General features: G+C 48.8%; 4 protein-coding genes across 8 annotated transcripts in view; 2 read left to right on the top strand and 2 right to left on the bottom strand.

Annotated features, from left to right (window-relative positions):
• itpripl2 (ITPRIP like 2) overlaps positions 1-1,468 on the bottom strand; it is a 4,079-nt gene extending 2,611 nt beyond the window's left edge. Inside the window, exon 1 of the mRNA XM_023821716.2 lies at positions 1-1,468. This exon is cut by the window's left edge and continues 423 nt beyond it. Within this exon, the coding sequence (XP_023677484.1) occupies positions 1-1,167 (1,167 nt within the window). The 5' untranslated portion in view covers positions 1,168-1,468.
• A 9,845-nt stretch (positions 1,469-11,313) lies between these two features.
• On the top strand, positions 11,314-30,677 carry LOC111849148 (multidrug resistance-associated protein 1-like). Its single transcript, XM_023821791.2, has 31 exons — positions 11,314-11,628; positions 14,757-14,933; positions 15,159-15,284; positions 16,165-16,302; positions 18,831-18,956; positions 19,055-19,116; positions 19,296-19,427; positions 19,701-19,907; positions 20,428-20,605; positions 20,691-20,852; positions 21,035-21,127; positions 21,660-21,863; positions 22,098-22,244; positions 22,648-22,735; positions 23,237-23,315; positions 23,636-23,762; positions 24,422-24,598; positions 24,700-24,867; positions 24,983-25,172; positions 25,270-25,351; positions 25,446-25,563; positions 25,721-25,928; positions 26,027-26,337; positions 26,717-26,916; positions 27,053-27,179; positions 27,274-27,375; positions 27,483-27,629; positions 27,720-27,878; positions 29,057-29,223; positions 29,327-29,521; positions 29,698-30,677. The coding sequence occupies exons 1-31, from the start codon at positions 11,581-11,583 to the stop codon at positions 29,804-29,806; spliced, it is 4,554 nt and encodes a 1,517-aa protein (XP_023677559.2). The 5' UTR covers positions 11,314-11,580; the 3' UTR covers positions 29,807-30,677.
• A 617-nt stretch (positions 30,678-31,294) lies between these two features.
• On the bottom strand, positions 31,295-49,452 carry abcc1 (ATP binding cassette subfamily C member 1 (ABCC1 blood group)). 4 transcript variants are annotated; one of them, XM_023821789.2, is made up of 32 exons: positions 49,423-49,452; positions 46,834-47,010; positions 46,443-46,568; positions 46,037-46,174; positions 45,750-45,875; positions 44,248-44,309; positions 43,963-44,094; positions 43,659-43,883; positions 43,297-43,474; positions 42,892-43,053; positions 42,693-42,785; positions 42,376-42,579; positions 41,965-42,111; positions 41,609-41,696; positions 41,069-41,138; positions 40,735-40,861; positions 40,395-40,571; positions 40,078-40,245; positions 39,440-39,617; positions 39,265-39,306; positions 38,554-38,608; positions 38,269-38,374; positions 37,967-38,174; positions 36,909-37,219; positions 36,153-36,352; positions 35,940-36,066; positions 35,757-35,858; positions 35,415-35,561; positions 35,088-35,246; positions 34,589-34,755; positions 34,294-34,488; positions 31,295-33,561 (listed from the first exon to the last, which is right to left on the bottom strand). In XM_023821789.2, exons 2-32 carry the CDS (start codon positions 46,897-46,899, stop codon positions 33,453-33,455), a joined length of 4,395 nt encoding a protein of 1,464 aa, XP_023677557.2. In that variant the 5' UTR covers positions 46,900-47,010; positions 49,423-49,452; the 3' UTR covers positions 31,295-33,452. The 4 variants fall into 4 exon arrangements, with proteins under 4 accessions (XP_023677557.2, XP_023677556.2, XP_023677554.2 ...); XM_023821788.2 differs by having other exon boundaries at positions 49,334-49,424; XM_023821786.2 differs by lacking the exon at positions 49,423-49,452 and adding an exon at positions 48,868-49,050.
• Positions 49,453-51,191: 1,739 nt separating this feature from the next.
• LOC111849325 (myosin-11-like) lies at positions 51,192-67,944 on the top strand. 2 transcript variants are annotated; one of them, XM_072704895.1, is made up of 41 exons: positions 51,192-51,245; positions 53,238-53,599; positions 54,015-54,171; positions 55,474-55,501; positions 56,191-56,290; positions 57,050-57,142; positions 57,310-57,373; positions 57,623-57,721; positions 57,866-58,009; positions 58,170-58,265; positions 58,372-58,490; positions 58,633-58,785; positions 58,911-59,084; positions 59,162-59,335; positions 59,469-59,583; positions 59,810-59,982; positions 60,084-60,205; positions 60,319-60,388; positions 60,488-60,648; positions 60,794-60,902; positions 60,983-61,114; positions 61,210-61,416; positions 61,696-61,833; positions 61,924-62,047; positions 62,167-62,338; positions 62,712-62,924; positions 63,033-63,177; positions 63,378-63,584; positions 63,752-63,856; positions 63,989-64,141; positions 64,487-64,735; positions 64,822-65,034; positions 65,162-65,374; positions 65,578-65,739; positions 65,847-65,975; positions 66,071-66,159; positions 66,235-66,358; positions 66,442-66,650; positions 66,948-67,056; positions 67,143-67,315; positions 67,584-67,944. In XM_072704895.1, exons 2-41 carry the CDS (start codon positions 53,249-53,251, stop codon positions 67,696-67,698), a joined length of 5,883 nt encoding a protein of 1,960 aa, XP_072560996.1. In that variant the 5' UTR covers positions 51,192-51,245; positions 53,238-53,248; the 3' UTR covers positions 67,699-67,944. The 2 variants fall into 2 exon arrangements, with proteins under 2 accessions (XP_072560996.1, XP_023677874.2); XM_023822106.2 differs by lacking the exon at positions 51,192-51,245 and having other exon boundaries at positions 52,851-53,599.
• The last annotated feature ends 1,360 nt before the right edge of the window (positions 67,945-69,304 follow it).

Below are 69,304 nucleotides of genomic sequence, written 5' to 3'. Positions count from 1 at the left end.
ACCCTCCTCCCAGGCCTCAGGGGGCGTGGTTAGGAGCAGGCGGAGCCACGCCATCTTCAGCGAATAGGAGGAGAGGATGAGCCGCCAGTCATCGCCATCACGGCTGCCCAGCACCTGGCCGCCCAGGTCCCTCACGGCCTTCGCCATCTGCAGGCACTTCAGGTGGCAGGATGCGGGGGGCAGCCGGCCTTTTAGCCACCCAAGCAGCCGCTGCTCCTGCCGCGGCAGGTAGGCTGTCCATAGGGGGGTGCCGGCACACATGGAGGCCGCCACCCAGTGGGCACCGTCTCCGGCCGGCAGGGCGGGGATTAGCCGCACGGACATGGAGATGTGGCAGCAGACGTAGTCGGAGCGCGGCGTGAGGCGCAGGATCACGCGGTCGTCCTGCAGCGCCAAGCCCAGCACGCAGCGCTGCTCAAAGCGGAAGCGCACAGCGGACATGCAGCGCTGCACCGCACTGTAGAACCAGCGCAGCACTGCGCCCGTCGCCAGTCGGTATGCCTGGTTCTCCACCCGCTCCACCACCAGGAAGGTGTCGGTGAAGGCCCGGTGCCGCCTGGCCCACTCAGACCGGCGGGGCGTCTCCAGGCTGCAGAGCGCCGGATCGGACACCGGCGGCTCGCCGAAGTGTGGCTCCAGCTTCAGGCCCCGTGGGAGTCGCAGCGGCACCAGGATGTCGAAGCAGTCGGGCCGGGCCACCTTGTGCTCCTCGTAGGAGCTGCCAATCTGGACAAAGTCGCCACGTAGCGCCAGCGAGGCCTCCGGGGGGGCGTGAGCACGGCCAGCGCGCAGCAGCTCGCCCACCAGCTCTGCCACATGTGCCTTGCTGTGGCCCAGGACGTGGGGAGACAGGCGCACATGCCTCTCGTAGAAGTCCTCCAGCAGCTCCTTCCTGCCGGGGCCCGCCCTGGATGGGGCCCCGGGACCAGGTGGGGGGCCTGGACGGGCCGGCCAGGGGCGCGAGGAACGGCAGCCGGCGAGGAGGAGGAGGATGGCGAGACCGAGAGCAAGGCCCAGCGGGGTGACGCCCGGGGCCCAGCCGGGGCAGCCGCCTGGTACAGAGGGGGAGTCACCAAGCGAGGAGGCGTAGAGGAGCAGCAGCGTGGCGAGTGCGGCGGCGGCGGCCAGGGGCCAGAAGACGCGCAGGTTCAGGGTGTAGGCGACCATGCTCCCCACCCGCGCCTCCTACCTCTGGTGCTACCCCATGGCTGATCCTCCTCCGCGCCTCTGAGACAGCAGGCTCCTCCTCTCTCCCACAGCTGGAAATGCTTTCCTGCTCCCCGTAGGGGCAAAGAGGAGTGCAAAGAAGAGTGCAAAGGAGCTCCTCCGGTCGCGGGGGGCAGGCGGGGTGGGGGGGGGGGGATTGTTCCGAGCGGCGTCCAGCTCTGCGTGGGGCTCGTTAGACTTGCCGGGAGGACCTGCGATCTGAGAGGAAATACCAAACTCTCAACACGAACAAGAAACTTCATCTGAAACTGAGAGAGAGCGAGAGGGAGGGGTGAGTCGAGAGCCCAAACACACTCCTCCCCTGCCCCCTCCCTGTATTCTTAAAGAGACACTGTCCATTTTCACAGGCCCACATATGTAATGTATGTGCCCGAGAAGCTGGACAATATGAAACATAATGTAAGGCGGGAAGCCCCCATCATCTGAGGCGCTGTTGACATGACCCCATCCTAAGGCAGTACGATTCGGGTCATAGGGCACCTGTGTTGGGGATCTGGACAGCGGCAAGCACAGCCCATTGCTCCTGACAGGTCCTCAGAGGGTGGGGGTGCAAGAATGCAAGCCAAACACATGCCCACCCCCTGCTAGAACGTGGCTGGATGGCTGCCTGTCTGGTCACGGTACATGGGGATGTCCAGCCACTCACAGCCGGACATCGGAGGGAAGTGCTGTTTATATCAGAGCCACAGCAGGAAACGAACAACAGGATGTGGGTCCTGTCATGGTCAGCCTGACAGCCTGTCCACCAAGGGCTTCTGTCAAGATGGTGCAGAGACACTGATACTCTTAACGGATCCAGACATCAAGTAGCCTTTATCCACACAAAAGGTCCACATCCTGAAATCTGCAAGAAAGGGAGCTGGCTGTAGGTGGCGCTACACACTGAAGTCAGGGGTTTATGTCAGCACAAGCAGCCCACAAGCAGATAAGGACCATCAACTCTGACAGCGTTCCTCAGCCGTTACGGACGAGGTGACCTGGCTTACGGGTCCCTGTCGTTAAAGTGTCAGATGTTTCTCTCCAAGGTCACAGGGTCTTTAACCTCTAGACCACTAAAGATGCCACAGGAAAAGGCTCAGCGGATACTGTGAGCCAGAGCTGGAGCCAAAGGTGCTTAAAGGCGACCATGCGGTGGGTGACCGGGGCCATGCTGGGTCCTCTATGTGCTGCATATGTATCTAGAAAGAGCCAGGATGATAGTCTGCAAGGCCCATCCGGTCGCCATGGCAACTCCCGCTCTCCTATGCCGCTTCCTGCCAATGGATGAGGTCATGGGAATGGGAGGTTGGTCCTGGGCGGCGGTGAGGCCTGTGTGCCAGGGCCCCAGATCCTGCCGTTTCACGCTGTCCATGCAGAACTGACTCATAATGAACGAGAAGCCTGTTCCTGTTTGGCCAGCTACACCCCCCCCCCCAACCCCCCACTCCCCAACTCCCCGGGGGCTCTGACATCTGTGTTCTCAATGGTCATGGAAAAAGATAAGACATACTCACTTTGTTCTGCGGTGCTGAATTCATTGTGTCTTTAAATTGTTGCTACTGCTATATTTAGCAAGACCTTTGAGACTGATTTGAGACGGAAGCTAATAAGAGCAAGAAATAAAGCTGTTATTATTCATCGGAGCAACCTACGCAAATCACATGCATCCAAAGTATAGAGACTGTTCTCCGTACGTATGACCAACCACTAAATGTCCCAGGGTGACCTCTAAATGGGCGTTAAACAGTAGCTTGGAATTTAACCATGCTAAGAAAACCTTCTTTGGGTTTGGTAGAAGAGTATCTAAGGAATAAAAAGAAACTGGTCATCTATATTTAGATTAGCATATTTCTGCCAAAAAGGAAATTTATTGTGGTGGGAAAAAGAGTGTTTGAGCACCCCCTAGAGGTCAGTGAGAAAAAAAACGGGAACAACAGTTCACTATCTAAAACTACTTATTCAGAACAGGATGGCAATGACCCTGGACCCTGTCCTAGGAAGGAGCACACCCTGACCAGGAATCCTGGTGGAACATGGCGAGAAAGATCCCACATGGAGACAAGGGTGGGACTTGAACCCATGATGTGAAGTGATAGTGCAACCCACTGAGGCACCAGGCTACCAAACACATTCCATGCCTATTCTTAGTTTTCATTCAAATAAGTTATTTAATGGTTAATTGTGTAATAAAAGCAATAGGGTCCCTCCAGCTACGCTGCTTAAACTGCACATAAATATGAACATATTTCAAATCATCAAATATTTAGGCAAAGGCAGTAACTCAGATGTCAGTAAAGGACAGTTTTGCTGGATCACCCCTGTGACAGCACCGCTCACCCACTCTGATTAAAGGTGAAGCTGTGAATGCAGTTTTAGGCCCGTAGGGGGCAGTCTAAGACAGACGAAGAGAGCACACAGTGGAGCCTTTTCCAGTGGAAGCCGCGAGATGTCAGTACATGCTGATCTCCCACAAAACATCTGCACTGAAGAGTAAATTATTGCTCATCACATCCTGTCCTGCAAATCAGTCTGGATATGTTACCGGTGCCTTTTACCCCAATGTCTGTGTAGCATTTGGAGATCTGGAGAGTTTATCAGTACAGTATAGGTTTAGGACAGTGCTGAAGGTTCGATCAGTAGTGTTTCTGCTGGGATTATAGGTTACCAGTAAGGGAACTGTATTCATTAGGCTCTGCGATTAACGGGCTTTGAATGTGACTACTGACGGCATGGCCAAGCCCGGGGCATCGTTAGCGGGCCCTTAGGTAACAGTGACGTCGACCTTTTGACCTGGACAGTCACTGCTATCATCTGAGATTGGGCCAAATGGGGGTCTCCGGAAAAACCAGACGGCAGCGGCTGCACAGCTGCCAGGATCACGGACTCGTTTGATAGAGCTCTCCATCCAGACGCCCGGGGGCTGGTCGCCGTTTTCACGTCTGTGAAAAATTCTTTCAGACGTTTCAGTAAATGGTGCGTGATTTAGCTCTGGGGTCCTGCATGCTCTGGGTAAACGAGAGAGAGGGAGCTTGGGGGGTTGGGGTGGGGGGGGGGGGTTCGGGGTGTCCCCACCTGTCTGTGGCCATAGACATGCATCAGCACGCTGGCACAGAGGCCCCTTTCAGTTACATGGCCCCCGACAGACAGGCAGGAATGTGCACGTGCTGCTGGTCTATATGTTTATGAATGAACATCAAGACCAAAGAAGAAACACAGAGTTCACCTCCGGGTATCTGTTCAGGTGAGGGGTCGGAGTTGCCACAAAAAGTCCAAAAGACTGATGCAGAAGCTGATGACTGAGTAGCTGCTTGAAAATGTACCTAAATAATTTGCCTGTCTGGAGAGATTTTGAACAGAACAAGGTCCTATATGTCTGTGGCATTTTTCATCAGTGTGCTGCCTCTCCCAGGGCAAGTGGGATCGGTCCTCCAACCAGGGGGGAAAGACACATCCACCGTCTCACATTCTAAGTACCCGCCGCAGAGACGACTCGGACTGGGGTAACTGCAGCATCCAGAGACGCCAGCTACAGGCTGCGGCAAATATCAGCCTGATATCAGGAATGTGAAACTGGGTGGAAAATGCAGCCACCTGGTCACCCGGCTGTGTAGAAGTCTGCAGGCCTGACTGCGGGGGTCCAACGGGTCACTCATTCTGGGGAGGGACCAGCACCTCGGTAATTTGAGGTTTCACAGACAAGCATCAGCTTGGTTTGTTGGCGACCGCACCCCAAACGAGCCTGAACTTCATTACCCAACATCTCCGGACACTCAAAGCACCATGTGTAAACAAACATATAAACAAACATGCGACCAAACACATCAAGGCTGGTGGCTACAATGTAAATAGGGCCTGAAATGGACAGGACAATTTTTTTTTGCAATAAATTTTGCAATTTATTCATCCATCCATCCATCCATCCATCTTCTAAGTGCTTGTGGGAAATTTAGAGACACCTGTGTCCACCTGTATTATTCATTATGAATAATATGCCCTTTATATTCCTCTTGTATGGCACATCTTGGGGTCTCTAGGAAATATAATTCATTTTAGTTTTGTGCAAGTGTCTTTTTTTCCATCATCCAACATCAACACTCTTCTTGGGTAACACTGTAGACCCCACAGGGGAGGAGGTAACCTTAGCGAGGAAGCAGACAGGCAGCAGACTGGTTTAGACTCGAACCCCAGGCCAGATCTGTTCACGTCTCCTCCATAAAGCCGTAAAGAGGCAGCAATTTGGAATGAAAAAGTATAAAAGCGACACTTTTCCCCTCATACCAGCCTCACATCTCGCAGGCTGTAGCCAAGAAGTCTATTAAAGTCTATTAAAGAGATTGAAATGAAGACGAATGAAAGACGTGCCTGTCTCAGAGGAAGCGATTACGCCGTAATGAACAGTCTGTCTGCCGAACGTGTTTGCTGAGAGGATCGGGCCTACGGTGGCTTTGTCTGGAATGGCTAAGACGATAAACAAAGACAAAGATTAAACATCCAACAGGGAGACTTGAAAATCCTCACTGGTGGCGTCAGATGCAGGAGCACATGCACATCCCTGCCCCCTCCCTCTGCGTGCGATCTCAGGAGACAGAAGCTCCTCATGTCGGGGATGTTTAGAAGATCGTCGGCGGCTCGTCCATCCAGACAAAGAGCTCTTTGCTCCGCAGGTGTGGGATGTGACCCGCTCTGGGGCTACAGAACGCTGGACTGTTTTGTAAGTCGACTCTCAGAGCAGACGTGATAGTAAATAACTACTGGCGGTAACTGACCGCAGACTAATCTCACAATACTAATCTGACCGGCTATCGTACTTCCCCCATGGCTTTTTTTTTTACCACTGCATTCTCCCTGCCGTCGCAATGTACGCATCAGGCCGCCGTTTTCTTTGGGAGCGGCCTGCTTTTCTAGAAGGTTCTGTATATCCTGGTTCGATTGGAAACCTGCCTTTTAGTTGTCTGGTCTTTAGAATATGTCAAGGAATTACTACCATGAAACACCCAGACTCCCAGACTGCAGCGTTTTTATTTAACCGCACTTCTGCGGGAATCGTTGATGAACGGTCTTAGCGTGAAAGTAGCGTGTCAGACGATAGCGTGGCTCAGAGACGTGGCTCGAGACACGACGGGAAACCCCTGGGGGCCCCGGGACCCTACAGGTTAGGGGATGAAGCTGGAATGTGACAGAATGTGAGGAAGGGAGAAAAAGGAAAATAAAAAAGAGATGTGAAAAGGGGAAGTGTTGGCTCACTCTGGAGGCCGACATATCTGAGTGTCATTTAGCACCCTTTTTGTACATCGAGTGTTTATAAAGACGGGAACTAAGGGCATGTTAATCTTTTAATTTTTGTAACTTCGCAGATTAACGATTCTGGCATTGCTCACTCAACACCAACGTTGCTATATTTACCATCTGCCTGGGTACGCAAACCCAAAATGACACAGTGTTTTGACTAGACTGTTCTTCCTGCCGCACGAGGCCACAGGAAGTGTAGGTGACCAGGCTAACCACCGCTGGGGCGCCCCCCCGAGGTCTGGGGGAGGGGAGGGGATAGCCAGGCGACAGAGGCGGGAGGGGGTAGGCCCAAATGGGCGGCAGGGTCAACGATGTGTCTCCTGAAATAGACCGTTATTGTCCTCCCAAGGACCCGGGGTCCTGTCAGAGATGTAAACATCGACCTCCATAACCTCTGTCCGCTTGTGTTTGTCACTGATGGGAGTAAAACCCGCCATGAATCGACGGGCAAAAAGCTTCACCAGGACAAACACAGAGTCACCCGCACAGTTTGCTCTGGAGGCCTGATAACGTGGTTGACGCTCCACAGGTCCAGGCAGCGGCTCAGCACAGGCTGAAAGGACGGCTGCCGGTGCTTTTGGGTCCGTCTGTAGAACCCGGGTCAGCGCCACCTCCTCAGATTTTGGGCAGCGTAGGAGCCCAGAAGGTGGGATGGACCGGGGCAGGGCGGGGCGGGGCGGGTTTGAGTTCAGCCAGCGGACGCAGATGTGGCGAGTGGGCCGCCCAAGCGCGCCGTTTCGGGCGAGACCGCAGCTTGGCGTGGCGTGGCGTGGCGTGGCATTGGGCTCGGTGAGTTCTGGTGCAAAATGCCAGAGCCGGATGTGCCCAAAGACAGAGACACCATGCAGCAAAGACAGAGCAGGACAGAGGGTCCATCTAATGATCACCCAGACGCTGGATCCTGTGTCCTGATGCATGTTCTTGGCCCAGAGAAACTGATCTAAATGCCTCCGGAAGTTGCTACGAAACTCAGGCTCTCAAAGTCTGGGCCAAGGTCCGGATGCGGACCAAACTGCATGTTAATCCAGACCCAGCCTATAATGCATCTTATGAATCAGTATGGTTAATGTGAAAAGGCTTCATATGGTTTGAAGTACAAAAATACAATGAAGAACCACGAAACTTTGCACAAACATAACTCCTCATAATCCCCCCATGACAAAGAGAGACAATCAGCACCATGAAAAGCTATTATTAATTTATTAAATTTCATAAAATGCTGTTTTATTACCTCTGCCTTTGAACAAAAATCTGATGTGGACCTTTGATAAAAAAAAAAGTTTCAGAACCCCATACAATGAAGACTGAAATGAAGTTTCATTTTCCATTTCTATAAGTGTGTTGCAATGCGCTCTCCTCACATCCCATCTTGTGCTCTTTTCACATCCCATCTCGCTCTCCTTTTTTATAAGACACACACACACACATAGAGGTGAGAGTGAAGCTTAAGGAATGTGCTTAGTCTATGTTTTTTTACTGCATTGAGGGGAATTGGTTTCCAAGGTTCAACAGAAATACCCCAAGAACTAACATGGACTTTGCACTTAAGTTTATAAAGCCTCCTTGGTGGGGGTCACACACGAGCACGTACTCCTGTCTAACTGACGTGCCAGGCCATCCAACTCGTCGTGGTGCCAGGTGACCGACCAACCATGCTGCATTACCGGGCGACATGTTCACAGGATGCCTGGTGTGGAAAGGAGCTGTCCTGGATCGCCAAGGAAACTCTGCACGCAGGGACCATGACTCCCGCATTCACCGTGACAGGAGGAAGCTGTTCCCACTGCAGCCAGGGGGCGCTGTACATGGGGAGAATGTTAGGACGATTCCAAGGGGCCTTGAGGACAGGACTGGGGCCCTATAAATTCAAGATTCAAGATTCTTTAATTGTCACATACATAGTCATACAAAGTACAACACGTAGTGAAATGCATCCTGGACCGCTCTTTTGTAGACTGTGCGAGTTAAAAATCCAATTATGCTAAAGTTAAAGTGCAAAAAGCTAAAATGCAAGTAGAGAAGTATGTTCAAAATGAAAGGTAACACAGACATTTAAAGGGTGATCAGTGTAGCAGTGTGGATATGGTGAGGTGTACAAGAGCACAATGTACATCAGGGTGTGAGGTGCAATGGCATGTCCAGGTTCAGAAACCTTATGGCCTGGGGGTAGAAACTCCTCCTAAGCCTCTCAGTCCTGGCTATGATATTCCTGAGTCTCTTTCCTGATTTCAGAAGCTGAAACAGGCTGTTGTTGGGGTTTGATGTGTCCTTGATGATCCTGAAGGTCCTGCTCCTACATCTCTTGATGTAAATGTCCTGAAGAGATGGAAGCGCCGACCTGCAGCAGCCTTCTGCTGCACGGATCACCCTCTGGAGGGCTTTGCGATCCTGAACACAGCTATTCCCAAACCAGGAAGTAATGTTCTGAGTCAAGATGCTCAGAAATTTGGAACATAATTGGATTAGTCTGGGTTGGGGGCCCAAAATCTCCAGCAGCGCCCCTGACTACATCAGGTCAGACTGCAGGTCTTGATAAATCTAGAACCTTTGAAGAACTACTTATATCTTTACTATACACTACTGGCAAGCAGCATATGAACTGTCATTGACGAGTAAACTCGGGTGGAGCGGAGGCTCTGTGCCAGCAATCAGTAGGTTGCTGGTTTGAATCCCGTGAATGCCAGGTAATCGGATTCCACTGGACCTTCAGCAAGGCCCTTAACTAGCAATTGCTTTATCCTGAGTATGACATTAACCTCCATCCAGGCCAGCAAGCAGGTCGTCTAACTTGTAGGGGGTTGGTGGCAGGATTGGCCCCCCAGCCACCGGAAAGACACTCACACTGGTCCATTCGGACTAGTGTGGTGTTCAGTATCATCTGCCCCACAGCTGCGCTGTTCTCATACCTGAGGCGGTTGGTCGTGTGGTGGATGCTGTAATCAGTGCACGCTCCTTACCGCTCTCCCTCCCTGAAGCTGAGGTGTGCTGGAGGGACATGCCTGTGCTTGGTTCTGAGGGAATCGACAAAGACCGCGGGCCAGAAAGGCAGCCTGTAGCGGGCGGCTGTGTCACATCCCTCCCCCGAAGCATGAAGCCTTGAGGCCGGTGTTTTTGTCACGGAGAGCGGCGGCGTTTTTGGCAGGGAGCCTGTGGTATTTTCCATGCTCCTCTCCGCCTCTGCCGCGTAACGCTTTCCACATGTGCGTCGGGTCTCGCCCCCTGTCTGTGAGGCGCGGCGACCTCTGCTCAGCCCGCCGGGATCCGGCAGCCCGCTGTCAGCCGCTCCCCCCCACCCCGCGAAGCCTTACGGCTAATTATGTGGCGGGACAGTGTTAGCAGACCGCTGGGGTGTCGCCGAGATGCTACCTTCATTCCCACTCGCTCCGCATGAAACATCGCTGCCAGGCGACACAGATCTGCGGGTATCTTTATTAAAATCACAGAGTTGGGGTTAAGGAACAAAGACATGCTCACCTTGGGTTTAACGCTGCAGACAAAACCACCGATCAAAAATCCCACAAATAAACAAAAAAACTGAGAAATTTGGTAACAAACAATTTTTGCTTAGTGACAATTTCTGAGATTTAGTTTGAACAAATATGACAAAATCTGTACAGACACCCACACACATTCACACACCCAGGCACACAAAATTAGTTCATTCATTGTGTATTTATAGCACACATCCAGCATGACCCCAAGTGCAATCTTAATGTGCTCATTAACATTAATGTGAAGCACTACTGATGCAGAATAGTAATCAAATGTTTATTATGATCCGTCACAGTGCTTCTGAAAATCACACACTTTCTGTTCATCACAGAAAGGCTGGTTTACTAAGATATTTATGGTGCATATTTAACTGGGACTATGACCCAATGTTGTTGTATTCATAGCAGCATGTAGCACTCATGGTTCATTTACTCTGTCCTGGGAGTTACTCACAGTGCATTTACTCTGTCCTGGGAGTTGCTCACCGTGCATTTACTCTGTCCTGGGAGTTACTCACAGTGCATTTACTCTGTCCTGGGAGTCACTCACGGTGCATTTACTCTGTCCTGGGAGTCACTCACGGTGCATTTACTCTGTCCTGGGAGTTACTCACGGTGCATTTACTCTGTCCTGAGAATTACTCATGGTGTATTTACTCTGTCCTGGGAGTTACTCACGGTGCATTTACTCTGTCCTAAGAATAACTCACAATGCATTTACTCTGTCCTGAGAATTATTCACGGTGCATTTACTCTGTCCTGAGAATTACTCACGGTGCATTTACTCTGTCCTGGGAGTCACTCACGGTGCATTTACTCTGTCCTAGGAGTTACTCATAGTGCATTTACTCTGTCCTGGGAGTTACTCATGGTGCATTTACTCTGTCCTGAGAATGACTCATGGTGTATTTACTCTGTCCTGGGAGTTACTCACGCTGCATTTACTCTGTCTGAAGAGTAACTCACGATGCATTTACTCTGTCCTGAGAATTATTCACGGTGCATTTACTCTGTCCTGAGAATTACTCACGGAGCATTTACTCTGTCCTGGGAGTTACTCACAGTGCATATACTCTGTCCTGAGAGTTACTCACAGTACAAATACCTTGTCCTACACAAATTATTTCCTGTGTGTCTGAGTTATACGTCATATGGCAGGAGATAGGTAGGCTGTTGGAAACCTGTCCCGGGAGGCTGGGTTTGAGGGGTGGGGGGCGGGGGTGCGGTTGGGCAAGGATTTGGGTGTGGAGTTGTCATCCCTTTTTTTCAGGGGTGTTTTGACTGTTGTGCACATGTGAGACAGCAACAGGAGTGTGGGAGAGAGGAAGGGAGGTAAAAACGGAGGACAGGAGAGAGAGAGTATAGAAAACTTTCCTCCCATCTGAGCCGAGGTAGAATGCGCTAGAGAGCGAGCCCTCGCAACCAAGGACAGAGTGAAGAAGAAGGGGTCCCTGCAGGGGGACTCAGAGAGCAACTCAATGCGGGGAAGGAGGAACCCCACTGAGACAGACACTAATTAGCACTTTTTATCTGTGTCACTCTGTGGGAAGAAGAAAGACTTGCAGCAGGAATCACAGAGTGGTGGCTGAACATCATGTGGATGGATGATCTCTGCAGCCTGAATGGCCTGGACCCTCTGTGGGTGAGTTGAACATCTATACCTTCTCAGAGAAAACATGAACTACCTGACTATCTAAAGGTGGACATTCCCTCAGTTAGCATGAACATCTGCATTCTATGGTTGAGTGAGAACACCTAGATTTTCATTCAATTAGTATGAACATCTGCATTCTAAGGTTGAGTGAGAACATCTAGATTTTCACTCAGTTAGCATGAACTCCTGAGTTCTCTGTGGGTGAGTATGAACATTTGGACCTTCTCTAAGTCAGCATGAATATCTGGAAAGTCCTTGTGTGAATATAAATGTAAAACATTCCCTGAGTCAGTTTAAACATCTCGACCTTCTCCGAGTCACTATGAACATATAGACTTTCTTTGAGTTTGCATTAACATTCAGGTGTTTATGTGTGAGTTAGCACCCAATTATGGGTGAATGTGAAGATTTGGACAGAGGCACCAACTGCTGACAAACCCTTAGAAGAAAAGGTAGAGATGGGCCCTATACTTCAATCCTTCAATACACAAATACTTGTCATACAGCAACTAGGAATCTGGTACTTAATGAAGTGCAAAATTGAAGTACCAGAAAAACTACTGTCCTTGTACTTTTGGTGGACTTCAGACATGTGAAAATTGGTCAATCGAGGTCACTAACCGACTTAACAATAACAATAGATAATGAAAGTTTTCTATGTGCATTAGTATGGTCAACTAAGGATATCTATCTATTTAAATGTATGGTCCATTTCATAGCATTTTCTGTTTGTGCAGAGAGTCATATTCACTCTGTGTTGGTGCTCTACACAGCCAAATCTCACCCTAAAATGAAAGTCTGATGTTGTTGCAGGATATAATTCAAGTTTTACTGAACTTCTCATTCACTGTGATCTACCGCAGCAATATTCTTATATTTGAGATGAATACTGCAGCAGCTATGTAGCAGTAAAACACAATTCCCAGCATCCAGGCCAAACCCTTATAGCGTTACATCTGATTCTGGTGCTATTTCAAAACCATTTTGGTAGCGCACATTGGAGCTGTAAAACAGAGAAGCTGGACATTCTAGTTCCAGTTGTTCTTAGGTGCCCCCTACGGTTGCCTGTGCCAAAATCACAAAACCTCACTGAGTCTCACTGAAACTGGAAGACAGTGTGTCTTCAGAGCAAAGCCCAAGGAATCTCACCACAGTGTGTCTGTTCTACTCACACGTCCTGAAATCTGGCACCGACTTCAGACAGAACTATTACTGTCTGTTGAGTGGTGAAGCCAGGCGCTGCTGGTAACGGGGCGGAGCTCTGTTCCGCCACTTGCCCGACGGCACTCACTGTCATTGGACAGGCAAGCCTCATTGGATTTGTGGTGCAGACTGTCCCCGCCCCTGATTCCCCAAGAAACACTTTCTCACCTTGCATACTTTTCTTAAATCTGCACACACGGCTCTGTATTTTGGCAGCAAAGCACTACATTTTAGTTTAGTTTTATGACCTATATGGGTAGCAGACTGCAAAGTTAGCCAGCAATCTAAGACCTGTTGCCATGGGAACTCGGCTACCCAGCTTTAGGTCTGTTATTTCATGATGTAAAGTTTCCCGCAGCAGGCACAGGCCTGCATATCCATCATAATGACTTCATTCCCATCTCCCCACCTAAAACACCTCCCCCGTCCACCACAAAAGATGAGGGAGTTGCCTGGAGAAACAGCCTTACCGCAGAAGCATGTATGACCAACCAAGCAATGAACTGATTTACCCCAAACCGCTGTATCACCGACTTAACAGCCAAATCTATCACGAATGCCTTGGGTGGACTACTCAACGGATTTGTTTTGATGAATAAAAAAAGTTTGCCCGTAAAAATTAACTTTAAGCATTAACTGGGGCATCTCAGGCCAGAGGGTACAGCAACCCCAAGTTAAAGGGATTGGGAACAACAAATACAAAATCACATATTCAGCTCCGCGCCATACGCCTGACACACAGGTACTGCCACCTGCACTCTGCCTGTGTTTATAATGCGCTTTTAGCATTGCCGTAATCTTACCAGTGAAAAGCCGCAGTCACAGGACCAAAGGGGGTTTGAGATGGAGCTGCGAAAAGCATTGGTGCTGCTATAAATAAGGTGTGGCTCAGCCTGCCAACCTGCGGTTTGACAGCCGCACAACAAAGACGGGCCAGTGAGACTCACATCCCTCTGGATGTAACAAAGGTGAGACTCACATCCCTCTGGATGTAACAAAGGTGAGACTCACATCCCTCTGAATGTAACAAAGGCGAGACTCACATCCCTTTGGATGTAAAACCCAGGAACTATTAGGTGTGTGGCCCAGTGGACTAGGACTGGGTGTTGTGATTAAGGAGGTCACTGGTACAAATTCCAATCTCAGCAGTGTGATTTCACCTTCAGCAAAGCTCTTAAAGCTTCTCCAGGGAGGGGCTGACCTTGCTTTCTCAAAATGCATGTCACTTTGAATAAAAGAATAAATGAATGCAAGATCTGACAGAACTATGTTCTCTTATTCAAAGCTAATCTTTGGCTCTAGGGAGTTTTACTCACACGAAAATGTTCTGAGGGCATAATGAAAAATGATTGGTTCAGAGAGACAACCAATCAGATTTAGAGGAGGTAGGTCCAAGCAATTTTAGGAGGCAGGACCAAGACATCTGATTGGTCGGTCTGACATCTGATCAAGATTTGATTGCTTATCTCTTTGAACCAATAATTTTTCGTTCTGCCCTCAAAACATTGTCGTGTAAGTAAAACCCCTGTGAGCTAATCTTTATGAACTTGCCGGGAACCTGATGTTCAATTTTTGCTTGCGTGTCAGGGAGCTCTTCAGTGCCAGTCAGCCGATTAGGTGACATAGGCAACCGCCTAGGGCACCATCTTCTGAGGGGGCGCCGGCTTAGCCAGCCAGTATCAGTTTGTCTCAGAGAGGGGGTGTCGGTGGTGATGCACCACATGGGCATCAACTGGTATTGAGGCAGACCCATTTGGCTTTATGGTTAGCCACCTGTGTGGGACTCAGGCTGCCCCAGAAGGGTATGGGCTCTAAGCCTGAAACCTGTCCATAAGCGGGGAATGTCTACTTGCTGCAGTTTACAGATTCCTTGACCATATACCTGACACTCTCACCCGCTGGCTCTGTTTCAGGACTGGAACCAGACTTGGTACACGCACAACCCAGACCTGACCCAGTGCTTCCAGCACACAGTGCTGGTGTGGGCTCCCTGCATCTACCTCTGGGTGTGCGCACCTTTCTACATGCTGTACCTCAGCTGCAATGGCCGTGGATACATAGACCTGACCAGCCTGTGCTGGGCCAAAATGGTGAGTCGGTAGAGGAGGCAAGTTTAACAGCAGGATGGTGTCCCATCATAGTGTCTACCGGACACGGTCACCATAGATACTGCTCAGGCACACCAGCTGAAACCTGCAATACTCATATCTACCAGCAGGGGTGCTATTCTTCACATTTTACTAGAACTCCAAAGACATGCCAGAAAGTAAACCGACGTGTGTGTATTCCAGTCCTCAGTTTCTGCTTTCGCTCAGGTCCTGGGGCTTGGCCTGGCCTCCATTGGTTTCGTGGAGTTCTTCTACATCCTACTGGAGAAGAACCAGGAGATACAGAAGCACATCGTGTTCCTGATTAGCCCTGTGATTCGCAGCCTCACCATGGTAAAGCCCCCTGACCTTTTCTAACTCATAACATCACCGCAAGGATATTGTTCTATTTAACCTTTTGCTAGACACAGACTGCTTTATATTAAGGCCAATTAGCAGTACAAGCATCTATGACAGGTTCAAATGGATATGGACCCTTGGAAGCATGAAGGTCACATTCTGTAACTCTTTGGGAACCTCTTTAAGAAAACGTGCCCCTTTCAGCTGCAGACCACAGACAGAAGCTGTTTTTGTTTACTGAACAAAACCACCAGAATATTTCTGCAGGGAGTGAGCCGGAGCGACAGTAGCTTACAGTTTTCCCCGTCTACTTACAAAAGATACAAATTTCAACATATTTGGAGATCCAGACCAAAACTGAAAATGTAAAGGGAAACATTGTGCTACAGAAATGCATGTATCTCTGTAAACATTAGGAGCACGGTGCAGGTATCATCTGGGTCAGTGTTTCTTTAAGTGGTGATGGGCTGGGAAGGAGCAAAAATGTGGACTGTCTGGCAGGGAGCTGGAAGGGTGCAAAAAAAGCATCGTCTGGAGGTGCCTGAGCACCAGGTTGCCAGGTTGAGAAACACTGATCTGGATAATATCACACGCATCATGTACCATGTCTATAGCCAATGAGTAATCTTTTGGAGTACTAAAAATATAGGGCCTTATTTTTCATCCTATGTTTACTTCTTGGTATCAATGAGCCCCATACCATCTGCTGTACTATTACGGTCTGTTTATGGTCTGATGAAATGAGCTATGAATTTCCCTAATGGCTGCTCCCCAAACCGCTACTAGGCTGGTCCAGAGGAAACTACGCTAATGCCCAACCCCCGAAGTCTCTGAAGTCTCTACTGCTGCAAGCTGATGTCTCTCCCCCCCGCAGGTTCTGGCCATCAGCGTGGTCCATCTGGAGAGGACCAAGGGCTGTCGCTCATCCATCATCCTCTTCATCTTCTGGCTGCTGGCCGTGCTGTGCTCCTTGGTGCCGTTGCGGGCAAAGATCCAGCTCGCCATCCAGGAGGTGAGGGGTTCCAAACCCTGACTTTTAGAAAATGGGCCATGGCTTTGTCCTTGACCTCTGGTCACTCTTGTGGGACTTTCCCCAAAGCCTCCAGAATCCGCCTCCATCTCCCTTTTCCAGTGCTGCCTGGCCCAGGCTGCTGTTGCTGCTTCCCATGCCAGTTGTCTCATTCCCATGCCGCCCCTCCCATCCCTTCCTGTTTGTGCAGCTTCACCGCCCTCTGATCTGGCTCTGCTCATCTTCCTGCTCTGTCCTAGTCTGTGTTGTCAGCCGTGGAGACACGGTCATTGCTAGGGGCTGGGGGGTCCCTCCTTCAGGAAGGGCCACAAGCCAATCGACACCCTCAGAGTTCCCTGTCACTCGGAGCTTCCGCTCGTCACCCGTCCCAATTTCCCCCGCAGAGGCGTCTCCCAGGTCATCTGTATTAGACAAATAAGCCGGCTTTGAAAACACATACAGAGACACACATGTGTGCCTACTGAACCATAAATAGCTGTATTTTCATTTAAGCCTCTGTTTTTGTATAAATGTTCCATCGACGAAGGATGAGACGAGGGGCTGCTACCTTTATGACCTTTTATAAGGCTGATTATACAAGATGACCGGGGAACATGGCGCTGGGGTCTTAATCACCCCCTGTACTGACTGTAGGGAGTCCAGTGCAACCCAAACTTTGAGGAAGGCCTCTGTATGCCAAACCCGTGGGCAGAGTTGGAAAGTGTGAGCCTGACTACATGCTAAATGCCTGCCTTTGTTAGGCCTGACCGCGTCTGTAGAAAAATCAAGCATGTGGCGATCCACAGCTGCCCCGACAGGCTGTGGGAGGAAGCATCGCAGAGCTATTAAAAGGCTGTAGTGCATTCTGGGACCTTGACTCGAACAGCCCTAGGGGCAAAGAGGTTGGCTAACGATAACCTGTGGCCCTAAATGTTAACTGAACTGCATCTACATACAGGGTAATGACAATCCCTACGCTCTCCATCTTTTGGCTCAAGCATTTCCTTCAACAATCTGCAAAACAGAAGCGGTTTGCTCGGGGTCCTTAGGTGCGGAGTTCACCATGTGGCTCGGTTTAGTCCAAAGCAAACTGACCTACATATTCTGACCACGGGCGGCAGCTGTGCCTGTTTTGTCTGCGGCCGGCATGAGGTCGCCCTCCGCCACGTCCCCCGGGGGCTTCCTCACCCCCGCACGGCTTTCCATTTCCCCCCAGGGATGGCCTGTTTACCGGGGGCAGTGGGTTTAGTTCATGTCGCTGCGGGGGAATCAGTGCTTGAGCCGCTGTTTGGAGGATCCCGGTAGCCTGTAGCCGTGAGCTAGCGCCAGGGTTAGCGGACACCCTCCAGAGCTTAATTTAGCCGCCGGTTTTCGAGTCGCTCCGATAGCAGATGATGTTTGCAACCACAGGCTCTCAATTTATAGATAGCGTGACTTGGAAGCGTTACGTCCTGGCACCTGGGCCTAATTTACGTATATATATATATACATGTAGAGCCGGTGTGCTGCATGTTTGTGCCCAAACGGGCCTCGTGAATCACCGGATTTGGCACCGGGCCACGCCGTGCGAGTGGCAGCAAATCACAAGATCAGCCAATCGCAGCAGACTGTTAAAAAAAACCCTATAATGCATCCCACTTGCATGGGTCTGAGGTTTTGGCGCGTTGTAGCGTAACGCGTTAATCACCCCCTAAGATCCGCTGCACGGCGGCTGCGGCAGGAAATGAGCCGATATGGTATAACAGGAAGTAACGGGCAGGAGCTTGTGGTGACGGACTCGGCAGGAGAAGAGCCCCGACACTGGGCAGTATAAGTTTTCGCTGCTCTCTAATGACTAATGAGGCTTCGCGGAAGAGTGTTGCATGCAGTGTGGAATTTCACTTATCCGCAAGGAAATAGCCAGGGTTTTCTTTTTTTTTTTTTTCGCTGTAGTTGTTTTAACGTTTGTTTAATGTGGGGCTTTTCCAGCCTGGGAAGCAAACCTCAACTTATTGCTGGGATTCTTTAGAAAACAGAATGATGGTACGAATACAGACAAACAGCAATTTCTTATTGATTTAAGGAACATGAAATAAAAAAAAAAGGAAACAAGTATAAACTAAGACGTGGTGAATGGTGTTGGCACTGTAAACACTGAGATTCCTGAGAATAAGCCACAGATGTACCCTTAGGGAGGCACTGCACAAACCCTTTAAAGCACATACATTTGTAAAAAGATGTAATTATAAGCTAAGTAAGTCTTTCTGCAAATATTTACAGAGCTATTCTGCATGGTACATATCACTGCAGTCGATCCAGTAAAGATAAGGCACGTTCCTAGGCTAATGAGGCCTACCGTTACCTCTCACTAACTTAGCCAATGAGCACGGCCACATGTCCCGTCTCAGAACCACTAAACCTCTGTCTCACCTAATGACCGTAATCTTGCTGCCTCAGCCAATGAACATCATCTTGACACCATGTTCTGCCAATGAGCATTATGCTACTCTCTGCATTGACCTATGGTCTGTCTTGTTTCACTTGCGCTTCAGGATTTCTCGGTGGACGCCCTGCGCTATCTGGCCTTCTTCAGTTACTTCTCCTTCCAGCTGGCCCAGCTGGTCCTTGTCTGCTTCTCGGACCGACGCCCCAGTACGGCAAAGCCTGTCTCTGTCAAGGTGCGGGATCCCCGAATGAGAGCACCGATCGTCACATGGGGGGGTGACACCGCCCCACTAGGAGTGGTCCTTAACAAATCCGTATTTGATGTTTGCAGAATCCCTGTCCGGTCCAGGATGCATCTTTCTTGTCGAAGGTTCTCTTCTGGTGGTTCACAGGGTGAGCAGCTTTTCCTACCCCAACATCAGCAACAACCAAACAACAATAATAACATCAAAAAAAACAACAAGAATAAACATGCTATGACTCAACGTTGAGGCAAGTGGTCCCAAAATGTGGGCCTGCCAGTGAACTACATCCTTTCAGCAGCTTGACTGACTCTGATGTGTGACCCTCAGGCTGGTGGTGAAGGGGTACCGGCAACCCCTCCAAGTGGAGGACCTGTGGACCCTGAGGCAGGAGGACACTTCTGGGCACATCATCTCGGGCATGAAGGAGGCCTGGAGCGAGGGGTGTGCCAGGCTTCAGCGGTAAAAACCCGATACCTATCGCCAGAGTAATGGCTGCTCGCCATTCAGTTATCAAACCTCGTCATCATTTCAGCAACATGTCTAAGCAGAAGGTAATTAAACAGTCAGCAAAGGGGGTATTTTTCATACCTTCCAGGCTGGTATCAAGTACACCATTTTAGAGGTTAATGCTTCTTCTGTTCATGTACATAAACACAACACACCACATGGATTCATTAAAATTCCAGATCAAAGTCGCCAATGGCAAATCTGAACGTGTGTGTCCACTGGCAGGCAGGAGGGGGCGCTGCACTTAAGTGCACCGCAGGGCTATAGGCTGGCGGAGCAGCCCCAGCTGCTCAGGAAACTGCAGAAGGAGCAGAGCTCGGGGCTTCACCTGCTGCGCACCCTCGCCCGGCGCTTTGGGCCCCGCTTCCTGTTGGGGGCGCTGTGCCTCGTCGTCCACGACGCTTTCCTGTTCTCCATTCCACAGGTGCTCAGGTGAGATGGAACACAGGGCCGCTGTGGTGCTTTATTCCCACTCAGTGACCAATGGATGAGCGAGAGACTGGGGGGCGGGGGGGTTAAGGATCAAGACCCCATCATCAGGCTAGGCCAGCTGGCAGCAGTAAGACTGAGACTGATGCATGCAAGATGCAGGCATGCTGTACTACACCTTGCTGGTGTATGCTACTCTAAGCTAGGCTCTGCTACGCTATATTAGGGTATGCAAGGCTCTACACCACTATGTTAGGCTCTGATAGAGTATGCAAGGCACTACTATGCTATGTTAGGTAGTGCTAGGCTCTGCCAGGCTCTCCTATATTTCCACGATGTCACAGGGACGTGGCAAATTCTTCCCCCCATCAGCATAATTTCGCAGGCCAGCCCTCACATCCGGTAGCTGGGCAAAGATTCCCAAATAGATGCCTTACCCTCAGACCTGAGCAGAGGAACACCTCCCCCTCTTCAAACCCTTGTACTCCTCTTGGTGATACCTCACCGATGTTACACTCCACAGCCCGCTGCTGGGATTCATGAGGGAGCAGGACGCCCCCTTGTGGAAAGGCTACTTCTACGCCGCGGCGATGTTCCTGCTGTTGTGCCTCCAGTCGTTGTTCCGCCACCAGTACATGTATGCCTGCTTCACCGTGGGCATGAGAGTAAAGACGGCCGTCATGGGGCTGGTCTACAGGAAGGTGTGTCTTCACGGACAAACGGGAGGGAGCCTCGTATCCCAGAAGCCAACACACTGACCTTTCTGCCATGTCTCCTTCCCCCCAGTCTCTGGTGATCAACAGCGCCGCACGCCGGACATGTACCATGGGGGAGATCATCAATCTGGTGTCTGCTGACACTCAGAAGCTCATGGACTTTGTTGTGTACTTTAACGCCATGTGGATTGCTCCTGTGGAGATTGCCCTGTGCCTCTTCTTCCTCTGGCAGGTAAACCTTCTCTCAGCCTCAACTACCCGGACTGTGCTTATGAGGATTGGTAGAGGTTTGGGAGGGAGGACAATGGGAGAACTTGCTATCAATGTAGGAGGGGATCGTGATGGTGAGGGTGGAGAAAGTGGCTCTATCACGGCAACTCAGTAGCCACCTTCTCTCTCTGCATCCTCCAACAGCAGCTGGGTCCGTCTGCCCTGGCCGGCATCACAGTCATCATCCTCATCTTCCCCCTGAACGGCTTCATTGCTAAAAAACGGAGCAAGCTCCAGGTAAGGCCGTCGTCACCCCCACCCCCCCCAAAGAGCCAGACACTGAGGTGGGCGCCCCCGCAGCACGCTCCCTCACACCCAACGTGATCCCATTTTAGCTGGCGCTCTGCAGCTGCATCCAGTAAAACCAGGCCGGCTAGAGCGCTGCCAGGCCACCCTGCGGGCTGCGTGTGTATTTTTCATCCTGCAGCTTCCCCATTTTGCCCTTAAAAAATATATAACAGCCACAAATGACTCATAAAATATTAATTTCTTATTTATAGTACTTCAAACAACAGGCAGGAAGTCAGTGCTTTAAATTGGAAAAGTTAATTATAATTACTTTTAACCACCATTCTGGCTTTCTTCATTTCCTTCCATCCCTTGGTCCTCGAAACTCTTACCCAGTAGAGCTGGGAAACAGTGTGGACAGGATTCCGGTCCATCGCGGGGACACGCAACTGCACACACCGCATCTTTTTTTGATGTATGGAAATTCACATGATGATTCCTGCTGCTGACCGTCCTGGGTGGGGTTTCGTCTCTCCCTCAGGAGATGCAGATGAAGTTCACGGACCGCCGCATCAAGCTGATGAATGAGATCCTGAGCGGAATAAAGATCTTGAAGTTCTATGCCTGGGAAAAAGCCTTTCTGGGCCAAATCCGGGACTGCAGAGAAAAGGAGCTAGCAGCTCTGAAGAAATCCCAGATCCTCTACTCCGTCTCTCTCGCCTCCTTCAACTCCTCCTCTTTTCTCGTATGATTATTTTTCTTTTCCTTAGTAGACTCTTTTATCCAGTTTTATGCAGTTTACAATTTACAGTTTAATTTACTGATTTATACAGTTTTACTCACAACAGTAGAGTGGTATGGTCATAAGTCCCTCACCCCCAACCCACCTGCAGTTCTTTATTGCAGTATGAGGACTTCTATTGCTCTGTGATCATGAGTGGAGTGTGGGACAATGGATCCGTCTCTGCTCTCCCCCCAGATGGCCTTCGCCATGTTTAGCGTCTATGTGTTGACCGACCCTAAAAATGTGCTGGATGCCCAGAAGGTCTTTGTCACCATGGCACTGATCAACATCCTCAAGACTCCCCTGAGCCAGCTGCCCAGTGCCATCAGCACCACCATGCAGGTGAGGTCAAAGTGTGCTACTCAAAGAAGCAATAGTAGAAGCAAAGAGCACTAGTCAAAGAGAGACAGTCAAAGAACCCTGCTTAATTAGTGTTAATCAGAGAACGCTTACCAATGATCACTAATCAGACTAATACTCAAAGAATGCTAATCTAAGAGCGCTAGTGAAAGAAAACAAGTTAAAGAGTATTAATCTGAGAGCACTACTTAAGTAATGCTAGTCAGATACTGCTAGTGAAGAGCATTAGTCAAGGAGCACTAGTTAAACAGCAATCGCCACTAGGACACACAAGCAACCACAATCACCAGGCAAAGGAGCAATGGACATCACTAACATAACATGACTTCAGCTGTTTATAAAACCACCAGGGCACGGAGATCACTAAACTTCCCCTGCTTTTCAGGCTGTGGTCTCGCTGAGGCGCCTTGGGAAATTCCTTTGTCAGGAGGAGCTGAAGTCAGATGTTGTGGAGAAGGTGCCCTGCAGTCCTGGTGAGAATGAGGAAGTGAGATCATAAAGTTTCCCATGTGACAGAAACATGCAACAGTTTCCACAGTTTGACATAACGATGCTTAATACCACTGCTGAAAATGTATTAGAATGACATTGTGGTAAAGAACTGGTCTGATTCAGAAACCTACAAAGACCTTTCCTTAAAAAAATATTTGCTAGTGCCAGCTGTGGAACAAAAAGATTCATTGCTGAGGTAAAAGCATGGTTGAGGTAAAAGCCAACATACAATCAAAATAGTCTCCAGGTCTCCAGACAGCCCCAAGAAAAAGAACCAGCCATTTTGAAAAGTAAACTAATTAGATATCTTACATTTACAGATGGTTAGTGATTTTGCAGATTTAACAAAGAAATTCTGTGAGACTTTTGTATCTCAAGATGTGCAGCATTTCCATATTTACCGAGTAGAAATGTCTTTTGTTCAGAAAATTGTGCTGAAAATAATTAGTTATTTTTTGACCATTGTGACATATTCTATATAGCTGACTCAGGTGGAGATGGGGTGACAGTAGAAAATGGCACTTTCAGCTGGTCTAAAGAGGGCCCTCCTTGTCTCAAGAGGTAAGTCCCGCAAACTCCAAAGAATGCATCTGGTTGATACAGAAGTTTCTTTAATGTTAGTTTCTTGCTTGGGATCAATGTAGTGGAAGTTTAATTCAGCCTTAAAATTCACTGACAGCACCAGTCATCATCTGGATGAATGACATTGAGACTGAATGACATTCTCTAGTTCCTAAGACTTTCTGTGTTGTGAAGTGCTCTGCAAGGCTTGTGTGTGGAAGACAGTTCAGGCGTCCAGGTTACTTGGCACAGAGCCAAACCACTGTAGCTAGGACAGCATGCTATACCTTCATGCATCTTTCTGATGTCTCTGATTGTAGGATCAGTGCCCGCATTCCGGGAGGCTCACTGGTGGCGGTGGTTGGTCACGTGGGTAGCGGGAAGTCCTCCCTGCTCTCAGCCTTGCTTGGGGAGATGGAGAAGCGAAGCGGGCGTGTCTGTCTAAAGGTCTGTCACTGCGATCATTCTGGTAGGATGTAGCAGGATGTAGGAAAGATTTTTATACCTGGGACTTGCTGTGGGCAGGGAATGGTCCAAACCACAAGAAGACCTGGTCTCTGAACTGGAGGTCTATTGGGACCCATTTCTAACGATCAGGGTTTCAGCTTATACACTCGAGCTTTCTGCATCGCGACTTTCCCCATCACGGGGTCGATATGTCACAGGGTTGGCATAAGAAATTAAATGGGAATTTTTTGGGAGGCACGGACGACACCCAAAGGCTAGCAGATGGCACACAAAAGGTTTATATCTCCTCTATACCTTTCACACAGCTTGGTCCTCTTTGTCAGGCACATTCGCAGTACAAACAAACAAGACTTTCAATGATTCCCTTAGTCGAAATCTTTAATGAGCAGGAACAATTCACCACCGCCTTGCTGCACTTTGTTGGGACCCTTCCCCTTTTGCCTCGGTGAACTCTCTTGGGACCCTTCCCCTTTTGCCTCGGTGAACTCTCTTGGGACCCTTCCCCTTTTGCCTCGGTGAACTCTCTTGGGACCCTTCCCATTCCGCTGCACTGGTCTGCTTAACATCAGTGTCTTAAGCACCAATGGCTTTTTTCATCACCCTTTTTTTAAATTAATTTGCCTGTTGGTTCCTTCCAGGGCTCCGTGGCCTATGTGCCCCAGCAGGCTTGGATCCAGAATGCATTCCTGCGGGACAACATCACCTTTGGGCTTGAGAAGAAAGAGAGCTGGTACCAGCAAGTAGTGGAGGCTTGTGCTCTTAGACCCGACCTGAAGATCCTGCCTGCTGGGGATGCCACTGAGATTGGTGAGAAGGTAAGGCCACTGAGGTTCCTGACCTATTTTAGCAAATATTACTTGTTCTTTGGTCCCTTGAGTGTGATGCTGGGGCTGATGCTGTCATGGCTTCACCACAGGGCTTGAACTTGTCTGGGGGACAGAAACAGCGGGTTAGCCTGGCGCGTGCCGTCTACAGGAAGACTGATGTTTATCTGCTAGATGACCCTCTGTCAGCTGTGGATGCTCATGTGGGCCAACATATCTTCGATAAGGTCATTGGGCCCAAAGGCCTTTTGAAAGACAAGGTAGTTTCCTTAAAAACTTACCCATGCATTTAAAAACAATGTTATTAATTCAATCATGTTCATAATGAGAGTGCTTTGAGTCTTGTTTGATAGACTTGCATGTTTGTACACACAGACGCGCATCCTGGTCACGCATGGCCTGAGCTTCCTGCCGCAGGCCGACTTGATCCTGGTCATGGTGGATGGCGAGATCACCGAGACGGGCTCGTACCTGGAGCTGCTCAGCCGTCAGGGCGCCTTCGCAGACTTCACACGTGCCTTTGTTAGCACTGGTGCTGATTACAGAGAGAGCTCTGCCTGCCAAGGTTGGAGGAACCGCATTGTACCAGAAAGGTTCAGATCCCTACACTGCGGATGAGGAAATTACATTTTGAAATGGTTTAATTTTGTGACACATGGCAGGTACCAAGAAGTCTTCCTCCCGGCTCAGCATAGCCAACTCCATGTTTGTTTCTAGTGACCTTTCCCAGGAACAGCTAATTAGGTAATATCTCGATTATTAGGTATTAGGTACTAATCTCAATTACCACCCCAACATGACATACAAGATTAAAAAGTATAACTCTGTTCCCCTCCAGTGTTGATAAGGGCAGTACCAGCTTACAGAACATGGAGTCCATATCCAATACTGATTGGGATCCAATCAAAGAAGATTTGGGCAAACTGACCGAGGCTGACCAAGCCCATACTGGAAGGGTGGGTTCATTAATCATGTCAATTATTTAGTAGGAATGATAATTGAAAATATTCAGTTGAAATGTGGGTAGTATTTTCATTTGCAACTAAATAGGATTTCCAAATAAATTGTAAGATCACTGTAATAACCCTGGAACTTTGTTCTGGATCTTCACAGGTGAAACTGGAGATGTACGTGGATTACTTCAGGACCATCGGTTTGACACTCATCTTGCCAATCGTCTTCTTGTATGCTGTCCAGCAGACTGCTTCCTTAGCCTACAATTACTGGCTCAGCTTGTGGGCCGACGACCCCATAATCAATGGCACTCAGACAGACATGGACTTCAAGCTGGGGGTTTTTGGAGCTCTTGGAATCGCACAAGGTTGGAAAAGTCTTATTTAACACATGATACCCTCAAAGAGCTAGAGAAGAAAGAATGACTATCTGGCGTTGACCTACTCTTTGTCCTACGCATTTCAGGACTGGCAAGTTTTGGTACCATGGTGGCCATCTCAGTAGGAGGAATCATAGCCTCTCGTTACCTTCACCTGGACCTCCTGAACAACGTCCTGCTCTCCCCAATGTCCTTCTTTGAGAGAACTCCCAGCGGCAACCTCCTCAACCGCTTCTCCAAGGAGGTGGATGCCATTGACTGCATGATTCCCGAAGGGCTGAAGATGATGCTTGGCTACTTGTTCAAGCTGCTGGAAGTCTGCATTATCGTGCTTTTGGCAACGCCCTTTGCGGTGGTTGTCATCCTTCCCCTCACCCTCTTCTATGCCTTCATCCAGGTATGCAGGAGATGTCGGCCCAACAGGAATGGATTTTGATGTTTTATAGAGGGTAGAAAGTTCAGATCCTGAAGGTACAATTCCAGATCAAGATTTTGTTTCAACCAACGAGTTGAGTACTCTGTGACTGTGACTCGTTAAACTCAACTGGTTAGTTGACACAAAATCTTGGACTGGATTTGTACTTTCTGGACTTTCCACCTGCATGGTTCCACACAGCGCTGACAGCAGCAGATATCAGCAGGGCTTTAAACCACAAGGCTCCTGGTAGAGGTTCCTTGAAGGCACATTTTTCAGCCCATTATTTTTCCAAACACATTGAATAAGGTGACACTGTACCATCAGTTTAGTTTGAGCTTCATCCTCCTCTCTGCTCTAGAGTTTCTACGTGGCGACATCCTGTCAGCTGCGTCGCCTGGAGTCTGTAAGCCGCTCCCCCATCTACACCCACTTCAACGAGACTGTGCAGGGGGCCAGTGTGATCCGGGCCTTTGGAGAGCAGTCCAGGTTCATCTCGGAGGCCAACGCCAGAGTTGACCACAACCAGACTTCCTACTTCCCTCGATTTGTAGCCACCAGGTTGGAGTTACTGTATGAAAAATGTGAAGCTTGGAAAACTTCCGTCATTCATTTAGTCAATCTGGGATTGTGTCCCAGATGTTTGCATCATCAAACATTGTCCAGCCAACTCTCACTCACTGATCTCATTTTGTAGGTGGTTGGCTGTGAATCTTGAGTTCCTTGGCAATGTCTTAGTCCTTGCAGCCTCTATCCTATCTGTTATGGGTAAGGACACCCTGAGTCCTGGAATTGTGGGATTGGCTGTGTCTCATTGCTTACAGGTTAGAAAGATCTTATTCCTGTTTTTAATCATGTGCAGAAATATATTTACAACGAAGGACAAATAGTAACATCACATAACATCATGTGCTACAGGTGACAGACATCCTAAGCTGGATTGTGCGCTCTTGGACTGATGTGGAAAACAACATTGTATCTGTGGAGAGGGTGAAAGAGTACGCAGACACCTCAAAAGAGGCAAGAGTGTCCCAAGATGTGGACTTTTCTCCCAAATCCATGGCATAGGAAGTGCTTGAGTCTGCAGAGACTTTGTTCTAATGAAACTATAACATTGTTTCCCTCAGGCACCCTGGACAACAGAGAACATTTCTCTCCCTGTGACCTGGCCCCAGGCAGGGACTATAGTGTTTCAGGGGTATGGCCTACAGTACCGCAGGGGTTTGGACTGGGCTCTCAAGGACATCTCTCTGAGCATCCAGGAGAGAGAGAAGGTCTGGAGTAGGCAATCCTCAAATTGCACCATAGAACTGAACATTTGCAGCAACTTCCACACACACCTCTTTTCTATCATTCCTGTCTAGGTTGGAATAGTTGGAAGGACAGGGGCGGGAAAATCATCTCTGGCTCTCGGCATCTTCAGGATCCTAGAGGCTTCAAAGGGGATGATCTACATTGATGACATCAACATTGCAGAAGTAGGACTGCATGACTTGAGGTCCCGCATCACTATCATCCCACAGGTACAGTATATAAGTGAAATCTTTTTAAATTACTGTCTTAGCCTCATTTTTCAATAATACAATTAAGTGGGTAGACTGCTGGGGGGGGGAGTGGCACAGTGGACCAGGGGTTGAGCCTCCAATATGGTTCTGTGTGTGTGGAGTTTGCATGTTCTCCCTGTATCGTCGTGAGATTTCCTCTGGGTAGTCCGCTTTCCCCCCACAGTCCAAAATCATGTTGAAGCTAATTGAAGTTCCCAAATTGCCTGTAGTTATGCATGTGTGAGTGAATGGTGTGTGAGTGTGCAATCTGCGATGGGTTGGTGCCCCATCCTGGATTGTTCCCTGCATTGTGCCCATAGGCTACAGACCCCCCTCGACCTTGAACAGGACAAGTGGTTTCAGAAAATGTATGGATGGACTGTTGAGAGTATGGGCTATATTACTCAGATTGGAGTACACTGGGACACCAGACTCTCTTCTCTGACAGAGCTAGCTTTTCCCAAAAGTTTCTTTCAGCCTTGAGCATAATATCATTGATATCATTGCACACACCAAAGGGCTTCATCTTCCTTAGGAAATGCACCCTACTCTGCACTGTCCTATAGACTCTGTGTCATCACGCCAGTCCAGGTCATCATTGCTGGATATGCTAATGTACTCATGGCACTGTGCCAATCCTGCACTCTCCCTGGGTGGCCCCAGAAGTCATTTGTCTTTCAGACACTGATCCGTAGGTGATTCTTCTTACACCGGCCAAACAACACTCTCCACTAAACCTGTACTCATTTTCCTTTCCTTCATTGATACTTCTCACAATTGGAAAAATGTCAGAGAACTTCAGAGGGCGGCATGATCTGGAGCAGTACCTGAAGTCTGTAGTAGGAAGATCTAACAGGAATAGTGTTCAATGCACAGGAGAAGTCAATGAAGAGAATCCTCAGGAAATTGCTTGATTTGCCCAGTACAAATAAACTCTGTGAAGCAGGAACATGATAACATCTTCCATGTGTGCCTGGTAGGCGATCTGTAGCCAAGTCCTACATGAGTGGCTTGAGATTCTGGAGGAGGAACCTGACCTCCTCTTTATCCCCCCCCCCATCAGAAAAGCCCTCTGCTTCTTCTTTTCCAGGGAATAACTGTGTACAGGAGTAATTAAATGCTGAGGTATCTGTGCTCACGTTTCATCTCACCACCAGGACCCTGTACTGTTCTCTGGGTCGCTGCGCATGAACCTCGACCCCTTTGACCGTTACTCGGATGAGGTGGTGTGGAGCGCCCTGGAGCTGGCCCACCTCAAGAGCTTCGTCTCCAGCCTGCCTGATAAGCTGGGCCACGAGTGTTCAGAAGGAGGAGAGAACCTGAGGTAGGCCTGCACTCTGCTCCTCCTGCTCTCCATCTCTTCTTCTGCTCATTCTTCCCCACCTCTTGAACCCGCTGTCCCGTTACCCCTCTCGCCTGTCCGCCAGTCTGGGTCAGCGTCAGCTGCTGTGTCTGGCCCGAGCTCTGCTGCGCAGAACCAAGGTGCTGGTTCTGGACGAGGCCACGGCCGCCGTGGACCTGGAGACGGACAACCTGATCCAGTCGACCATCCGCAGCCAGTTCGAGGACTGCACCGTGCTGACCATCGCCCACCGGCTCAACACCATCATGGACTACACCAGGTGAGGATGCTCAGGCATCGATGAGCCACGGCACCAGAACTATCACAGGAGGAAACAGATAACTGAGCAAGCGGAGTCACTTAAAGAAGACTGGGTGGATTCAGATGTACAAATTACATATATTCGTGAGTATTACCTGTATTCCTGGATGCTCTTTCTCGTGTGAACTGTTACAGAGTCATCGTGATGGACCAGGGCCAAATTGTGGAGATTGGCACGCCATCAGGCCTCATCGGCCAGCGGGGCCAGTTTTACAACATGTGCCTCGAAGCCGGACTGGTGTGAGCTCTTGACCGGCATGTTAGTGGGATAGGAAGAAGCAGGCGCCCTGGAACTTCCCTCAGCAGAGGAGCGGAGAGCGCCACCTGGTGTATGGAAGCAGCAACGACGCCACAAGAACAATACCACAAAATCAAACAGAATGAGCAAAGACTGCTGCCCAGCTACGGGTCCCCCTAGTCTCAAAGTCAAGGTGACATGAGGATCAGGGATGGGACTCACGCATAACATTTGGGGTGACTGTAACCACAGAACCCACATCAATCAGAATCACAGGCTCTAAGTAAATGAAGGGAAACTGAAAGACCATCACTTCATATCATTTGTGTTTTCAAGTACTGTATTTTAAGAAATAAAGTGCCAAAATATTTTATAAAGAAATAGACGGGTACCTTGTTAAACTATATCACAGGTGGGTGCCTTAAGACATGCTTTTATAACTCAGCATGATCTATTAACCAGATAACAGGGAATCAGAGCTGTGGGTTAAAACACCTGAACATCTGACTGCAGTTATGTTGAAAATGGTGCCTTCAGGGAAGGAAATGTGCAAAAAGGGCCAATTTAAAAATACATACAATTAAATGTTCCATTTATAAGACTGAAATGTACACAGATGTTATTTTTTTTTTTTGGTGAGCAGAGTGCTGGAATTGCCCTGTTCAGTGCACATATCTGTGACGCTACCGCAGTATGAATGGGGATGTATAATGTTTTTAGGCAATAAAATTGTTTTGTTAGTCACAGTGCAACACATTAATAAACCCTAAATAGGGGTTTTGCATTAACTGTATGCATTACCAACAATCCCATACTTGTCCACCAAAAATCATCATACACTTCAGTAAAAATGATTAAAAATGTTTCTTATTTACAACAGATTCAGGTTATTTATCCTTAATGGGAAATTTTTGTGTTGCAGTACCCATTTAAAAAAAATATATATATATTTTTGTATAGGGTATTATCACAACATTACATCGTCTCAAAGCGCTTTACAGCATCCCCACCCAACGCCCCCAGTGAGTAAGCCATAGGCGACAGTGGCAAGGAAAAACTCCCGAGAAGGAAGAAACCTCGGGAGGGACCAGACTCAAAGGGGGAGCCCATCCTCCACGGGCCGGCAGGGAGAGTCAAAATCTCTTCAGGATTAATAATCTGAATGAAATGGGCGAAATGGGCATTACATGACAAAGCATTCTGACCCCCCCCCCCCCGCCCCCAAGTATCTGGATCAGAGGTAACGGGGGGGGGAGATGAATGAATGACATGTCAGTGTAATGGTGACGAGAATCAATGAAACCAACACGTCTCTGCCTTCTCAAACAGCAGGGGGTGCTAATGAGTTCACTCACTCTCTCACACACGCACACACACACACACGCACACGCACACGCACACACACACACACACACACACACACACACACACACACACACACACACACAATCCTGACCGGCTCTCACATGAAGGGAAAAAATTACAGCAAACAGATCTAAAGAAATCAAAGCTTTTATTTTGCATGTTTAACAGCATTTCAGTTCAACACTCTCCAACCTATTAAATGCAATTTTTTTGGAACATATATAATTATATAAATATTTAAACAGTACAATTCTTTCACACAAACTTATTTTGGTGGTGTCAGCATCTACGTCACACAGGGGGATCCGCGGAAATGTCACTGGAGACACGCGGACCAGCGGGAAGTGGCCGACGACCGTGCCGTTCATGGCGGGAGCGTGATACACTCAGCAGCTGCTGGGTGTAACGTCAAGCAGCAGTGCAGGGACCCACCATCGCACCTCTACCTATGAGAGGTTAGCAACAGCCCTAGCTAACTAAAAAATACACTGCAATCAACTGCTACTCTAGCTGGAGGAAAGTGCTGGCAAATGTAACAATTCCAAAGAGTAACAATGACGTAGCTTGTAAGGACCAAGCCTCCAAGGTGCGCTAATTAGTATGACCTTATATTTAACAAGGAGCGTTATGAGTATTTATGAACATACAGAAGACAATGACTCGCGTTAATGAGCGTCGCCTAAGCTACCAACCCTCTGCGCGCTACGGGAAACGATCTGCTAGGAGAGAATATTCAGTAAGATCAGCGATGAGCTGAGAAATGTCAACATACAGGTCCAGGTCAGAGCATGGGCTCCTCGGCGTGACAAAGCATGATTATCTGAGACTTCTAAGAAACACATGACCTGGTAAGACCGTTGCTATGGAAACGCCATAGAATTGACACTTGGCAGGTAAGCAAGCTAGCAGGACAACCTCAGCAGCACTGACGAGGAGCTGGACGCACCACCCACCCACGAAGAGACGCAGGAGAGATGCAGCATAATGGTAACCCCAGATAGCACCCTGATCTTCGGTGATAGTCTAACACGCAGGTTGGCCTGTACTATTGAGCAAACAGGGCCCAGCTAAACACAAGCAGCCCCACTGGTACTCAGGGCAGAGGACTTGAAAGATGCCCGTCTTTGGATGTCAAAATCAAAACATTTAGAGAGAGATCCTGCAAGATAAACAATGACGTTATCAAAAGACTTTACAGCATAACATCTCAGCTTTAAAAAAAGGCTGGTTTTGAATCTACTGTCTATGAATAAGTTTGTAAAAGTCTCACTTAAACCAGATGCAAAAATTTAAAGCCATTGTGATCCTGTACAATTGTTCAGCTTTGAATGAAATCAGCATGTTTGGTTCCACCAAAAAAAAAAAAACAAAAGAACAAAGCGCAACCTGCCTGAACACCAGTCTCTCTGAGCCACTTGCTGCTCCCTCCGACTATTAAAAGCCAGAATTTCTCTTGCTCCGGAGGACCACAGTGCTCAGGATACAGGCGCCTGCGTCAGGATGGTTCCGACAGACTATTTGCAAAGGATCCCCAAAACAATGGCAACATCGATGAAAATACATTCACAACATGAATTGCGCGCCCCCCCCCCCCCCCCCGCCCCTGAAGAATGAGGTAATAGTGTGAGGTGGCTGGTGCGGTGAGAGCACTGCTGAGCCAGACAGTCCACCTCAAACAGCTTCTTTGTGTTTTAACACCCGGGAAGGCAAACCAAGCAGCTTCAGATGAAATGGTAAAGTCAGATAAACAGCAGTCGGTCCCCGGCTAGAAGGTCAGCACCGGGGGATCTCTGAACCAAAGAGGGAGGGGTGCTAATCGGCAAACGGCACAATGCCCTGGCCGGCTGGACGTTTTAGCGTTAGTGCTGTCCTGGGTGACGAGTCTCTGTCCGTGTTGCCCGTCTTCTGACCCGCCTCCGTGCGGGCTAATCGTGACAGCCGGCATGAGGCCAGGGTGTCGATCCAAAGCTCAGATCTCTCTCTCTCACACACACACCTCAGGAAATGGGATTCACTGTCAGAACAGCACCCCTCCACTGCAGCGAGATGCCCAGTACGAAAACTACACATCGTAATAGAAAATAATTATAATAAAAATATATATTACAATAATATTAATAATTATAGTGGGAGCTATAAAAATAAATCTTTGTCAGTGAAGTGGAGTGAAGTTTATGATTGTAGAGAGGGAGTCCGTAAGTTGGGGGGCTAATCACGAAGACCCCACCCCTCAGCTGCAGTCAAACCATCTCCTCCTGTTCTTCCCAGGCTCCTGTCACGGCAGCCATCACACCAGGCCAGAGTCCTTAGCCATCTTATAGAAGATTCCTTTCTGGGCAAGGAGGTTAGTTGGCGTGTCAAACTCCACGATTTGGCCCTTCTCCAACACCAGCACCCTGTGGCGGAGACACGGCGAGTCCACTCAGAGGAGAACGCCGGCGAAACACCAGAAATCCCACAATGCACCAGGAAAAGATCACCAGGACACCGCAGTGACCCTAATCTCAGGCTCAAAGCTAATGGCTGGCCTAAATAAACCATTAGCACTAGCTTACCAATGAAAAACTGAAATGAAAGGATCCTATTGTTTGCAAAGTACAGGTACATAGGAACTCTAGTTTCTGCATATCCCATCATGCTCTCCTCTGAGACATACACATGCATACAAGTATCCGTGAAACTTGGGGTCCGAGCTCAGGGTCAACCATTTATATGATGCCCCGGAGCATATTTCGGGGCATTAAGGGCCCCTGCTCAAGGTCCCGGTGGAGATGCGCCTATTCTGCCAATTATGGGATAGATGAAGGCTCTATGACATCAGTCGGCAGCCCTCTAGATTGGGACTGTATTACTAAATGTTGTACACTGCATAGTGCAATTTAGGAATTTACTGTATTGTGCCTATTGTACAGTATTCTCGTGTCACTTTTTGTTTTCCGCTGTAACACTTCTGGAGTTTCCTTCGGCATCAATAAAGTACTACTACTGCCATCTTTCGCAACACAGAAGTAGCCCTTAGGCAGACCAAAGCACCAATAAGAAATGAGCTTCCTTCACTAATACAAGCCCCAAACTGTTTTTTGTAGGATTTCCTGATGCATGGCTCATCGATGCCTGAGCATCCTCACCTGGTGTAGTCCATGATGGTGTTGAGCCGGTGGGCGATGGTCAGCACGGTGCAGTCCTCGAACTGGCTGCGGATGGTCGACTGGATCAGGTTGTCCGTCTCCAGGTCCACGGCGGCCGTGGCCTCGTCCAGAACCAGCACCTTGGTTCTGCGCAGCAGAGCTCGGGCCAGACACAGCAGCTGACGCTGGCCCAGACTGGCGGACAGGAGAGAGGGGTAACGGGACAGCGGGTTCGAGAGGTGGGGAAGAATGAGCAGAAGAGATGGAGAGCAGGAGGAGCAGAGTGCAGGCCTACCTCAGGTTCTCTCCTCCTTCTGAACACTCGTGGCCCAGCTTATCAGGCAGGCTGGAGACGAAGCTCTTGAGGTGGGCCAGCTCCAGGGCGCTCCACACCACCTCATCCGAGTAGCGGTCGAAGGGGTCGAGGTTCATGCGCAGCGACCCAGAGAACAGTACAGGGTCCTGGTGGTGAGATGAAACGTGAGCACAGATACCTCAGCATTTAATTACTCCTGTACACAGTTATTCCCTGGAAAAGAAGAAGCAGAGGGCTTTTCTGATGGGGGGGGGGGATAAAGAGGTCGTCAGGTTCCTCCTCCAGAATCTCAAGCCACTCATGTAGGACTTGGCTACAGATCGCCTACCAGACACACATGGAAGATGTTATGTTCCTGCTTCACAGAGTTTACTTGAAAATCGAGCAATTTCCTGAGGATTCTCTTCATTGACTTCTCCAGTGCATTGAACACTATTCCCATTTGATCCTCATACCACATCCAAGAACATGAGAACACCTGAGGGATGATGGTGATGCGGGAGCGAAGCTCGTGGAGACCCAGCCTGGCGATGTTCACGCCGTCGATGAGGATCTCCCCTTTGGCAGCCTCGATGATGCGGAACAGGCCCAGGGTCAGGGAGGACTTGCCAGCACCAGTCCGTCCCACAATGCCAACCTGGAGCCACATTATTCATTCATTCATTCATTCATAAAGCCATTCAACTTCTGTCCCCCTGTCTAGTATGGGGTCATGGGATATTTTAATAACAGTTCTCCTAAAATACCGAAAAATTCATAAAAATGTTGTAGCAGGTAGCTGTCCTGGCAGGTAGGACTTCCCCACCTTCTCTCCAGCTTCTATAGTGATGGAGATGTTCTTCAGCGCCATCTCCAGGTCCTCCCTGTAGCGCAGGCCGAATCCTTGGACCTGGATGTGTCCGGAGGTGGGCCAGCCATGTGGGAGGGTGGACTGCTCCAGCTGCCAGGCCGCCTGGGCAGGAAAGGAGAGGCCACACGCTTCAAATTCATGGCACTAAAAGCGATGGACAGCGCCTGTGCAGGTCGCTGCTGTGGTACCCTACAATGTTGCCCGTTACACTTCCCCTTGGGGACCCCTAGCTTTTTCAGGGTACTGAAAGCCAAGATGGCGGCAGTCTGAAAGGTGATTGGCGGGGCCTTTAACAACCTCTTTCTCAGTGCCCTCATACTGCTTGACTCTCTCCACAGCGACGATGTTGGTCTCCAGCTCTGAAGACATTCGCACCAGCCAGTTCAAGGAGGCGGTAACCTGAGGGGCAGGAAGACAGAGGCTTTAGCCAAGCAGGGGAGGGCTGAGGGGGGCGTGGGGGGAGCAGAGCCTGGCGCTCACCTGCAGAGCATACGATATCGAAAGACCCATGATGCCCGCGCTGAGGTTCTCCCGGGCTATGACAGCAAACAGGGCCGCGAACAGCACGATGCAGTTCCCCACGAACTCCAGCCGCACAGCCAGCCACCTGTAGGGGGCGGGTTAGGAGGAGGGTCACTCGAGGGGGGCCATGAGTCATGCAGCCACGCCCAGGGGCGGGGCCGGGTCGCCCACCTGTTGGCCACGATGCTGGGGTAGTACGCCTTCTGGTTGTAGTCCACGCGGCAGTCGCTCTCGGAGATGAAGCGCTCCTGGTCACCGAAGGCCCGGATCACGCTGGTGCCCAGCAGGGTCTCGTTGAAGTGAGTGTACACAGGGGAGCGAGTCACCGATTCCATGCGCTTCAGCTGGCGAGATGAAGCCACGTAGAAACGCTGGGGAAGGAGGGGCACGGCCCAGTCAGAGGGGCACCGGGACCGAGCCTGTAACCCACTAGGGCTCTCAAAGTTAAAGTATTAATCTTACATCATAAAGATTGATTCTGCTTTAAAAAAAATTGATTTAATAAAAAGTAATAGATGTACTAGATATACAGTCTATAGTATCTTAGTACTGAAACATGGTTGTACAGCATATGCAGGTAAGGTGTGCAATTAATCCCCAATTAAAAAAAAAAAACAAACACCACCAAAACACCAATAGCAACATTTGAAAGCCCTATTAAACTCTTGCTCATACTATTCCTTCATGGTAGTATCAAAATTAATGCGATCAGAGAAGGTGTTTGGACCAAGACTGACATTAACATGCTGACACGATAGCTTTGACGGCCTTATTTCAAACACCAACAGGCAGAACTTCTACAGTTGTGCCATAGCTTAGGCATCTAACACAGCGTGAAAAACATCACCTATTATATGGAGCAGAAATTCTAGAAGTATCCAGAGAACACAGGGAACAAAGTGCGGGCTCCTGCACACAGGAACTGACCTGCACGAAAAAGTAGAGCAGCCCAAGGGGCGGGATGATGACAGCCACCAGGGGCGTGGCCATGAGGATCATAGCGCAGGAGCTGAGCACGTTGAACATGGAGCCCAAGAACATCTTGATGATGTTGGGGATGACCGAGTCGATGGTGTCCGTCTCCTTTGAGAAGCGGTTCACCAGATTGCCGCTGGGCGTGCGCTCGAAGAAGGACATGGGGGAGCGGAGCACGTTGTAGAGCATGGACTGGTGGAGGTGCCGCGAGGCCAGCATGCCGCCGAGGGACACCGTGATGGAGTACAGGAACACGGCGATGCCTGCAACCGACAGTCAGCTTTCAGGGCGTCGCTGCAAAATCGCCTGTTCTACATTTACAGACTGAACAACGATAAGCATTAAGTATTAGTTTGGAGGAACATTTATATTTTCCAAGCTGAGGCATAAAAATAAATTTACACAACCAATATGTATCCTGATACCATAAAGTCCAGCCCAACCAAAACCGTATTCGAGTAGAAACAAACCAGGAAGAACGCATCACTTCCTGTAGAAAGCATTAAAGCTCCGCTCTTCCTTTGAGGAATCAACACCTAGCACCTTGACCACGGGTGGCCAATCTTATCCGCAAAGGGTCAGAGTGTATGCAGGTCTTCGCTGCAACTCCCTAATTAGATTACTAATCAGAGGACTGATTGGCTGAAGAGTCCTCACACCTGGGATTGAACAGCTGACCTACAGGTTAAACCTGCATACACACCAGTCCTTTGCGGATAAGATTGGCCACCCCTGACCTAGACCGTGGTCTTGTTCAGAACCAGTCAAAGCGCATGTGGTATCCTAGGCAAGCTTCACTGCCAGCACCCCCCGCCCCCCGCGGCATAGCACCCTCTCAGAAGGTGGTGCCCTAGACCACCACACAGTCTACGTGGGCCAATGGGCTGACCGGCGCTGCTGTCGTCTTGATACTGTATCTGCGTGGGTTGGTTGACTGGCTCCGCACTCGCCGCTGGAATGTCCCAGGCTATTTTCCATAACCGGAGATGTTTCACGGCGCATTTCTGTACCTTGGCAGAGCCCCAAGGCGCCGTACACGCCCAGGCGCAGCTTGGTGTACGGCTGGGTGCCGTTCACCACGGGGTCATCCGTCCACAAGCTCAGCCAGTAGTTGGAGGACAGCGAGGCGACGTGGTGGCAGAGGAAGAGCAGGATGCTGAAGAAGGACAGGAAAACGCCAATGGCCTTCATGTACTCCCAGAAGACCGCCAACTTGACCTGGGGTGGGGGGGGCAACAGGGAAGACATGAAGAGCTATACAAAGATCAGGGAGGGATCGGCAAAGGTCCCAGACTCAGTTCGGATGGCTTACCCTGCCTGTGTTCGCCTTGTCTGCCTCCGTCAGCTTGCCAGCGTCAGCTGCCTTGTCAGCTGCCTTGCTGGTGCCCTCTGGTGGGGGTTTGGTGGAACTGCTCTGACTGCATGACAGCCATGAAGAAAATAGGTCAGCGCCCTCAAATAACTAATACTGGAGGAGTTAAGTCATTATGTTCAATTTTATACATCTCCTTTCATAACACAGTTGCCAAGATACGTAAGAGGAGTGTGAGGTAATCAGAGTGCTTTCCTCTGATCCACCACACCGTCCCCCACTCACCTCAGCATCCCCAAAGGAGCCCCATTTTCCAGGCCTTTCTGAGGGAGGCTCCCATCTGTGCCCAAGACAGACATTGTCAGGGTCACTCTTCACACTCCATAACACCCCCACCCCCCGAGCACCAAAGCCAAAACTCAAAGCAACTTCAGTTCAATTGCCTGAAAATGCTTTACATTCCAGCATCACCTTCTCTGACCACTAGGTGGTGCTCTGCAGGCACCTAATACCTAAAGATATAAGAGCTCCCTGGTGGATGTGGTATCGCAGCTGCACTGGAATATCAAGATCTGCAAGGACTGGAGCCACAACCTGCTACATCCACAGAGGGGGTCTTACTGAGATGGGCCACAGCTGCCTCTAACAGGTCCCTACTGGACATTGGTCCACCAGGGAATCGATAAAACAGCAACAGTGGCACATCTTAAACCAGGGGTCACCAACTCCGGTCCCGGAGAGCTACTATCCAGTAGGTTTTCTATACTACCTGGCTTCTGATGAGCCACACCTGTTCTCAGGTAAATACCAGGAGCAGGTGTGGCTCATCAGAAGCCAAGTGGGACAGAACACCTACTGGACAGTAGCTCTCCAGGACTGGAGTTGGAGACCCCTGTCTTAAACTCATGGAATGTTCCGGAAATGCAAATTTCAACATGCAGCATGTGCAGGTTTGCAAATGGCTCAAAGGGCCCCCAAAACACAGCACCCTCACACCTCCTTCTCTCCCTTTATCCTCCTGGTCCTCACTCTCTCCTTCTGGACCGCACAAGGAAAAGTGACAAGAACAATATGAACAGGAGAAATGGAAGGGCAAAGAAAGAAAGAAAAAATAAAAAGACAACTGGACAAAGATGGGGGCCGTGGGCATTTCCGGGGCCGGGCAGCCTACCCTCTGGCGCCTCCTCCTGTTCGGTGTTGGCATACGTCCTCAGGAACTCTGCAAAGGCGCCCTGGCGGCTGAGCAGCTCCTGGTACGAGCCAGTCTCTGTGATCTCACCGTCCACCATGACCAGGATCAGGTTGGCCTGCGGCAGGAAACTCAGGCCATGCGTGACCAGGATGCGCGTCTGTGACAAACACACACACACACACACACACACACACACACACACACACACATCAGCACAACAAAACATACCCGCGACCCACCTAACCACAGCTACACACACTTAACACCAAAAGTGTATAATTCAGGTCCAGAAAGTAAAAATCCAGACCAAGATTTTGTTTCAACCAACCAGTTGAGCACCCTGTGGCTGCGACTCTTTATACTCAACTGGTTGGTTGAAACAAAATCTTGGTCTGGATTTGTAATTTCTGGACCTGAACTTTCCATCTCTGCTTAACACTTATCCAAGCTCTCCTGTATCCTTCGTTGTATTTATTGCTACTGGACAAAGATCCCCCCCAGGGAACAAAACTGTTCCATCTTATCTTCTTACTGTTCTACTTGAGCTGGATAGTTAATTATGTCGAAGCTGAAGTGGCTGAGAGGAACCATGTGCTCGGTGACGCCGGGGCCCCTACCCTGCCCTGCAGGAGCCCCCGGGGCCCGATGACTTCCTCGAAGATGTGCTTCCCGACGTGGGCATCCACGGCGGACAGCGGGTCGTCCAGTAGATAGACGGAGCGGTCGCAGTACACGGCCCGTGCCAGGCTGACCCGCTGCTTCTGCCCCCCGGAGAGGTTCACGCCCTGTGGTGACGACAGCGGTGAGACACGGGGCTGCCGAGCATGCCTGCTAAGCCCCTCCCACCAGCTCTGCTTTTACTAGACCGTCGGCCTGTCAATCAGCTGACACATCTACATGAAATACCATGACTGGAATGGTCCAGCCTCCTGACCTTCTCCCCGATCTCAGTGGCATCTCCAGCTGGCAGGATCTCCAGGTCAGGTCCAAGAGCGCAGGCCTCCACCACCCGCTGGTACCAGTCCTCCTTCCTCTCACGGCCAAAGGTGATGTTGTCCCGCAGGGACGCGTTCTGGATCCAGGCCTGCTGGGGCACGTAGGCCACGGAGCCCTGGAAGAAACCAATGGGGGAAGCAATTATCAGAGAGCGACGGCAAAATGGACCAATGGCGTGCCGTGAACTTAGGAAAAGGGGAGGGTCTAAGTAGCAAAGAAGAGGAGCTCTGGGCCAATGAAGTGTTGAGGAGACGGGAGGAGGCGGGACCCCGCCGCACCTTGACTGACACAGAGCCTTCCTGCCTCTGCATCTCCCCGAGCAAGGCGGACAGCAGCGAGGACTTCCCAGAGCCCACATGACCCACCACAGCGACCAGAGCCCCCTCTGGAATGCGTATGCTGATCCTGTGGAGAGGTGGAGGGCAGTTGTCAAAACAAGGGCCTCGATGTGGAACTAGGTTGGGGGGTGGGCGGGGGGGCACCTTCTCCAAACAAAAACTCAGCATGTTTTATGGAAGCAGGCAATAAGAAGGACACCCACAGAGCTGCTGGTTACTGTTCAGGGAGCTGGAAGTCAGACTGGCTGCGGAGCCAGGAGGCAGCATTCCTTACCCCTTCAGGATGGGCGTGTCACCGCTGGACCAGCTGAAGACGCCATTGGCTACCATGACGCTGTTGGGGGCTGGGGGGCGGCAACACAGAGACATGGGACTATTAATCACAGTCGAGCTGGGACACGGTTATTGTTCTGGCAGGTTTTTGGTATTTTTACTGGAGTTCATGCCTCCTTCAGGCTGTCGGACTAGAAAACTGACCCAACCTGAACAGCCATTTGCACAAATACAAACTCAGGCTGCGCTCTGAAACTGGTAGGATCAGCCTGGAGGGGTGAGGTAAGCCCTCGCTGTCATTCACTGCCTCCAAGCAAACGCACAGCACCCCAACGTCACCAGCCGCAAATCCAGAAGGCCATTTGTAAGATTAATTTCTTTTAGCTTTACTTTGTATTTATTAATGCACCTTGGGGCTGTCATAAAAGTCATTATGTTGTGTTACCCAATGACAGTAAAAGTGAATCACCTAAAGGGCCCCCGCAGCCACTGGTCCCGCCCACACAAAGCCACTGCCCCGCCCACAGCCCCACCCACTCACAGCCAGTTATCCCCTTCCTGTCCACGCTGTCCTCCTCCAGCTCCTCGTGCGATAGGAACGCGCGCAGGCGCTTCAGTGACACACTGGCCTGCAGTACAGGGATGGGGAGTAAAGGAAATGATGGAGGATTCAGCGGAACATCTACAGCGGATATCCTTTAACGAAGATCTACCCTGAAGTCAAGCTGCTTTGCAAGTTGCTGGGTCACTTGGGTCTGCTTGACCGGTGACAAATTAGCCCAGTTCCCTCTTACATACACACCGATTACACAGTGTTCCCAGTCTCAGATTATATACTGTGAGCTGATTGGCTGAGATTTGGCAGGAAGGGCCTCCCACGGGCGTGGCCTCACCCACCTGCACCATGCTACTGATGACCATGGGCAGCATGTTGAGGGGGAAGCGCAGGATGTTGAATAGCGCCAGGGACACGAAGGCCTTCTGGGCATCCAGCACGTTTTTCTCGTCCACCAGGACGTATACTGCGAAGGTGGAGAGCGCCACCTACGGGATGGGTAGGCAAGAACCGTTAGGTGAAAGGGATAGATACAGGATCATTCGCTTCAGATATTACCCAGAATGCACATGGATACTTGGGTAGAGCTAGGCAAACATGCGATTTCATGTACAAGAGTAGCAAATAATAATAATAATATTTATTATGTAGACGACAACAACAACAACATCAAATTAGGCTGATGGCCTCATTAACTCAGACTGGTGTGAACCTCCACTTGGTGTGGCTGAAGCATATCCCCCAGCGCTCACCAGGAACGGCGCGCAGACCCAGGTGAAGGTGGAGACGGCGCTCAGGTAGGCGCTCTTCTTGAGCACGGCCAGCTCGCTCTCGCGGATCTCAGACAGCTTGTCCCGGAAGGCCAGCTCCCAGGCGTACAGCTTCAGCACCTTGATGCCGTTCAGCACCTCATTCATCAGCTTGATGCGACTGTCCTTGCTCTTCATCTGGGCCACCTGCAGGGGGGGGGGGGCGCCGCGAATGCACAGGGACAGCATCACGACCACATGGCAACTGTGGAGATACAGGATTCCATTGGCGCCCAGACTCAGATGACAGGCTGTCCTACCTGATACGTCTTGGTCTTCATGGCGATGACGGCATTCACCGGCACCATCAGGATCATCACCGCTACCCCGGCCAACACGGATGGACCCAGGTTCTGTGGTAGAGATACCTCCATTAGTCACCAAAAGCTGACCCATCCCACTCCAGGGGGAGATGGGCATCCTCATAACACAAGCCTGTGACGCCCTGCCCCCACGCACCTGCCACAGGAAGTACAGTGCCAGCACCACCTGCAGGGGGGCGGACCAGATCATGTTGATGTACGTGATGAGGTCCATAAAGCGCTGTGCGTCTACTGACATCAGGTTAACGATCTCGCCCACGGTAGAGGTGCGACGGGCCGCATTGGTGATCACCATGGCCTGCAACACAGGGAAAACATCAATACGACAAAGATTCACAGAGCTGAGGTGGGATGCGAACCCACAACCATGAAGGCCGAAGGCGTTGAGCTCTCAATAACTGGCCTTAAAACTCCTGTGGGGATTTTGGTCAAGTCAGCAAAATTATGACTGCTGAGATCTTCTGCCAAGTCAACTTCTGACCTCAATAAACGCAGAACGCAAAAACACACATGGACCTCTGATGGAAGGTGGTCCCCTCACCTTCCGATAGATGGCGCCCACAACGGCGGTGCGGACCCTCATGCCCGTCACGAAGCACACGTGGAAGTACTTTTGCAGGATCAGGGTCTGCACACAGGCGCACGCGAACAACAGAGCAGTGTAGAAGTAGCCGTGCCAGGAGGGGATGCTAGGGTCGTTCACAAAGTTGATCAGCAGCCTGGTTCAGAAGAACACAGCCATCAGTTTGATCTCCTTTGAAGACAGACTTCTCAGTATCATGAATTATGGGTGGGACAGGAAAATAAATCCAAAGCACTTCTGATTCCTGCAGGATTCCAGGACTGAATGTCTCCTGACGGGTATCTTATTGCATCGGAGCCCACAGCGTCCGAGAGCCTTACCGCAGAATCTCAGGGCCGACAAACATGAGGATGTCGTGGATGATCTTGTAGACGCTGCTGACCAGGAAGTATGGCCCGAAGGTCATGCAGAGGGCAAGCAGGAGGGACGGTTGGTGCTTCTTGGGGGGCGTGTTGAGGATCAGAACCTCAGACTCCTCCGGGGGTGGGTCGTCGCTCTTGGGCTTGGCCGGCCGTTTCGGGGAGTACAGGGTCTTCAGCAGGGGCCTAGAAGGGGAGCGGACAGGAGGCTGAGACACGCTGCCCCCTGCTGGAGGAAACTAAGAGTAACAGCAGCAGATCTGACCTAGTGTCCCTGTGGCACTCGTTGTCCCAGTGATGCATCAGCTGTGGGACCACGCGCTGGGAGCGATCCTCGGCATTCAGGGACCACAGGTCCTTCTCCTCCAGGGGTCTTCTGAAGCCCTGCACCAATAGCCTGTGGACCAGAGGCAGCAGCTGCTCAGTCATGTGACATGGTTCAGTAGGGAAGCCACACTAATATTAATGATGCATTTTACAGAAAAAAAACCTACTTCTACTTCAATGAGAACCCACCCCCTCCAAAAAAAGTCTGAAATAAGCCTCTTACCCAGTGATCCACCAGAAGGTTATCTTAGACAGGAAGGAAGCCCCATCTTCTGGGCAGGGATTCTATGATTGAAGGAAAGGAACATGCCGAGTCGGATTCTGAGTTCTGAAGCCGGAAGTGACAACATGCACGGTCCCGTTTCTCGGAGATCTGAGAAATATCTCGGAGCAGCACAGACGATCCCGAGTTCAGAATCCAAGATGGCTGTGCCTTTTATCAACAGAAGGGAAAGTTGTAGTTTTATACTGTTTAAGCACTACTTCTCATTTGTGGCTCATTAAATCGGTCGCACACACTATACCGTCCAACTTATCTGTGGACGTGTTGCTACGGAGTTTTATACGTAAAGCACCGCACGTGATGTGTTATCAACTGATATTGCTAACAATGGCAATTAACCGGGCTAGAATTGGATTTCATGATGAGTCGGATTATTTGTCAGATTTACGGTAGTTTGGGCTAATTGTAAGTGAACGAAGATAAAGACCATTTTAACTGAGGTACCTTAAATACGACAAGTTGTCCGGCTCAGCAAAAAATCCTGCTTTTTGATATGGCTCCATGGTATTGCACTTGTGTGGCAGATAGAATGCATCCGACTCGTGTTCAAGATGTTCAATAAACTATATTCCCCCCCCACCCCAAAAGGGTAGAACGTGGATCATTGCAGAAGGGAATATGTGCTTTGTTTTCCGTCTAATGTAAATAATATTGATGTTTTTTTTATTATTAGGGGTTATTTCTCGCGGAAAATGTTTAAAATATATGGCTCATTGCATACAGGATTACTCTGCACACAACGTTGCAACTTATACTACTAGATCGAGTAAGTTCTCTCGATTGCAAAGATATGTGAGTCATGTCTGTGTGTTTTACCTGTCCAAAATATTATGAGCCTGAGATTAATCGGGGAGAAAAATCAACACATTTCGCAATTATGGGGTTCTGATGGTTAGCAAACAGATGAATATTAAGCCACTGTGATAAATATTTAGGCGTTTTGATGATTGGTATTGACTGGTCTTGAAATAAAACCTAAAGTTCTCCATGTCCGAGAGCAAGACCGAGTCAAAATAAAGTTTCAAGACGAGACCAAGACCAGTCAAGTACAACACTAATATATACACAAAAAAACGTCCCTCCATTTTAGTCTATGCTCCTGCAGCACAAAACCAAAACAAAACCTACAGATGTCGACGAAAGTTATCCTGTCTTTAGGCGCAATTATAGTCTGCTTTCCTTCCCGTAGACGTTCACTGTCACACAGCAGCTGTTAGAAAACAGCCTTCCATTAAAATAACGTGACAATGACTCACAGTCACTTCTGTAAACATGTCTGAGGTGACACGAGGCTGAGAGCCCCATGATCTAACATGACATCACGTAGGGACCGTCCCATCTTTGGCTCAGCACTCCCGCAAACACTGATAACGTCAATATATTTCAAAGGTGGGAGCTGCAGCCGATTGGTGCAGGGCGGATGTGGGCGTGGCCTCACTTACGGGGTCCTTCACGCTTTGGGAGAAGAGGGGGGGTTGGTCTGAGAAGCAGGCCAGGATGAGTTCCACAAGTAGCAGGGCCCAGTACGTGTAGAATGTGGTGAAGCGGAAGATGTCCACGGTGTCCGGCTGCATGGAAACATAGAGGGCAAGAGGGTGATGAGGTCATCAAAGTGCGTCAGCATCACCAACTCCACAACACACCCAGACAGACACCACGTTAACCACAGTACCGACCCGGTTACTCTGCGGTCACGCGACCCAGACGTGCGCCAGCCCGTCCTCCTCACCTCGTCAAGCGCCTGCAGGACTTTGGAGCGGAAGGAGACAGAGGCACAAAGCAGCGCCACCAGCCAGAAGATCAGCATCAGGCCCGAGGACTGGACGCCCCGGATACGCTCGTACTGGGTCAGCAGGGCCGCCAGGAGCTGCCACGGGGGATGAAGGTCAGGGTTCAGAGCTTGCAGGTCAGGCCGGATTGTCTTATGAGGCTGGGAAAACTTTCCACCAGTAAGAAAGGCCACCCAAACACCTTCAGAAGATGAGGTCACCAACAAGGGGCTGAAGCTAGTATTTTACAAACCAGATGGAGTTGCCTTACAGCCAGTGTCAAACCCTAACCCGTTACCTCAGGCTCCTAGTAGCTAATTACATTATATTTACATGTCAAAGGGGTCAGATGTGGACAGCTCTCACCATGGTGACCCCCAGGATCAGTGGGCTGACCAAGTACACAGGCGCCCGGAAAATCCTCTGCTCTCTTTCCCAGAAGGAGTAGAAAACATCTGCCCAGCAGATAATCCACAGCAGGAAACCGATGACCTGGGGGAGGAGAGAACAAAGATTGTGAACAACCGGTATGGACTGGAATTAGAACACAACTCAAGAGGAGCGATTTGTATTCTAGGAAAAGGGAGCGGGGGGCGGGGGGCACACTCACAAATACAGGAGGTCTTTGATACACAGGAAGCCGACTGTTTAGTGACAAGTGTGTTTGGCTGCTGAATCAATTTCTGGCCTTAAAAGTGAACAGAGTACAGTACGGGGGGGGGGGGGGCACATCCCTGAGTAGAGCAGTGACACTTACAGTCTTGGCTCTGTTCAGGTGGGACATGCAGATGTACCCCCGCTGATGGGACTTCAGGTACAGCATGTAGAAGGGTGCGCACACCCAGAGGTAGATGCAGGGAACCAACACCAGCACCGTCTGCTGGAAGCACCGGGTCAGGTCTGGGCTGTGGGAGTGCCATGTCCGGTTCCAGTCCTGAAACAGAGCCGGCCAGGTGGGTGAGCTGACAGGTGGGTGGAAATGAGGATGTCATATGTTCCATCAGGCTGGCCTAACTGCTCTAATCCCACCCAGCAACCCCACCCACTACGGCATCCACAACTCCATCTCGACCATCAGCTCTGGAAAGCTGTGATCCCAGCGCGCTGATATTCCTGACTCTGCCCTGGGGACAGTCTTGTGTCACCACGACAACGTGGAAACCAGGGAGTTAAGAGTATCAAGCCAGGATGGAAGAACAAGGGGAGCGAGTCAAACCAGCAACACACTGATACAAAGCACCACTGTAGACTACACTACAGTCCAAAGTGATGCACACACGAGGAAGGCTTGGTCAGACCCCTGAGTCAGCCAGTGACCCTGGAGCACCTGGGGTTAGGGGTCTTACTAGGGCCTGATCATGTGATTACTTTGTCAGCCATGGGATTCAAGCCCACAACCTTCCAGCACATATTCCTAACCCTGGAGAGATACAGACTGGCCAAGCCATCAGGTAAATGGAAAGCTCTCCTCAGATCACACACAAATTCCTAAGCAGGCCCAGCCGGTGGCTCAAACACACACATGCACGCACCCGCCCGCCCACACAAACACACGCACACACAAACACAAACACACAACTCATACACACACACAAATTGGAACTGCTAGTACCATATAAACTGCTTTTACAGCACCAACTGCATCCTCAAACTCCCATTTGGCACGGACCGTTCAGGCTCCAGCTAACCCACATGCTTTAGGGGATTTCAGTGAAATTTAAGCACAGCAATTACACACGGAGGGTTGCTAAACCCACCCACCCCCCACCCGAAGCTGGAGGAGGCATTGTTAAGGGTGGAAGTCGCAGCAACAACAAACTCTTCAGGTTTCAAAAACCTCTTAACAAAGAAGTAAATAAGAAAAGAGGAATTAGCGCAAAATACAACCAAGTTTTCTTCCTTAAAATTGTTTTAAGTAAAAGTTTAATGGTTCCTCTGAGTCACAGGCTTCTTAAGTAACCTGTGCCAGCGGTGTGTATGTATGTGTAAGTGTATATGTGCGCGTTCCTACCACAAACTACAGACATGTGGCCCCAAAGAACGTGACTCACTCATCAGTGACATCAGACTAAACCTCAGCAACTGCTTCTTGTTCTTCCCATTTATGCAAGTCATAGCCCAACATCCCCGTTGTCATCAAACGCTATAGGTACATACCGGACTTTACCATATGCACGCATGTGAGAGCAGCGAACACGGGGACGTCGTATACCGCGACAAAAACACTTTTGTCATATTTGCCTATCAGACGGGCCGCTTTGCCCTTCCCTGACATGTGCACGAACGCAACTTCCTTCTTACCTGAAGCAAAACTACAAATCTGAGCATGCAAACTTTAAAGAGACCGGTCCGGACTGCATGCAGGTGCCGCGGCCCGGGACCGTAACAGTCGAAATGCCCCCTATATCCCGTTTACAGCGAAACGTCAGCTTAGGAACCGTCAAATTAAAGACATTAACACATCATGAATAACAATTCGGCAGAATCAAGCGGCGCCCACTTTGTCGTACTTAAAGTCTTTTTATTTGTATTATTTTAACGCTCCGTTTCCATAACAGACAGCTGCCACCGGCCAAAGGCCGAATAAATCATCTTAGACCCCCGGGAAGGGACCATTTAAAGCGGAGTGTGCATGGTGCACCCAGGGCCCCAGTTAGAGACCCACACGATGGGGAACCGGACCGGAGCGGACCGGCCCCCGGCGGCGACAGGGCGGGCCGCCGGCTTCGAGAACGCGGAGCGCCGCCGCGCCGGAAGCCGGTCGGCGATGCACACAGCGAAGGCAGCTCACCCAGAAGCGGTCCGAGCCGTCCAGGCTACAAAATCTGTCAATAGTCATAGGCCTCGGCGCTTCACGTCCCTCTTATCTTCTCCCTTTTAAAATACTATTTTCCGACCCAGAGTAGCAGCTGGTGCGACGAACCGCCTCGGCTTTATACACTGCTGGTTCTGCGTGCGCAGCCGGAGGTGACCGAAGGGGGGCGCTGCTGTGCAGACTAGCTCGCGTACCGACTAAGCACCCTACTTTCACTATATGTACATATATCGCACTCTACCACTATCTACAACATTTATTTTTTACTACGAACAGTTGTTTTACATGATATTTTTTTTATATTTTTCAACAGGGCAAATAAAATCACTTTTATTACATTTTAAATATTACATTGCTGCGAAATGTTTATTGAACGTGCTACGAGCATGTCATCAGTGAAAAGTACAATACTGCGCATCCGCACCCCTCCCTTAACCTTTACCTCCGTAATGGGGCAGAAGTTAAGATGTTATTTGTCCTGGTGCCCCCTATATCGTTAATATAACTACTGTGAGAAACTCAAATGCTTACTCCGTATTAAGGCGCCACTTCCGCTTTAATTATGGTGGGTTTTTACGTAACATGTGATCGAGGAGTTTTGTATGCGTAAGTCTTAAAGGACCCTTATGAATATCAGTAACCGTGTTTAGCATGCAGTCGGTGAGTGCAGCTCGTCAGCATAAATATGGCACTTCAGTGACACCTAGCGACGGATTGTCTCCAAAGCGCTGCACGTTCTCTGCAGGGCTTGGCTTCGTTGTCTGGTGTCAGAGCTCCCCAATGTCAGTGGGCTGAGGGGGCCCAACGGTACATGTTGGGACCACCATAAATTGATGCCCCCTGAATTTGCCAAGTAATGCGTGCCTCTCTGACGCCCCTGGTACCCGGCATCGATTTAAAATCTAACGTACGATTTTTTTAAACGTTTTAAGCATACTTATAAAAATGAGCTACATTATTTTATAATCAGACCAGAGTTTATATGGTCCGATTATAAAAAAACTTCTAACTTTCATATATTCATCTTCAAAACAGTTGTCCACCAGAGGGCGCCGTGGGCCCCGGGCCTATGCGAGCCTGCATAGGGCACAAGGCTGGCAATGACCGCGGTAAGCTTGACGCGCAGAGTGGGGGCTGGATTTGCACTCCCAGCCATGGAGCCGTGAGGCAGTACTGGTAGTCAGCGTGTATAATCAAATGTATATAATCAAAGAAATCCATATAATCTGTGGCTAAAATTACATCAAAATGTTTATTTAATCTGATGAGATTATAAAGGCAGCCATCATTAAAAGTGTTTGACACGACTATACTTAACCTCTATAGGAGGGGGTGAAAAGCAGCTGTTTCAGTTTCTACCACAGCTTCCTGACATAACACTTTCACGACTCATCTATTATAAAGATAAACGAAATGCAAAAGCGGAGATAAACTAGCCAGCAAAGACACTGCGCTAACGCTGCAACTAAAAGAAGAACTCTTCATCTGTCCTCTTTACAGTCCCAATTCTGGATATTTTCATATCGAGTGTTGATTTTCATACTATCATTTGACGCATCATAACACATTACCTAACTGACCATTTTTAATGCAAAATATAATCATGTAACTCACTGTTTATGAATTACTAATATTTGAGATACATAACAATTCCAATTCACCCCCTCCAACGTCCCCAGGCGGCAAAGGGGCTTTCAGAGATACATGCATATTCCTGCACGATCGCAGGATAGCCATTAATATAAAAGTACAGTAATGAATTAATTACTCAGCACGTAGTCTAAGGCAGGGGTCACCAACCTTTTTCAAACTGAGAGCTACTTCACGGGTACTGAGCCATATGAAGGCCTACCAGTTTGAAACGCCCTTCTAAACTTATCTAAACTTCATGCATACATGCTTTAAATGCTTTTTTTTTTAGATATTGTCATTTTCAAATCTGTATAAATGCAAATGTGATTAAAGAAGAATAGCAACAGGATAAAATAAAATTTTAGACGCTGCTCACTGGTGAGTTGTGCTATTTTTAGAACAGGTCCGCGGGCGACTCATGTGGTCCTTGGGGGCATCCTGGTGCCCGCGGGCACCATGTTGGTGACCCCTGGTCTAAGGAATGGCAGCTGACGGTAGAGTAGACGGAAATGTCCCTTTGTTCTCAAGTCATTCTGTAAGGTGCTACCAGGCATGCATAAAGGCATTCACAGTGGTGCAGAGGGGGGGGGGCACTGGAGAGGAAGGTCCGAGGCGTGGTGAGACACGGGTATTTAACCGCCGACTGGACTGCGAAGGGCTGCTGATCTGCTGCTGATCTGCAGAGGCGCAGTCGACGCATCGGCAACCTACTCAGCACTCCTGTGAGTATTTATACAGAACGAATAGGAATGTCACTCTCACTTTCTGCAGAGAAGCTGAGCAGATTCATTTGATTATACATTAGTCTACAAAATTAATTAGGCATAGTTTTTCATTATTTTGGTGTATAATTTAGTTAAGCCCTCTGTGTTTTAAGATTTTAAATGTTTAGGTCATTTTTACACATGGACGTTGCACATACTTAACAGTATATATAATTTGCAATGAGTTAGTTAATAGCTATTATTAGTTATTTTTTATTGCTAAAAGAAAAGTTTGATACTTTTTTTAACAATTTTGAAAATAATTGTCCATCCATCCATCCATCCACTCACAGATCCATCTAAGCGCTTATGCAGTACAGAGTGACAGTGAATCAGGAAACACAGGGCAGCGCTCTGGGGGGGGTGTCAGTTCATTACTAATGTTGGCGTTTATTACGAAAATATAGATCATCACATTTTAGTCATAGTGTTGATCCATTTATTTAGATACTTAGCACAGTTAGTTTGTAAATTTTGGTGATTTGGTGCTAATTATGCTGTCCTGGTTGGAAGAGTAACTGACCGAATTGTGTTGCACCTGCTGTTAAATGAAACTGTTGCATTAAACTCGTTAAAGCCTTTGGGTTTGCCCAGCTCTGCAGACTTCATTCTGTCTAACAGAAGCATGCTGCAAAAAAGCCTGGACCACAGGGGCCCTACCGCCCCGGACACTGAGCATCAGAAAGGGACAGTAGGGTTTTGGGTCCATGCCCCCCAGACCTCTGCAGTCCCCTTCACCCAAGAGCTGTGTTTTAGAGAACAGGGTGATTGTATCTCTTACTCTGTGAGGAGATTTTAGTCTTGAGTGGGGGTCTTCAGCCTTATGTACAGTGTGAGCAACTTCCACAACTACTTCAGCACAGAAAATTATCTGGGGAGGTCTGGCTGGGGGTGATGGTAACAGTTGGGAGGCAACGGTAACATTAATGTGATTTCTAATAAGTCAAGTCAAAGTAAACTTTATTGTCATCTCAGTCATATACAAGTATACAGAGAGATGAAATTGCAGAGCTCATTATTATGTGTGCAAAAATGAGAGTAAAAATGAAATAGACAAAAAATTAAACAGAAAGAAAAATTAAGGAACACAAGACATTGTGCAAGGCGATATAGGTCAGTGCAAAACAGATAAGTGATAAAGGGTATAAGTATACTGATGGTTGTTCAATAAGACATGTGTAAACAATGGCAGGTCAGAATATTTCACTGGAAAAATTATGTGTTCTAAGTAAGTCTCACTAAACTGACTGGTCCTTCTCGACTGTTCAGATAGACTGGGTCATCAAGAATCCGTCCAAAGAGCTTGACCTCGAGGCAGGTGCTCCGCCCAGTGGGTTCAGATGAAAGGGTTCGACCATAAATGTGAAACGTGATGGAATGTTCTGGGGCCTTGAAGACGCTTAACCACACTCTGGGTTTTTCATAACACCCAACACCAGAACCAGGCTGTTTTGAGAAATCGGCCTCCTTGCCCGCCACTGCTGTGGGGTCCTGAATGCTACTGAACACACAGAACAGCGTCTCTCTCTGTCCGCTTGGGGCTTGTTCGCTTATCTGAGCGTTTTTAATAAGATTGACAGGTAAATATGGAGGATATCCGTGTATGTCGCCGGGATGTTTGCTAAAAGGGCGACGACAGAGTGCCCGGGCAGGGAGACTCCTCAGTGACAGGGACAAATAAAACCCTTCCAGTCACCTGAGTATGGGGAGGAGGCAGGTGGTTATGAGGTCCTAACCCCAAAATACACCAGTAAAAGTTAACGTTATTTTGACACTATTGCTGACTATGCAGACTGAAAATTGTTATGTTTTGTTACAACCAAAAAAAGTAAAAATTCGACTGGTACTATATAAACTCCAGGGCAAAAAATGTGGGCAAAACCCAAACATTAAGCTGTGGCCCATTATGAAATGCTATTGTTTGATGTGATATGTCTGCAAACATGCCAGCCCATCTCAAGATGGCTAAGAAGCTTAGCAGCGTCTCGACCAAGGACGAGAGCTTCCTCCATCTGGCGCGAGACTCGGCGAACAGCCCCATGGCCCAGGCCGACTGGGCCGCCCGGAAGCTGGTGTGGGTCCCGTCGGAGCGGCTCGGGTTCGAGGCGGCCAGCGTCAAGGAGGAGCGTGGCGATGAAGTGCTGGTGGAGCTGGAGGATGGTGGACAGCAGGTGGCGCTGTGCAAGGATGACATCCAGAAGATGAACCCGCCCAAGTTCAGCAGGGTGGAGGACATGGCTGAGCTGACGTACCTCAACGAGGCAGCGGTCCTGCACAACCTGAGGGAGAGGTACTTCTCGGGGCTGATCTACGTGAGTATGAAGCCGCCGTCAATGGCCAGGTCTCATGAAGACAGCTAGATGCACAATCCTCCAAGCTCACGGTGTCACATTAGTCACCACAAACATCACTTTGAGGCCCCTGCTTCCTCACAGACGTAGATAAGAAATGAAATAAATAGCTAATGAGTGGCGTCTGAAGATCGTTGCTGGCTGGGTAGCAGAACATGCTGCTTCAGCATCTCCTAAATCAGGAACACAGCTGAACCGTGGCTGGTTATTCCAGCAGGTAAAATTGTCACGTGTCTCATTTCCAAATACTCACTTCTCCCCGTAACTCATCCAAGGTGACGTTAGCCCCCAGTCCTACTGCTCTTTCTGAAACGTGCATGAGTGTGTTAACGCCACTGAATCCCCCCCCCCCCCGGTGCGCTGTGCTGTCCCGCAGACGTACTCAGGCCTGTTCTGCGTGGTGGTGAATCCCTACAAGATGCTGCCCATCTACTCGGGGCACATCGTGGAGATGTACAAGGGGAAGAAGCGGCATGAGGTGCCTCCTCACATCTACGCCGTCACCGACAGTGCGTACCGCAACATGATGCAAGGTGAGTGGGCCGGCTGGATCCCCCCCCCGTTGACACAGACAGCAGAAAAGGTGCAGGGGACGAATCTGCTCACTGCCCAGGCAGAGGCCCAGGGTTGCCAACTTTAGTCAGCTGACTGGCGTGAGATTTTCAATTCGAGACTAGTCTGCACGAACATTTACATGCATGTTACAGTTATTTTACCTTGTAGATAGTCTGTACCGATTGCAAACCACCCAATGCATTTGATGTAGCTAATTTTAGGGTTTATAATGGAATAACATAGATTTTCCACAAGATTTCACGCCACATGCGTGAGAATTGCCAGTCCTGGAAACCATTTCCATGTAAACAAGCTAGGTTAACCAGATAATATAAATCGGGGTTATGCTTTAGATTTTAACTCTCTGTTGATTTTCAGCATGTTAACTAATGCTCTGATCAGAGATGTGACTCTGATTCAGGCAGGGTCCGGTCGGTGCTGTAGATGTCCGGCTAACTGTATAGATCTTCAGTGGCTCCTCTGTGAAGCTCATGGAGGACACATGGAATGGGATTATGGGTATTCCACATTGGAATACGCCTACGGATACTTCCATCCGGCTGCCGTCGATGCCTCTCTGTAAGGGTCTTTTAATGAAACACGACACAGGCATCACGCTGGACAACCCCCCCCCCCCCCCCCCCACCAAAGCATGCACCAACAGCATCAAAAACGTGTGATCACACGTCTGTCTCGTGTTGCGTGTCGCGTTGACGCTTTGGTGCCATTTTCACCCGCTCTTTCACAAACCAAACGAAGAGAGGTGCTATTTTTGCCCTGCTCTGGGAACTGTTGGCATCGTATCTTTAATGGGTCAGTTTGCCAGCGCACCACTGCGCTGTAAGATCGTCTTTGACTGGGTTTGGGGCAGGAACGGTGAACTCTGCCTCCAGATGCTCCTACAGGCTGCAGACGGTCGGTCTCTGAATGATGCGAAATCCTCTCCAAGGCGCAATTAGTCCTGCCGAAATAATCCTCCTTCCAAAAGCCTTCATTGGACACAGTGTCCCCCGGGTTCCATTTCATTACCCACGGAACCAGAAGCCGTCTCTTCCCTACGGGAATCTGCTTTGCTACTTTAAAAAATAAACTTTATTTATAAACAGCATTAAGTTCCTTGGGGTGACGGTGCTGTCTGTTCTCTGAGATAGAATTGGTGGCCCTTCCCTGCCCCCTGGTGGTCCACTACAGGCTTTATCTCGTCCCGCTCATCAGAATCTCATTCCCTGAGACAGAGGTAACGTCTATTTCATGCCCATCTGTTTGTTTATCCCCTACAGAACGGCAGGATCAGTCCATCCTCTGCACGTGAGTACAGACAACCACTGGCACTCACTTCTCAGGCACTGGTGAGCACTGGTCTGACCGTACCGACATGTGATGGTTGTAAGCTGAATCTTAATTCGTTGTAACCTGATTCCAGTGCATTCCTCCACCTTTCCACATTACATCTGTACCCCTGCAGTGGAGATGGGCTGTAAAGCGGGGTTATGTGTAGGAGTTAAATCACTAGTAAATTACAGCCCATGCACTGGAATCGGGTGAAGATTCAGCTTACAACCATCACATGCTGGTACCGTCAGGTTGGTGCTCAACATTACAAGAGATCTAGGTGGCGTCTCCCTGTTTGTGACAGTTCAGGAAGACTTAAATGTTCAGGTTATTGTTAATAGCTCCCGCCTGACGTTAAAAAGCCCACTGTGTGCCAGCCGATCCACAGAACCAGGAGGGAGCAGCAGCTTGGGAGGATTCAGCCAATGGCAGCGAGGCTTGGGGATCTACAAATCAACTGAGCTGTGCATGGGGGCGGGGGATGGATTTCCCATGATCCTCGTGGGCAGCTTTGTAAACTTCTCGTTAAAAAGAGAACATTTAGCACATTTTAGCAAGGAATGTTCCTGTAATTGCCTAGTCAGGGTATTCCAGGTTAAGCAGGGAGGTGGTTTCTGAATAATTACATCCCCACCCAACCCCCAATTGATTCGTTTCACCCACAGAGGCGAGTCTGGTGCCGGGAAAACCGAGAACACGAAAAAAGTCATCCAGTATCTCGCTATGATGGCCTCGTCGAGCAAGGGCAGGAGGGAGTCCTCCGCCGTGAGTGTCTGCTATCCCATCTGCCACAGCTCCTGTGGGGGATCATAAACAGAGAATCACATGACAGAACAAACTGTTTACTCCTTAACATCATTATAGTCTCAGGGATTCTGACAATTGTAACAGAATTTACTGACATAACTTGTTTTGGTGGGCTGTGCGAAACAAATCTTATTTTAACAATTAACTTACATTTTATGGTTAATTAAATTACATCTCAGCTACATCCATTTTTTTGGACATTTTGGCCAAACGGGTCAAAAATGAAAAATAAAATAAAACAATACTAAAAGACATTTTTGTGGGACAGAACACAAAAGTCATCTTCTCTGAAGGTGAAAACTCACCCAGTAGTGCGCAGTGGTGGCTGCTCAGTGTTTGACACTCGGGTTTGAGGTCTTTGGCTCCAGTGGGGTCTGGTCCTTCCTTTTGAGCTACGATGCATCACTATTTGGGTCTTTACCCAAACCCAAGCCCTTCCCTAGGAGGGATCTATGTATGTATGTATGTATGGATAGACGGACGGACGGATAGATGGATGGATGGGCAGGTGGATGGATGGATGGATGGATGGGCAGGTGGATGGATGGGCAGGTGGATGGATATTTTCAAGCCCTGCTTTAGTGGTTCACTAGTGTCAAATGTGTCTTTATAAATGACTTCAATTTATTTTTCTTCATCTGAGAATGTCTCCATGTTCACTGTTCTTATGATGTCATTCTTTGATGCTAAATAACATTTGCATTTTGGTTCCATTAGGGGGAGCTAGAGAAACAACTCTTGGAAGCCAATCCCATCCTGGAGGCCTTTGGAAATGCTAAAACCGTCAAGAATGACAATTCCTCCCGATTCGTAAGCAAACACTCATATAAGTTTAAATGCCGTTTATCTTACAGTGGAATGTATTTTCATTCCAAAGGTCCTCTTAGGTACTGGTTTTAATGTACTGTCAAGATTTACCCAGCATGCAGCAGCGGGATGATGCTAAGTGACATCTTCTCTTGCTCTCTCTTCGGTAGGGCAAATTCATCCGCATCAACTTTGACGTGACAGGATATATAGTTGGAGCCAACATTGACACCTGTATCCTTTCACAGATATTAAGCAAGAGGACGAAAGCTGAGCTAAATCATCTGTCTTTATTTAAAATCCCACTTTTGCAGTTTTAACATGGTTTCTTATTAAAATCAAAAGAGTCACTTCTAGGGGTTTTGGTAAGATGATGGAATCCTCTGCTTCTCTGCTGCTCACCAAAGAAGCCTTTGTAAGAAGTGACATGGGCACAAACCAGCACTGTCCACAAATGTTTCCTCAGCTCTTCAACCACCACAGACCTTCTGGAAAAATCCCGCTGTATCCGGCAATCCGAAACTGAGAGATCCTTTCACATCTTCTACTACTTATTGGCTGGGGCCAAAGATAGGATGCGAGGTATAGATTTGTTAATCTGGTATATGTGTCCTGTTGATTATGTAGCTGAGATCTTTCATTCTGAACCTGACAGTCAAGGTGGAATCAGCCCAATTCTGTATGGTACACTTGTTAACCCTGAAAGACTTTCGTTGCATCTTGCAGAGGAGTTCCTGCTGGAGAACTTCAGCGATTATCACTTCCTGAAGGCAGGACACATACAAATCCCAGGGCAGCAGGATGATGAGCTGTTCACTGAAACTCTAGGAGCCATGGACATCATGGGGTTCACTGAGGAGGAGAAGATAGGTGAGCCTACCTTGCTCTCACCTCTGTCTATGCCTTGGATCACCTCCCTTCATGGGATGTCCCAAGACACAGGATGAGTCTCCCTGAAGTTCTTTCTCTGGAGTAGCTTCAGGGAACCTGAATTAGTAACGTGTGTTGGCCACCTGTGTGCCCACTTTAGGGATCCTGAAGGTGGTGTCCACTGTCCTGCAGCTGGGAAACATTGAGTTCAAGAATGAGAGGAACCAGGAACAGGCCACCATGCCCGACAATACAGGTGACAAAGGAGGCTTATATTTATAGACAGTGCACAAGGTTTGTGGGCGAAGTCCTTTCCTTTAAACTGGTCTATCTTTCTACATTTAATATCCTGAACCTTGCAGTGGCCCAGAAGGTGTGTCACCTGCAGGGCATCAATGTGACGGATTTCACACGGGCTATTCTCACCCCACGCATCAAAGTGGGCCGAGAACTGGTCCAGAAAACCCAGACTAAAGAACAGGTACAAACTGATTCAAGTCCTTCATCAAATGACATTTTCATACATGTATGTAGTAGACAGTTATATTTACTTATCATAGTTATACTTTTGTTATTCATATTTCAGTACAAAACACTAGATATTCTCTGCCTCATTTTTCCAGGCCGATTTTTCAGTTGAGGCTTTAGCTAAGGCGATGTATGAACGCCTGTTTCTCTGGATTCTGACTCGTGTCAACAAGACACTGGACAAAACCAAGCGTCAGGGGGCCACCTTCTTGGGAATCCTGGACATAGCAGGTTTTGAGATCTTCAAGGTGAGAGCTTTCCTGCTGCCAGTCAGGAGAGGCCAGGATGCAGCATCGTAACCACAAGAGGCCATGAAGCCTTACATTGGTTTTTGTTAAAGGTGCAATATGTTCATAGCTGTGATGTCCCACAGGATAACTCCTTTGAGCAGCTGTGCATTAACTACACCAATGAAAAACTGCAGCAGCTCTTCAACCACACCATGTTCATTATGGAGCAGGAGGAGTACAAGAAAGAGGGCATCGAATGGAGCTTCATTGACTTTGGCCTGGACCTACAGCCTTGTATTGAACTCATTGAGAAGCCAGTATGCCTTGTTGGTCTCCTTCTCTGTTCTAACTATGCCGTTTTCAGGGTAATGTTTAACACAGATCCCTCTTTCAGAGCAACCTGCCAGGCATCCTAGCCCTACTGGACGAGGAGTGCTTGTTTCCGAAAGCCACAGATGTTTCCTTCGTGGAGAAGCTCATGAACACTCAAGGAAACCACTGCAAGTTTGCCAAGCCCAAGCAACTGAAGTCCAAGACGGAGTTCTCCGTGCTTCATTATGCTGGCAAGGTGGGAAGAATGCTGTCTTTCTGATGAAAATGCCAGAATCTGCCCCATTTTCCCAGAACGGGATGCATTGTCTTTGTACATTATCATACTTCAGTTTTTATAAAGTACCACATTTATTGGGATTGTTTTGCAGGTAGACTACAATGCCGCTTCATGGCTGACTAAAAACATGGACCCACTCAATGACAATGTAACGCAGCTCCTTGCCATCTCCTCCAGTAAATTTGTGCAGGATCTCTGGAAAGACGGTAACCTCCTGAACTAAGGCCATTTTTGTCATCAGTCATCTTGTTATTGGGCTTTATTATTTTTTTATTGCATTTTGTGTCATCATGTTTTCCATCCATCCATCTCCTAGCTTCATCTCTTGGACAGGGTCTGGTGATGCTACCAGGAGAAGCTCTTGAACTGTGTCCTTCCTCAGTTTTAACTATTCGCAAATCATGAGCCTTCTATTTGACCCTTTTCTTACAGTGGATCATATTGTAAAACTCGAGCAAAAGGGGCCCGGATCTTCCAAAACCAAGAAGGGCATGTTTCGCACTGTGGGCCAGCTCTACAAAGAGTCCCTGACCAAGCTTATGACCACCCTGCACAACACACAGCCCAACTTTGTCCGCTGCATCATACCCAACCACAAGAAGAGGGTAAGCTCCCTTACCCAGGGTTTCCCTTGGCAGCAGTGTAGACTTAATTATCTCTGTCTTTCTTGGCTTTTGTTTCTAATTCACCTCTTCAATGTCTTCAGGCAGGGATTATAGATGCCCACCTAGTTCTGGAGCAGCTACGGTGCAATGGCGTGTTGGAGGGGATCCGAATTTGCCGGCAGGGATTCCCCAATCGCATCATCTTCCAAGAGTTCCGCCAGCGGTTGGTCTTATGCTATTGCTGCAGAAGTGGATCCTCCTGATGTTCACATTCAATGTAGCATAACATTTGATGCAGGTCAAAATGCATGACACACTATTTAAATCTCCACGCAGTTATGAAATCTTGGCTGCTAGCACTATTCCCAAGGGCTTCATGGATAGCAAGCAGGCATGTTGCCTTATGGTAAGTCATAACCATGTTCTCCTGAAGTCTGCTTGTGCCACGACACTGGTGTCTTCAGAAGAATGCTTCCACATGACTATCCTCAACTTCCTTGTTCAGCTGAAGCACCTGGATATGGACCTGAACTTGTACCGAATTGGCCTGAGCAAGATATTCTTCCGTACTGGTGTCCTTGCCCAGCTGGAGGAGGAGAGGGACACTAAAGTCACCATCATCATTGTCGCCTTTCAATCCTTGGCCCGAGGCTCACTGGCCAGAAAGTGAGACAATTTTTCCAATCACCACTAGGGGAGCATGTCCTGCAGTGATTCAGGATTACCACAGAGATGTTCCCTTCATGACTTTCCGGACACTATAGGATGCTGTACTTTTCCATGCATTTCTACTCCCATTTCCCCTCTCCAGGGCTTTTGCTAAGAGGCAACAGCAGATGACAGCCATGAAGGTGATCCAGAGAAACTGTGCTTCCTATCTTAAGCTGCACAACTGGCAGTGGTGGAAGCTCTTTACTAAGGTGACTAAATGATTTTAGATGCCATTACTTATTTATTTAGCCTTAGAGCTTTATCTTAACTGAGCAATCTGTATTCTCAGGTAAAGCCACTCTTGCAAGTGACTCGGCAAGAAGAAGAGATGATTCAGAAGGAGGAAGAACTCCAAAAGGCAAGAGATCTAGCACATAGAACAGAGGCAGAACTGACAGAGATCACCCTGAAGCACTCACAGGTATGGGGACTGAGCAGTCATCTGACAAGCTTGCCTCAGGGGTGGAGTCGAGGTTGATAGTGCACTCAGGACGGCTCTCTTCCTGGGTCGCGTAGCTGCTGGAGGAGAGGAATCAGCTGCAGGAACAGCTGCAGGTCGAGACAGAGCTGCACATGGAGGCCGAGGAGATGAGGGTACGCCTCGCTGCCAGGAAGCAGGAGTTGGAGGAGCTCGTGCATGAGATGGAGGCACGGGTAGAAGAGGAGGAAGAGCGGAGTCAGGCCTTAGAGTTGGAGAAAAAGAAGTTGCTGCAGCAGATCCAGGTTTCACATCTCTTCAGTAAAGGTGATGATACACAAGGCAACTTCTTGAGCAATGTTGCCAGGCAACTGCCAGCCAGGTCAGACAAAAGGCAACAATGCTAAAAAAAGGTGCCCTGAGTATCATCCCCTAAAAATGCTTGTTTTCCATAGGCAGAATTACACAGTACATATTAGATTGCACTTTAAAGAAAGATGGCTATTGCAAAACAGACCTGACCTTCAGAACCATAGAACTACACATCCATTGGTAGCAAAATGATGTTGACATGCTCTGCTCAGGAGCTGGAGAGGCAACTGGAGGGAGGAGAAGATGTCCGTCAAAAACTTCACCTGGAGAAGGTCACACTGGAAAGCAAGATGAAGAAGCAGGAGGATGACCTCCTGGCTTTGAAGGACCAGACTAATAAATTGCTCAAGGTGAATGCACTTCCCATGTAACTGGAGGAAAGTGCAGTGTGCTACAGATCACAAGAGTTCAAGTCAGTTCAATTTTGATGACTATTTTAGGAGCGGAAGCTCATGGAAGAGAGAATCTCCGACTTTAGCATCAACCTGACTGAGGAAGAAGAGAAATCCAAAAACCTTACCAAGCTGAAGGCCAAACTTGAATCCATGATCTCTGAAGTAGAGGGTACATTTGCAAAACTTCAATGCATTTCATTTGTTACCTTTAGGAAGTTCTAGGATTGTATATTAGAAACACATGTAATTTGATATGTGATTGTTGAGGGACATCTGTAATCTTTGTAGTGCGTTTACAAAAGGAGGAGAAAAGTCGACAGAACCTGGATAAAGCTAAGAGGAAGCTGGAGGCCGACTGCGCTGACCTTCAGGAGCAGATGGCTGACCTGCAGGCTCAGATCACAGAACTGAAGGCCCAGCTGGCCAAGAAGGAGCAGGAGCTGGAAGCAATCGTGGCACGGTGTGCCCTTTGGCCTGTGATTCCAAGCAGATGTTTTGTGGTCTTCTCATTAAAACTGTGCCCTAGTACAGTTAGACATTCATGTGCATTAGACATCCAGCACCCTGATAGTACAGTAGCTTTACTAAATCCACCAAAGCTTGTTACAGATGTTGCACTTATGAACAGCAGCTGAAGGCCCAATAGCTGAAGGCAGCTCTACCCTACAGCAGAGGTGGATAGTTCAGGTCCAGAAAGTAACAAAGATTTTTTTTCAACTAACCAGTTGAGCACTTAGTGATGGTGACTTTTTATACTCAGCTGGCTCGTTGAAACAAAATTTTGGTCTGGATTTTTACTTTATGGATTTGAACAGTTCACCTCTGCCCTACAGCCTGGACGAGGAGACTCTCCAGAAGAACAACATGATGAAGAGGATCCGCGAACTGGAGGGGAAGCTGTCAGAACTGCAGGAGGACTTGGAGACAGAACGGACCGCTCGCACCAAGGCTGAGAAGGCCAAGCATGACCTGGGAGAGGAACTGGAGGCTCTGCGCTCGGAGCTGGAGGACACCCTGGACAACACCGCTACACAACAAGACCTCCGGTTACTACATGTCCCATAGCCTAATCTGCTCTGACAAAGAACAATAAAATACGGTAATAGATGGAAATATGTCAAGTCTTGTAAATATAGCAATGTATCCTCATCCAGGGCAAAACGGGAACAGGAGGTAACTCAGCTCAAGAAAGCCATGGAAGAAGAAGGCCGAACACATGAGGCTCAGGTACAAGAGATGAGGAAGAAGCACATCCAGGTGATGGAGGACCTTACCGAGCAGCTGGAGCAGTCTAAACGGGTACGGGCATAGATTTAAGAAACCATTTAGGTTCAGGTTTATTAGCTGTAGTTAAATTCAGGAACTGTATAGCTATAACAATGGTTGAACAATTGTTCAAGGTTATTTGTATTACATTGATTATGCAAAGTAACTAGATGATGGAAAACTAGATGGAAAAGTAGAGCAAGGCTTCAAGCTCATTGACGATCCCAATGCAGGCAAAGGCTACTTTGGACAAGGCGAAGCAGTCATTGGAGCAGGAGTCCGCAGAGCTAAGTGCAGTCGTCCAATCACTTACTGAGGCAAAGCAGGAGGCAGAGCAAAAGCGAAAGAAGGTTGAGGGCCAGTTGGCTGAGCTGCAGGCTCACTTCAGTGACAGTGAGAGGAAGAAGGGAGAGCTGGGAGAACAGCTTTCCAAAGTTCTGGTAAGTGAAGCCTCTGGTTCCGCCCCATACTGCCTCTGCCCCTGAGAAATCATGTGTAACTCATTTAGACCAGAGATTGACAAGATCAGTGACAACCATCAGAAAGCAACTAATGGCACGATTGTAGAGAGTTCTCCATTGAGCCAGTTTCTGTCCAATTCTTATAGATGGACCAAGAAAGCGCAACAAAACTCCTCAATGAAGCTGAAAGCAAGAATATCAAGCTAACCAAAGAGGTTTCCAGCATGGCATCCCAGCTCCAGGACACACAGGTGTTTAATTTGCTTACATGCTTGCCAGGCTGCTGGTATTTCCTCTTTGTTCCCTCTTAAAATGCCACCTTTGCACCTGAGAACCTTTTAGCACATTTTAGCATCTTTAGCATTATCTCCACTTTACTCCAGGAACTGCTTGCAGAAGAGACACGGCAGAAGTTGAGTGCCTACACACGGCTGCGTCAGGCTGAGGAGGACTGCAGCGGACTGCAGGAGCAACTCGAAGAGGAGACTGAGGCTAAGAGGAACGCAGAGAGACAGGCATCTTCTCTCAACGTGCAGGTGAGGCCTTGTTTTGGGGGTATAGTTGGGACAAGGGAAGAGTCAGGTTGAGCCTTGGATGATTAAGTGTAAATTTGGTGATCCTGGTAAAGAAGAAGCACTTTAGGATATCCTAAGCTAAAGCCTTGGGCCCTGGCAAACATCTGGGCCCCACTCAGCCTTGGGAAAAACTGAACATTTAGTTAAATTGGTTACATCTACGTGCCCATGCTGATGTCAGCTTTGGAGCCCCTCCCCCCAGAGAAGTCAATTGGCCCCTGAGTGCTACAGTTGAGTTTGCGTCTCCTCTGGTTTCCATTTGCCTACCTTTGCAATAAATGAGGCTTTTCCTCCCTGTGTCCCCAGCTGTCAGATGCTAAGAAGAAGATCGATGAGTTTGCCAGCAATGTGGAAGTTCTACAAGAAAGTAAGAAACGGCTGCAACGAGAGCTGGAGGCAGCAACTACTCAGATTGAAGAGAAGACCTCAGCATATGAAAAGGTGGAAAAGACCAAAAACCGTCTGCAGCAGGAGCTGGGGGACCTCATGGTGGATTTGGACAACCAGAGACAAGTGGTGTCCAACCTAGAGAAGAAGCAGAAAAAGTTCGACCAGGTAGGTCAAGAATTTTCTGAGTGTAGGAGATGTGTGCAGCTGTTTTGCCATCTCTCTGGCACCTTCACCCTCCCTGTACCTTTCAGGTGCTTGCTGACGAGAAGAGCATCTCCAGCAAACATGCAGAGGAGCGTGACCATGCTGAGGCAGAGGCCAGGAATAAGGAAAGCAAGGTGCTGTCACTGACTCAGGCCCTGGAGGAATCTCGAGACACTCAGGAGGAGCTGGAGAGGACAAACAAGGCACTGCGTTCAGAGCTGGAGACGCTGATCAGCTCTAAGGATGACGTAGGAAAGAATGTGAGTCATGCTTCTACTGCTGAGGAAGCTATTTGGAACTCAATGCACATAATAAAAAGTATTTGCTGAATTACTATCCACTGCATTATTTTGGTGAAATCTGGATTAAATACTTCCTCTCCTGTAGCTACATGACCTTGAGAAATCAAAATGCAACCTGGAGGCTTTGGTGCAAGAGATGAAGACTCAGGTGGAGGAGCTAGAGGATGAGCTGCAGGCAGCCGAAGATGCCAAACTTAGGCTGCAGGTCAACATGCAGGCCATGAAGGCTCAGTTCCAGCGTGACTTACAGGGCAAGGATGAAATGGGAGAGGAGAAGAGGAAGCAGCTGGCCAAACAGGTGCTGAGATGGTCTCATGTCAGCTATTTTGATTGAGGAGCTCATGGCTGTACTGGCCATTGACAACAACACTAAGGATAACATCAATATGACCATCATTGGTGCATCATTTTCATCCAGAGTAACAGTACATCAGATGGGTCCCTTTTTGGAGCTAAACCTGTAAGATTGTGGGCATAAATTCTCATCTGTGACCTCTCTAGGTACGTGAGCTGGAGACAGAACTGGATGATGAGCGCAAGCAGAGAGCCTTAGCGTCTGCTGCAAAAAAGAAGCTGGAGGGAGATCTGAAGGACATGGAGGCCCAAACCGAGATGTCCAACAAAAGCCGAGATGAAGCCACCAAACAGTTGCGAAAGATCCAGGTCAGAACCGTAGAATCCCATAAACATGGCCACTCAATAAAGAATATGTATTGTATTTTGGCATCTTCATTTGTCCCTCGCTGGCTGACCCATGTCATGTCTTGCAGACCCAGATGAAGGACATCCAGAGGGAGCTGGAAGACACCCAGACTGGTCAGGAAGAATTCCTGGCCACTGCTAAGGAATCTGAGAGGAAGGCCAAGGACATGGAAGCCAGCATGATGCAGATGCAGGAGGTATCAAGCCACACAAGAGAGCTTATGGTCTCTCAGGTTAAAGTAATATTCACTTAGAGGTTTTGATGATTCTGTGTGTCTTCATGATGTATCAGGAGCTGGCAAGAGCAGAAAAAGCTCGTAAGCAGGTTGAGACTGTCAGGGATGAGCTCTCAGCGGAACTGGCCAGAAGCTCTTCTGAAAAGTAAGTAAGACAGACATGCTTGATGTCTAATCTATGGAAGCAGGCCAGAAGGTAACCATACATGTTCTGGAACAGGTCTGTGCTGTCTGATGAAAAGAGGCATCTGGAAACAATGATCGCTGAGTTAGAGGACGAGTTGGAGGAAGAACAAGCCAACATAGAGACCTTGAATGACAAGCTAAGGAAAAGCATGCAGCAAGTAAGAACGGTCAAATCCAGAAGTTTGTCTCTTTTCCATACATGTTTCACACCACCTGTATGCTTCTCTTCTTTATTCTCAAGACAGAGCAGCTGAACAATGAGCTTCAGGAAGCGCGTGCCGCCATGCAGAGGAACAAGAGCACGCAACAGACGCTGGAAAGGCACAACAAAGAACTGAAGGCCAAGCTGGAGGACATGGAGAGCCAGTCCAAATCCAAGGTCAAGAGCTCCGTTAGTGCCCTTGAAGCCAGGGTTCAAGAGCTAGAGGATCAGCTGGAGCAGGAGAACAGGTGAGAAAGGGCCCCATCAGCCTTGGTACTATAACAGTTTTTATAACTGTTTTATATCACTATAACAGAGTGATATACTGTAGTTAATCTGGAGTGAAAGCCATTCTGAACAAACAAGCTTTCAGATAGGATCTAAAATCGGTAATTGAAGAAGGGGACCTGATGATAAACGGAAGGTTGTCCCAGAGACTGAGTGCATACATTGACAAGGTGTGGTCGCCTGTCAGCTTTAGTCGAGCTTGTGGTGTTTAACTGGGCTATGCTTTTTGGTATCCTCGCTGGTGCTCCCCTGTTCAGGGAGAAGCAAGCCACAGCCAAGATAATGCGTCAGAAGGATAAGAAGCTGAAAGACCTACTTCTCCAGACTGAGGACGAGCGCAAGCAAGCAGAACAGCATAAAGACCAGGTAGGGGGGCTGCATCACTGGCCTAGCATAGGAGTTATGTGGCGGAAGTAGCGAGGTACCTGTCACATGTCACGCTGGTGCCACAGGCGGACAAAGCCACGGCTCGGGTGAGGCAGCTCAAGCAGCAGTTGGAGGATGTGGAGGAGGAGTCCCAGCGTGGCGCCACTGTGCGCAGGAAGCTGCAGAGGGAGCTAGACGAGGCCACGGAAGCCAACGACACCATGAACCGGGAAGTCAACACCCTGAAGAGCAGACTCAGGTGGGCGAGTGCAGCCACTTTGGCTCATGTGGCGTCCCAGCAGCTTGCTCAGTCCTCTCTATCTCCTCTTTGAGTCCTTCTCATGCAATGCTTGGACGTCCAGGATTGCTGGTATGTGTCTCTGAGTTACTGTGATCCCCTTGACCTCTGTAGGCAAGCTGCTCTCTAACCTCTGCCTCTATCGTCTCTTTCTCCGTCCCCCTAAGTGCTCCTTACCCAAACACCTTGACATCTGCTCTCTGTTCCTCACTGGCACTGGTTTTCTCAGGCAGGGGAACGAAGCTTCCTTCGGCTCTTTTCGGCGCTCTGGGTCCAGGAGGGTGGGTGGTGGTGCTGGCAAGGCTGTTCTAGAAGAGCAGGACACCAAGGCAGGCGAGAAGTGAGGACCATCCACTCGTCCTACAGCAGCCAGACCTTCGCTTCCTGTGGCTCCGAAACAGATACCGGCTCTTTCCCTTCCAGTCCTCTTTAAGTCTTAATAGATTCTTCTCATTGGATGTTCTAGCTGTTCTCTTCTAAACTGCTACAATCCCTTCATTGTTTGTATTACCGCCGCCCCCACATATAATCTACTAAGCCCTGAAATGCATTCAAGATGCAAGAGTGACAGAATAAACACTTAAAATGAATCTTTCATGTGCTGTAGAGTGTTTTGATTCCTGGGTCTGAAAGTCAGTGATCTTCTTCAGTTTCCTGCAAAAAAAGTTTTTTTGATTGATAGATTTATCCAGCTTATAGAATTTTCTGCTTGTGTCCCTGTATTGTTTCAAACAACAATATTTGTGGAACTGCATTTTGGTTTGTACCTAAGCAGTGTTTCCCAAACCGGTTCTCAGGGACCCACAGACAGTCCACATATTTCCTCCTACTGGGAGCTGAGAGGGAGCAAAAACTGTGGACCGTCTGTGCATCCCTGCAGACCAGATTGGGAAAAATTGCACTAAAGCACAATCCGAATTTCATGGGATATTCTCACATCAAGAGTGTTTTTAATGCACAGTGACATGTACTGTAGTTACATGGTACACAGCCTTTCCTTACGTGGCACTCCATTCCAATAACATCCCAGGCAAGGATGCAGAGAAGGAGCATATAAAGATCACCGATGTGATGCAGGAAGTAAATGGGCAAAAAGTACGGAAAAAACTCTCAGCTAGGGGTATCTGTGAAGAAATCTCAAGTTTATTCCTGTTTCTGGTATTATAGTGCTGATCTGCTAATCCGAGAGCAAACCTCCATTCTGAGTCACTGAATGTCAATGGCTGTCCAAGGACTTATGCTTCTCTAGACATTTCCTAGATGTCAAGCTCAGATGAATAATGGAAATCGAGTCACTGCAGGACCCCTGGCACCGACGGGGGGGTAATGCAGAGAAACACAGGCAATTAACAACACTTCAGGCTGTTTTTATTTGTGTTAGAGTGCAGAGAGTTCAGCCAAGAGGAGCAGCCTCTTTCTCTGCTGACAATCTGGACGATAAACAGATTAACCAATGATGGCAATGGTGTCTAATGACTCCTGCAAGAATACAGTCATGTGTCACTTAATGGTGGAGATACGTTCTGAGAAAGGCATCGTTAGGCCATTTTGTCGTTGTGGGAACATCGTGGAGGGTACTTACACAAACCTAGATGCTATAGCCTGCTGTGGTATAGCCTAAGTAACAATAAAAAAGTATCAGTATGTTAAATACATATACCAATAACATAGTTGTTTATTGTCATTATGAAGTATTATACCCTGCATACAATTGAATGTGCTACATGTTGACACTGGCAGTGGAATAGGGTTATTTACACCAGCATCACCACAAACACGCGAGACATTGCGTTATGACGGTTAAAACGTTACTATGCGATTGGAATTTTCCGCTCCATTATAATCTTACATGTTACAACGTCCATTATGATGTCGATTATGTAATCCGTCATTGACTGAAACACCATTACGCACGAAGCGCCACTGCACCCACCCTAACACTGCCTGCAG

The sequence above is a fragment of the Paramormyrops kingsleyae genome, chromosome 22 (genome assembly GCF_048594095.1).
Source record: "Paramormyrops kingsleyae isolate MSU_618 chromosome 22, PKINGS_0.4, whole genome shotgun sequence".
Lineage (NCBI taxonomy): Eukaryota > Metazoa > Chordata > Actinopteri > Osteoglossiformes > Mormyridae > Paramormyrops > Paramormyrops kingsleyae.
This window is presented reverse-complemented; position numbering and strand designations above follow the sequence as displayed.

What these genes read in the sequence shown, in the direction of transcription:
- LOC111849325 (XM_023822106.2), top strand. Translation starts at nt 53,219, where the DNA reads ATGTCTGCAAACATGCCAGCCCATCTCAAGATGGCTAAGAAGCTTAGC. An exon ending in GCAGGATCTCTGGAAAGACG is followed by an intron (nt 59,584 to 59,809) that starts GTAACCTCCTGA and finishes CTTTTCTTACAG; the next exon opens with TGGATCATATTGTAAAACTC. An exon ending in AACAGCTTTCCAAAGTTCTG is followed by an intron (nt 63,585 to 63,751) that starts GTAAGTGAAGCC and finishes CAATTCTTATAG; the next exon opens with ATGGACCAAGAAAGCGCAAC.
- LOC111849148 (XM_023821791.2), top strand. Translation starts at nt 11,581, where the DNA reads ATGTGGATGGATGATCTCTGCAGCCTGAATGGCCTGGACCCTCTGTGG. An exon ending in TGGGGCTGGTCTACAGGAAG is followed by an intron (nt 20,606 to 20,690) that starts GTGTGTCTTCAC and finishes CCTTCCCCCCAG; the next exon opens with TCTCTGGTGATCAACAGCGC. An exon ending in TCCCAGGAACAGCTAATTAG is followed by an intron (nt 25,352 to 25,445) that starts GTAATATCTCGA and finishes GTTCCCCTCCAG; the next exon opens with TGTTGATAAGGGCAGTACCA.
- abcc1 (XM_023821786.2), bottom strand. Translation starts at nt 48,915, where the DNA reads ATGACTATTGACAGATTTTGTAGCCTGGACGGCTCGGACCGCTTCTGG. An exon ending in TCCTGCAGGCGCTTGACGAG is followed by an intron (nt 45,876 to 46,036) that starts GTGAGGAGGACG and finishes GTTTCCATGCAG; the next exon opens with CCGGACACCGTGGACATCTT. An exon ending in CTATAGAAGCTGGAGAGAAG is followed by an intron (nt 35,247 to 35,414) that starts GTGGGGAAGTCC and finishes ATGTGGCTCCAG; the next exon opens with GTTGGCATTGTGGGACGGAC.